General features: G+C 52.9%; 1 protein-coding gene across 2 annotated transcripts; it reads right to left on the reverse strand.

Annotated features, from left to right (window-relative positions):
- Positions 1 to 334: 334 nt before the first annotated feature.
- Positions 335 to 37,681, reverse strand: AJAP1 (adherens junctions associated protein 1). 2 transcript variants are annotated; one of them, XM_088066681.1, is made up of 6 exons: positions 37,586 to 37,681; positions 21,112 to 21,788; positions 13,850 to 13,937; positions 10,823 to 11,065; positions 9,521 to 9,651; positions 335 to 4,977 (listed from the first exon to the last, which is right to left on the reverse strand). In XM_088066681.1, exons 1-5 carry the CDS (start codon positions 37,612 to 37,614, stop codon positions 9,579 to 9,581), a joined length of 1,110 nt encoding a protein of 369 aa, XP_087922807.1. In that variant the 5' UTR covers positions 37,615 to 37,681; the 3' UTR covers positions 335 to 4,977; positions 9,521 to 9,578. The 2 variants fall into 2 exon arrangements, with proteins under 2 accessions (XP_087922807.1, XP_014112668.2); XM_014257193.2 differs by lacking the exon at positions 37,586 to 37,681 and adding an exon at positions 22,070 to 22,163.
- Between the last annotated feature and the right edge of the window lie 33,080 nt (positions 37,682 to 70,761).

Consider the following 70,761-nt stretch of genomic DNA (forward strand, 5'->3'; position numbering starts at 1 on the left):
AGCTGTCCCAAGGCACACGGGGTCCTCTCAAAGTCCTGGGGGACACTGGGTGAGCCTGGGGACCTGGCACCCTCCTGCCTGTGCCACAGGGCGTGGAGGTGCTGCTGCTGTGGCGGGGACTCCAAGGGGATGCACAAGACCCTCTTCCCAGGACAAAGGCAGAGCTATTTCCCTGCTGCTCTCCTGAGGTGTGCACAGCTGGGAACAGGGGGATTTCTCCAGGGAAGCTCTGGACCTCTTTGCTGAGACATGGATCCTCTGGACACCAAACCAACGCTGTCGCCTCCCCAGGGACCGTGGCCGCGCGCGGAGGAACCCAGGCACCACCGGCTGCGCGGTTCTCATATCAGTTTTAATAGCAACATCAGAGTACTAAATATACAGAGGGCAAGGGGACAGGGTGGCATTTACAGTGCTTCCAAATACACGGCTTCCACGGACAGAGACAAATTAAAAACCGCTCGGGAAGAAAAGGTCCTTTTGGCACTGCCCCAGCTCGCGCTGTGGGCAGGTGGGGCAGCCACAATGCCAAAAGGCGACAGCGCTTCCACCGGATGCCTCCTGGTGCAGGATTTTCCCAGGAAAAGAAAGAAGTACTCAGTGATGTAAAACCGGTTACAAAGTAAAACTGTCTCATGTTAGAAAACGGGTTTTGGCAAAATAAAAATAAAGTGTAAACTTCACTGTACATGTCCTATCAAACAAAAAAATAAACCCCTTGGAACCTAAAATAGAAGAATCTGGGTCAGAAATCTGTGCCCTTAGTGTATATTTTTGTGCAACATATACTTTTTTCAAAGTAAATATCATCTCCACTTGTGACACTATTAAAAATGTACCTACAAATGTTGAGAGTAATTCTTAAAAATGTGTGAGAAGCGTTAGATGAGCTCGGGAGACCAAACCCACAGACTTGGAAATGGCAAGGGATTTCTTGCTGGTTTTGAAAAAATTGCGTACAGATTTAATATCTGGTTGAATGAAAATTCCAACCACATTCATCCTGAAATGGGCGGGCTGAGATAGGATAGATATATTTTTGTTCTATTTTATTTTTTAATTTTTTTTTTTTACAAAATATATATTATGTGTAGAATATCTACTATTTAACTACCGTTTCAGCTGAACTACCTTCCTTCGCAACAAGCTGCCAGTGGAGAAGAGGTAACCTGAAATCTGTCCCCGCGCTGGCTCTGCCATCGCTACGGTGACCTCCTGGCAGGCTCGGTGCCCTTGACCCCACGGAACTCTGGAGCCCCATGGAGCACTGGTGTTCTCTGGAGCACAGCTCCTGCCACCACCACCGGCCGCCCTTTCTCCAGCTGGGAAGACAGAGTGAAGGTAAACTATCGGATCTGGAGAGACGGGCGGCTGCCCAGGACCGGCTCTGCCCGGGGTGCTGTGGGGTGAAGCCACCCTCGGGGGACCCCGGCTTCCAAAGGTCAGGGGATTGAGGACCAAACCCTGCCTGCCCTACCTGTTGGTGCCATGACATGAGAGCTCGGACCTGGAGCCCCAAACCAGCTCAGTTTGGGGCAGGATAGAGCACACTGGTGCTTTGACTCCCTGGCCCGGTGGGAGCGGCACATCCTGTGGCTCCTGCTCAGGGTTTGCAAGGAATGTGGAGGGAAGAGAATCCCAGACAGCCCTGGGAAGCCTGGGCTTGCTGCAGGGCCCAAGGAGAGACAACCTCTCCTTGCCATGGGTGGCTTGCCCTACACCACTTTCTCTAAGACAGAGCCACAAGTGACACACAGACACTCCATGACATGTCTGGGGAATGTGGCAGCCTCTTGGCTGCCATGGTGTGTTTCTCAGGGACTGTTCAGGGGCTAAGGAATCTGGAAAATGAACTGAAAGGAAACAAGCAGCAGTGGGCTGAGGGCTTACAGCAAAACAAGGAACAAAACTTTTCTTTTTTCAAGCTTCCAGGACCTCAGGGTGAGATGATGTGCCCAAAACATGACAAAGCTCCCACAGGAGCGTGTCTGAGAACGCCATGCTTCCCTGCTTTTCCACGGTGGGAAGATCTACTCAATAGACTATGCCATGGAAATGTGACTTTCTATTTTCATTTCTTTCTTGTTTTTTGGCTTTCATCAATAGGAGGGAATGAAATCACCACAGCTCATTTCTCTTCACTGTGCAAGACCTTGGCATGCCTGGATCCTGCCTTGTACATCACTGCATCAGTGGCTCCATCCCAGCCCTTCCTCCTCCTCCTCTCCCTCCACCACAGTGGCCCAGCATGGATGGGAGGAGGTTTCCTCTGATAAAGTGCAAGTGCTGTTGGTCCTTATAAATAAGGGAAGATTGTGCATCTACTTTTGTTCCCTGGTTCACCGCTCAGCTCTGGGGAGACCAGGACATGTCCTGCTGCAGACTGGGGGGGAAGCTCATGCAAGTCCTGCCCTCTGGAACCTGTGCCCATCCTTGGGGTCACAGTGATTCACCTTCCTTCTCTCTCTCTCTCTCTCTCTCTCTCTCTCTCTCACACACACACACACACACACACACTCACATGCTTTCCCCTCCTCTTCCCCAGCTCCACAGGGAATTTCCTGCGAGCCAGGTGCCTCTCCATCACCACAGCCATCATCACCACAGCTTGCACCAGTGCTGCCTCTGCTGCCCTGGCATCTCCCAGCTCTGCCTGACAACTTCTCTGTGGGCAGCAGGTTCCATCCATGCAGAAACACAGAAAGCTGATTCAGATGCCCTGCAATGAGGGAGCTGAGATATATTTCTTGTCATACTGATACCATGATTACACTGGAATACCTGTGGGAATTAAATAAATAGGAAGATTAAGGGGAGAAGCACAAGGAACATGGCTCAAAGCTGGCACAGATGGATTCCCATGAAGTCACAAAGGGAGGAGAGCCTGTGGGCAGGGGCTGACACCAGTGTCACAGGAAAGCCCCAGGACACTGACTGAGATGACCCTGGAGCAGTTGCTCAGACTTCATGCTTCCCAAGGACAGACACTCCCCATGTTTCCCAGGGACAGCTAAAGCTTTGGGGGCCACTGCTCTAGCAGGACACTGTCCCCTCTCCTCCCTGGAGGCATCCAATGCTCTGGAGAGCCAGACATGAGCCACCCAGGAGATGCTGCTCTGCCCAGGGGATGGTTGGCTCAAGTCCGCAGGTAATTGTCAGGGCTGGCAAGGAAGACTTCTGTCTGAGGCAGCGTCCAAAAATTCAGGACAAATAATCCAGACTGTGCAATTCCATGGGAAAAGGACAGAAAAGGACATGGGAACAAGAGACCACACGCGTGGCTATGCGTAACACCACAGGGTTCTACTTTTTTTTTTTTTTTTTAAACTGCACGTTCATTATCATAAAGAAAAGGAGCTGAGTAATCAGTGGGGGAGTAGAAACGTGGATCTGGACAATTCTAAAAAACCACTAGTATTTACCAAGGGCAGTTTACAAAAAGAACTGGAGGACTTTGGTCTGATCTCTGCTGTCGTTTCCACCCATTTAACATTGAAGGGACCCGAGCAAGACACATCCCAGTGTCTGATGTGCAGCACAGCATGGCAGCACCCGACTCCATGGAAAGACTTGGACAGAGGGTACCCACAAACACCACCCACCCCAGCAGGAGCTGGACGGGCATGGACGTGTTTCTAGAGCAACACACCAAACTGGAGCCTGCAGAATCGTGCTTCCCTGGCAAAAATTCCCTTTAAACACTCTGAAGAGATCTCCAGGATTGTGGACAGCTGGCTGTGTCTTCTCCTGCTGCAGCAGAGCCAGCCAAGACAAGAACAAAGGAAGAGGCTCTCTCAATCCCACAGCCCCAGGCTAGGGCAGGGGGCAACCAGCTCCTTCCTCTTGTATCTCTCACAGGGCTGAGTAAGCTTTGGTGCTGTGGCCGATTTAGAAGCCATTTTCCAAAAGCCTTCCCATACCCCACTCCTAAAATTTTTCTTCTGTGCCAAGAGAGGCCCATCTTTTGGAAGTCCACCCCTAAAATCTGCCCCGTCCAGCCCCGAGGTATCATGCCTAGCAAGGTGGAGATCACAGCTCTGTGGACATGGGGCAGGCCCAGGCTTTACAGCTTCTTCCCATCGACCTTGATGGTGTATTGGGATACAGAAGCCTGAAAATACCTCCAGCACTGCCTTGAGCTGTGCTCTGGATGGTTTTGGGAAGCTTTTTCTCTGCTTCCCACTGGCAGCACAGCCCCAGCTGTCTCCCACCACGGTCACGTCGCGACGCTGGAGAAGCATTTCCAAAAAGAACCAAAATTATATATATATATGTATACATACATATATATGTTTATACATACACACACACACGTATATATATGTATATATGTCTACCTATATATACACATATAGGTTGACAGGCAAGCTGCCAAAGTAGAAAACATCAGATCACCCAGTTTGCATGATGCGTGTTAAAGAAATGAGACTTTTAGCCCATGACATCTTCTTTAAAAATGAGTATTTAAGATCTTCAAAAATTGCTACAGTACAAAAAGTGTTTGTGTGTGTATATATATATATATTTTCTCTCTACATATACCACATGTACGCGTATGGACCGGAATGGATGACCCCACCAGAAGAGATGCCCCACTTGTCCTCCACAACATTTCCAGGAGTTATTGACTCGGCTCTTTGCGAAGTCTTTGCATCGGTTCATGGCACATAATGGTATTATTGGCACAGGTTCAGAGTCACCGTCCATGGCCGGGCTCCAGGCGCTCATCCTTCCCCTTTCCATCCCTTGCTGGTTCCTCCTCCTCCTCCACGGGATTCTTTGCTTGCGCACTTTCCTTTCTCTCCTCCCAAAAACGTGTTCCTTGACAACGCAGTTACCTATAGGCGTGTTCATTTTTATAAAAATATATTTGGCCCATAGAACGCTGCTCTTTGAGTCTCCTACTGGTAAACAGAAATGGTAGGTACAGGTAACCCATTATTTTTTTATATTTTTTACAGGTTCACCAATGGAATCCTGTTGAGGATGAGAAGAAAAAGAAAGATTAAGTCATGACAGGGAATTTGCACTGCATCACTGCTTGGATGATCCCCTACAGCCTGGAGGTTTCCTCCTCCTTCCCCTTGGCTGTGGAGCTGTGGGATTCCTGGGGGAACAGAGCATGGAGGGAGCAGGGTATCAATGACCTCTTCCTCCTCCGCAGCTGCTGGTCTGTGCTGGGGATTGGGATCACTACTTCCCTCTCCTTGGGGCCTTTTCCAGAGTGGGATCATCCCTGCGTTCTGCAGCTTCTCACACTCGGGCCTCAAGCAGCGAGTGCTCTGGCAGACAAGCAGATGATGACAAGCACTAACAAGATTTTTTAAAGTTAAATCTAAAGAATCAATAGGGAATTGGTTAAGCACCAAACCAGAGATCCCATCAAAGTCCTTAAGCTATTTATTTACCATCTACTGGAAAATGTCTCCCTATGCAATCTTGGACTCTCAATGTGAAGACAATCACTCCCCATCATTGGTGTGTGGCCACTTGCTCTACATGTCCGTGAGCTGTAGCACAGCTGGGTGTGCCAAAGACAGCTGCCAGCAGGTACCTACACCCTATACAGCAGTGCTCAGGATACACATTCCTAATCCACACATCCCTAATCTGTACCCTCTGCCTGGCTGGGATCAACATCCAGAACATGGTGTGCTTTTTGTCCCACGGTTCTTTCTCTAAAAACCCGCTATTTTTAAGCAAGATGCCCAATACACTATCTCCAAGAACAACCCTGATGTCTTAATTAGCGAGACAGATTTTCCAGAGTCCTTAATCTCCTGTGCTGGGGCTGTGCTGGGACTGCTGCTACTCCTCCGAAGACAAGGCGGGATCTTTTATGATGACTCATTATCTGTTAATGTTAACACAAACCATTTGCTGTTGTTAGGCAGAACGCGGCCAGCACAGCAGCTGCTGCCGTGTTTGAGCGCGGCATCACCGCACAACGCCGTCAGCTCTCACCGCCCTGTGCCAGGGTAGGGTCAGGCTGGTGCCACCGAGCCAGGCACAGCTGCTGGGCCCCAAACTGTCCCCTCCCTGCCAGCGGTGCTGAGCGTCCCGTGGCTCTGGGTGAGCGCTGGTTAACGCACCGTGGCAGGATGTACAATTGGTATTGTATCCCAAATAGCCTCTTTGTGCAAAGTAGGTCAGCGCTTGATCAACCTTACAGATTTTTGTATAATCTCATTCCATGGGGTTTTTCAGTGAAAGAGAGTGGGATTAAGGACAAGAATAATGCAGAATCTCGAACTTTTTCAGAAAGCCCCAAAGCCAGGATGAAATCAAGCCAAACCAGCCACCCTGTGCTGTGGTGCCACTCAAGTCTTTGGCACACGTCCTGTGCTGGTCTGCAGAGCGGCAGTGCTCCTGCCTCTGTCTGAGTGCTCCTCTGGCACTACTGGCATCAGGCAAGAGAAGTTTTACTTTTCATCCCTCACTTCAGGTAACTCCTGAGAGCTTCCACTGACTGTTCCACTCCTCACCTACCCAGCCCAGGGCCACACTGAGGCTGCACTGCTACACCGGGCTGCTGCAGACAGACAGACTTCTCTGCCTGCAGGAGAGCTGCCAGCAGCTGCTGCTGAGGTGTGACATCCACCGAGGTGTGACATCTACCAAGGAGCTGATGCTCCAGTGGGGCCCAGCACCGGCACAGGCAATCTGCTGGAAAGCTCCACCAGCTGCTTGCCATGGGCAGCATCACCTGCTGTGGGGAGGGACAGTGTCCTGGTGGGGACCACACCTGCAGCACAGGAACCCTCCCCATGGCCCCTGCTAGCACAGGAGGAATCTGACCCCAGGAAATAGCTTCAACATCTGGTCCCCGTATATCTAGATGAGTTTCACCAGGTTTCCTGACACAACTGCGGTGCTGCCTGCAGCTCTCTGGGCTGGAGATGCTCTGCGGTGCTGTCCTTTATATCTGCTGCCTCAACTGCTCAGCCCAGCCTGATGAGGCTGTTGGCACCACCCAAGGCCTGGGTGCCAGCTGGGCAACACTATGGTCAGTCTTCACACCAGGCTGATGGACTGTCAAGTTCATATTAAATTCCACCTTGGTTTTCTGTGGTCATCTCAACAAAACACCTGCAGCACCTCTGTCGTGCCATTCCTGTCCTGGGACATGCCACCTGCCTCGTGCCCCCAGCTCTGGCCCCACACCATCAAGAGCACTAGTGTGCCAACGAGACAGCTCAGAGCTGTGAAGTACTGTCAATTAAAATTTGTAAAACACTAGGAGAAAGGGGCTGTGAGGAGAAAGCTGCATGTAGCCCCTCCAGCCAAAAAGCTGCACATGCTCCAGAGCATCCCTCTCCTCTGCTGTAGTGCAGTGGGTCAACAGCAACTGTCTCCTTCAGGTGACCTTGCTGTGGCTGTGGATGCCAGCCAGGAAACACTCATTCCCCCGGAAGCGGTGCAGCCCTAGCAGCTGCATCTCCTTTTCCACCAGCCTCTCCCCTAGAAACAAGAGCTGGAGAGGCATCCTCCATGCCTCCACTCCTCTGCTTCCCTCCATCCCACTGCTCCTCTGGCACTTGGCATCTGGTGACAGCACAAGGCAACCATGGTGGCAGGGACAGCCTAGCAGGGAGCTCATCTCAATGCCATCTGCACCTTCCACAGTGACACATGAAACTTGGAATGCTCATTTCACCTGAGGGATTTCCCGTCGGCACCTGGTTTCCACTGGGACACCACCACTTATGCAAGTGTGTCCCAGAAACACCCTGGTGCAAACACACCTATGCAGAGTGAACATGCAGAGAACAGGTAGAACAGGTTTGGGATCAATCTCATTTTGTTATCGTTAATGAAACCAAACAGCAGCTTCCAGAATTGCATCTGTAATTGAAGTGCCATTACAGAGCTAATGCTCCAGGTACGAGCTGGATAGATTTTTCCAGAGCGCATCAATGTGCATTTTATGGATTCCATGAAAACGGGTCAATGAGAATTTCAAGGATTTAATAAGGCATAATGGAATGGCTTCAGGCTATTTAAAGAAATCTATGGAGGTGACCAGGGCACAGTCTTTTGCCCAGGGTTTCACAGGACCTGGGGCAGGAACAGTGGGATCCACACAGGATTCCTACAATGCTTCAAGCTGCTCCTTCCTTCCCCCTTTCTGAGGCATGGAGAGCTGTAGATGGCATTGAATGTAGCTGGCTTGCTTTATGTGTTATTTCTTTTTTATTCACTTTAAGCCAATGGAAAGACATCCCAAACTACAAAACTGAGGGTGGAAAAGGCTCCGTGGGCTATTGCTGAGGCTAGTGTTCCCTGCAAATCCTCCATGATCATTCTCCTGCCTGTGTTCCTTTGCCCTCTGTCTCCTGAAACAGTGGCCACAACAACAGAGTGAGAGAAAAAACATGAGGCTATCAGTGGATGGGGAGTGAGAGCCTTTCACCTTCACCAGTGAAGCTGCTGCAGCCAGAAGAGGCTCTGGGGGGGCAGTGGGGACATGCCAGATGAGTCCTTGCTCTCTTCCCCACTGCGCTGGCACACACCTCACCTGCCCTGTCTAGACACCGCCAGCCCCAGCACGGCCGAGACCATTAACTTTTTATTCCCTTCCATTCTAATCTAATTATATTTCTGTGTTCAATAGCTGTGCATAATGTTAAACAGGCTATTCCAAGTGAGCTGCAGCCAGGGAAGGCTGGAAATTTCATTTACACTGAATATATGATTCATTACAGCAGGGACTTGGGACAGAGCAATTAATTCACCTGAGCACGTGCCTCGAGCGGGCACCGCTGCCCAGGATGAGCTGGCATACACAGACTTTTCCTGCCACTGCTATCAGCTGTACCACCTTCAAAAGCAACAAAAGTAGGTGGAAATGGCTCAGGCCATCTCAACAAAAGAGAAGAAAATCCCCAGATTGTACTCTTGCAACCAGACCATCACTGCACTCCTTCAGTCACAGCAACAACCCAGGTGTGACTGGCTGCTGGGGACTGTGCTCGAAGGGTTGGCTTTGCAGAGCAGCAGCAGGAGAAGGAGGGGAGGTGGGGGAGGAGGAGGAGGAGGACCCCAGCGCCCTTGCAGTGAGCATGGAAGTATTCATGACAGCAAACATCACCAAATGAGCTTTCAGATACTGGTGGAGCGTGCATGCTGGACGGGTGGCGCTCTGATGAGGCGGGCTGTCCATCATGCCACCAGAGGTTAATTACAGATCAGGACGTTTCCCAGCACAGAAATTACTGTGGCTTGTTGAGGTTTTAGAGGTGGGCTGGAACCATGGGATCAGGCTGAAGTTCAAGGCTGCCCCAGGGACCCTTTGCTTTTGAGTCCTTGTCCATCCCAGTCCCTGCCTGTTCGTGTGGGCCTGTCTGCAATTAACCTCCCTGGAAAAGCCATTTGGCTCCCAATGCCCCATCCACGGCATGAAATATGTCCAGTCACACTGAAGGAAGTGCAGACGGGAGGATGGCACCAGGCAGGGTAAGATGGGAACAGTGGGAGCACAGGATGGATGCGGGATGGACGCAGGGAGCGCGGTACGTACCAGGAAACAGCCCGCTGGCGTCTGCCCTGCCCCCAGAAGTCAAACAGGCTTCGGCCAGTCAGCAGGAGATTTCAAACCATTTCTCAGACACAAAGGCCACGGGAATAAGATGCCGGTCAGAAGAAGAGGGTCTGCGGTGAGCAGAAAGAGGGGCTTGTACACGCTGGTACGTAACACACAGTGCAAGCCGGGGTGGCCTGCTGCACAATCAGCTTCTTGTATCTCTCTAGAGTGATGCTTTGAGTGGGCCTGGGTTCACCAGGCTGCCTGGAAGTGCTCTGAGATAGAGGGTCCCAAAAAGCATCCCTGGACGGTGGAAAAGCCGTGTTCTCTGCCAGCCAGAACACAGGCACACCCTATCACTTGGCTGGAGTTCATATCAAACCAAGGCTTGTGGACACCCAAAAAAATGGTGTGACAATCCCTGCCAGTTCTTCACCTTCTGAGATGTGAAGAAACCCTGGAAAATGCAGACGAGCAGAACCCTGCACACGCACAAGAGATGCTGACTGAACAGGCATCAATGAAGCTTTTGGCTCCAGGCCTGTCCTTGGGGCAGGCAGACATGGGCTGCGGCTGCCACACATGTTGTGATTCCTTGAGGCTGCCTGAAGCATCAGCTGCTCATTTTTTCCATCAAAACTCTCTGCCTGGCTTCCCCTCTACCTTTGGTGGGGGCACACATTTACCATATGGTGAAACCACACCAGCACCAAGTGAAAGCGCTCTGGAGACAGCCTGTGGTGTGGGAAACATCGGTCCCAGCCCCATCGCTCCTGATCCCCTCCCTCTGGGCAGCCAAGGGGCTGGCAGAGCACGGCCATATCCCTTGGCTGCCAATGATGATCCTTGTTAACGCTCTGCCGTTATTTCACAGCAGCCAAATGGTTCATTTGGCTCTTGCTGCCTGCTCCTCCATTAATCACCCGCTTGTTTGCAGCCCGGCAGCTTTGCCGATGCCACTGAGGAGACAGCACAGGCGCTGGAAAAATGGATCCAGTGGCATTTTATGTGCTGGCAGCAGCAGCAGCAGCAGCAGCAGCAGCTGGGAACTGAACACTGTGTGGTGCTGAGCTCACCCAGCCCTGCAGGGCCAGGGGCTGCTGAGGCACCCACCCAGCCTCCCAACCAGGACTGGTGGCCCAGGGGGCCAGTCCCACACCGAAATATGAGTGGGTGAGCACCCAAGAGGAAGGCAGCTCTGCCAAATGCTCCCACAACATCACCCCTGAGCACCAGAGACCCATCACCACAGCGGGATGGTGCTCCCCACCCACGGGGAAACCACGGTGCCCACCTCACCTGTTTCCATTGAAGGTCGTTTTATAATCCCCGGGCGAGTGCAACGTGTCCTCTGCATAGACGGGCACGGGGGTCCGGACGCACTCGTGGGAGCACTGCAGCGTCTCATTGTAGGCGGTGAAGATGTCGAGGGCGCTGGGCACGCGGGCGGGGGCGAAGTCAGTCAGGTTCTGGCAGCTCTCCTCCTGCTGGTCCAGCTTGCGTTGGTGGCTGTTGCGCCGCGGGCGTCCACTCTGTGCGCAGCTGGGAGAGGGGGAGAGAGAAACAGACAATCATGGGATGGTCTGGGTTGGAAGGGACCTTAAAAACCCTACAGTTCCATCCCCCTACCATGGGCAGAGACACCTTCCACTAGATCAGGTTATTCCAAGCCCTGTCCAACTTGGCCATGGACACTTCCAGGGACGGGGCAGCCACAGCTTTTATGGGCAGCCTGTGCCAGGGCCTCAACACCCTCACAGGGAAGAAATTTCCCCTAAGATCTAATCTAAGTCTTCCCTTTAGTTGAAAGCCATTCAACTAAATTCATTCAGACCCATGTCCCATCCCACTGTCAGTCTGTGTAAAAAGTTGCCCACCATGATTTTTATAAGTCTGTTACGGCCTGAAAGGCCAAAGCAGAAAGGATGGGAGGCACAGTGTATCCCTGAAACTTGGCAAGGGAACTCACCTGACAGACCAGTCATTACAGAGTGCTCAATACTAGATTAGAATTCGAAAATTCCAATTCCAATTCAGAATTGGAAAGATCAACCACAAGCAGCCATTTGTCTCAGTGCTTTTTTTTAAGAATCAAATTTACATTTTAGACACAAGCTTTTTCCCATCAGAGGAATGACTTAATGAGTCACACATTTGTACCTGCAGGAAGCGAAAGCCTTTTCTTAAGTGAAAATATGTAGGTGAGAACAATGAAGTGAAACCCTTTCCATTTGGGAGACACCAACAGGTTGGAACTTCTCAGGATAAATGAGCTCAGGACCTGGTGTGACACAGCAGAGGGATGGCTGGCAGGGCAGCCCTGCTCTCCGGGGGCTCCTCCAGCTCCGGAGGCTTCATCAGGATCTCGCGGCTGCACAACACTTCTGGCTCAGTACGTCAGAGACCAGGAGAACCCCAGCTCACAGGAGCCGCCCTCAATCAGCCTGGTCCTATTTCAGGGTCTAGACACTGATTTAATTAAGATGCCTCTTTTTCCAGATGGGATTGACAGCACCTTGCAGAATGCCGGAGTTTTGGGAGGTGGCAGCTCCGAGGGCGGTGGGAGCTGGGGATGCTGGCGCTGTCTGTGCAGGGGCACCCCTGGGGACAGGAGCGTGGGGCTCTCCAGGAGTGGCGCTGGCTGGGCTGGCAGCATCTGCCAGCTGCAGGGCACTGCCAGCTCCGCTGGGTTGATGCAACTGAAAGAGACAGCCCTAAACCAACTGCTGTCTCCCCACGGCACGTGTGCAGGAGGAGCAGTGACAAGAAGGACGCTGGCTTGGCACGCAGCCATCGCTCACCCGTCCTGCTCGAGGGGGACAAATGCCAGCCAAAGGACAGGGACGGTGACTGTGTCCCTGCTGGGGATGGGGCCAGAGCCTGTGATGTGGGTCAGCCCTGCCACGGAGCACCCGCACATGGCCCGGGGTCACCCAATGAACCGAGGCAGTTTGGTTAGAGTTGAGCAAACTCCCAGGTACTGTTTCTTCACCTGGGACACACCTGGGTGCTGCCCACATTCCCCTGCCAAGGATTTTCTCTGGTGATTTCTCAATTTCACTTACTGTAAAGCATTTCTATTCTACACCGATCACTGGATTTATTTTTTCCCCTTTTTGGCTTCAGCAGCAGTTACTGAGCTGTTCTGCCAAGCTGTGGTCAGCCGGATCAATGACTCGTACCGCTCACTGCTGCGACTGGAAACAAATCCCACAAGTGTTTTATAAACTATTTTCCCTGCTCTTTCACTGAAACAGCGTGGCAACCAGGGAAGTTTAGTGAATTAAATCCCACTTGAGCTACAGGAGGGAGTGTCACTGGCTGCTCCCCAAAGCAAGTTCAGCTGCGGGGCCAGAACCTCAGCACTTTTGGTCGGCTCCTATGCCACATAATGGCTTTGCCAAGATGAGGATGCCTCCATAGCCCTGCAAAGGGCTTCTCCTCTCATCCCAGTTAGCCAGCAGGCTCCTCATCAACCCGGTGTTGTAACTGCCTCCTGGCTGCAGGAATCAATTTGCTCGCAGAGCTCGGCCAGGCCAGAGGGAAGAGCCACCGGCAGAGCTGCACGGCCGCTCTCCCCCGGCCCCGTGCTGCAGCCGTGTCGCTATGCCAGCAACGCTGACCTCAAAGTAGGCCAGTTTCCCTGGGAAAATAGGTAAAGTGAGGAGCGCCCGGAGCGAAAGCTAACCTATTTTGCCATACGCCCAGCCATGCTGAGAGAATAAACGGGAGCAAATGAAGCTGGAGGAGCACAGCAGTGCTCTGGGGGTTGGGGCACACTTCACATGATGCCTGAGGGGCTTCGAAGGTGCCCTTCTGTCCCTGGGGTCCCAGGGAAGGGCAGGAGATGCAGCTGCTTCTTGCCAAGCCAGGCTGGGTGTTTAGGAGCAGGATCAAAGCTCCTGAGGGAAGGCGGTGGAGGAGCTGCTGCCATCACCATGCAGATCCTGGGAACACCCGCTGTGGCCCAACACACGGCTCTGACCTCTCCAGGTGGCACCGTGCTGAGGCACTCAGCCCCCGAGTGGCAATGTGCACGTGTCCCATGAGACTTGTCCACCCAATCCCAACCATGTGCTGGTCCCCAAAGCCACCAGTCAGGGGGTATGAGGTGGGGAAACTGTGGGGTCACAGTTGAACCCTGGTGCACCAACCTCCTTTGGAGGTTTTGGTGTAAGTCCCCCATTTCCTCCTGCAATGCCTTTCCCAAACTATCCTGGCAGGTGCCACGGGCTTTGGCAGCTGCAACAGGATGGGCACCTCTGTCCCCACCCTGTCCCCATCCCACACCACCCCCCAAGCCAAGCAGAGCAGGAGGGACCTTACCAATTTTTTAAGACAAGAGTTGTTATCAGCGCAGCTATGACCATGATGAGGGACACGGTAATAGTGATTATCTGATGAACTGCCAGACCTGCAGACAGAAGAAAAGAGACAGTGGGGATGGGAACTGAGGGGACCCCAGCAGAGCCCCCCTCCCCACACAGCCCCCCAACACCCACTCCCAGCCCTCCCCAGCGCAGGGCCACACACAGCCCCCGGCAGTGGTGCCGCAATCCTCTCTCCTGCCTTACACAAAATAATCTGTAAGCCAGGCTCCTCATTTCCTATCCTCTCAAGTATGTTCCTTGTCAGCCCGAATTAGGCACGAAGAACGGAAGAGAAGTGAAGACGTCTCCCCTCTGGGACAGAAAGGGAGACGAGCGCAGCCTTGCACCGGGTGTGGGATTCACCAGGGATAATAATTACGGCACTGACGGCTGCTCGCTTTGCAGGTCGGGTGGGCTCATTTCCCCCTCTTCACCTTCCACGGGGTATCATTTTGGCTCGTGGATCATTCCTAATGAGCAGTTTGGAAACAAAAGCAGCTCGCTGTACACTATGTTTGTGATTTTGTGCTGCCTTACAGTTGCAATTTCATAATGAAATGATTTTTCCTGGCTGCAGCCCAAGGATGTGCTATTTTTCACAAACAGATGTTGCAGCTCCTGATGGATGGTAGTTTTAATAAATAAATAAGTCTAAGAATGACAGGAAAATAAGCAGTTTTATATATATATCTGTATGTGTCTGTGGCAAGGACGGCGTCAGTGCCAGGGCCACGGCTCAGCTGGAGCTGGGGGTGCCTAGGGGCCACTGGGCAGCACTGGGGCAGCCACTGCTCGTGGGGAAGGATTCACTTGTGGCCCCCGTGCTGGCAGGGTGGACAGCAGCCAATTCCAGCCAGAGCCAGAGCTCACTCCTCGGCTGCTCCACCTCTGGGTTTCATCTCCCAGGGGAATTCACAGGGAAAATGCCACATGGGAGGCTCCCCACCTCCCACTAGCACCCCAGCTCCTGAAGGTGAGGCCTGGAGAAAGACTTCTGGCCCCATTCTATGAGCTCCCAGAGGGTGTGACGATGGGAGCATGTCCCGATGGGTGCGAGGAGCGCGGTGGCAGCTCGCGCCCACGCGTGCCAGGTCAGGAGTGACGCCCACCCTGGCAGCAGCCAGCCCGGCCGCATCCTGCACGGCAGTCTTGGAGCAGCTCCCAGTGGGACGCTGCTGAAAAAGATAAAAGGAAAGACTCTAAAAATAAAATCAAACCAGCCCAGTGCCCGACTCCTTTGAAAACAGAAGTGGAGTCGGGGACGAGACCTTCATCAACACTGGGAGCTGAGGCAGTGGCGGCAGGGCCGCGGGAGAACCTAATGATGCAATTAATCCTTGCATTTACGTAATGGGAAAGGCACAGGCAGAACAGATTGCAGGTGGCTGAGCACTGGGAAGGATGGCAGCTCCTCAGAGCAGGACACATGGATTTTAAGAAAGGCTGGATAATTTTAGACTCCATCACACACATAAGTTGCCATATGTACCGGCACAGCAAAGTTCCTTTGCATCATGTATTAATTCTGCACCAGAAGCCAGGGGGATTTCAAGAGGACAGGAGATCTTTGTTTCAATGGTGGTGATGAACACAGGGGAGGGACCCGACAGGTGTCCCGTGATGGTTCCCTGGGAAGCCCTATAGCAATACCTGCTGCAATAAACACTACCAGGTCTTTATTCCTGATTTACAAGTATAGCAAATGTTTTCCTCTAGGACTTCAAAGAATGTAGGGCCATTAGGAGCAAGATCAAGCAAATATCCAATCTGTGAGGGATGAGGTTAATGGGTGGGGCACCCCTTCAGAGGGGAATGCCCTGTAAGGGACATAAAGCATCCTGGGGAGTGAGTGGAGATGGAGAGAGATGATGCCAAGGGCAAAGCAGTATTTTAGACACAGTCCTTGAAGCCCAATTGGATGGAGGAAGGGGATTTGGAAGATAAAACCAATAGCTCATAGAGCAAAATCCTCCTCCTCCAGTGTAGGAAGCTGCCTGGCACAGGCATAACTCCCCCTGAGAGCCTGTGCCCCCAGAGAGAGACCGTGGGAGCAGGGATTGCAGCGCCTGGGTTTTGTTTGCTCATCTGCACGGCAAAAGCTCCGATCCCAGTGGGTCACAAGAACCCGGCAGCCACGTAATCACACGTTATTAACCATGGAAACAGGGAGCTGGAGGGAGGGCAGAGCAGGGAGGGACACCCGGCACCGGCCCCCGCACCTGCGAACGCCTCAGCCCTGCGAGGGCCCGGCGAGGGCTCCCCCTGCCAAGGCTTTTACCAGGCAATTTGACGCAGTGACCATTTAACTGGAGGGTAATTACAGGAGAAGTATTTAATGGAGCCGAAAGTGTGTCCAAGCCTCTGTGCTTCTGCTAGTGCAGCAGAATTCCACGTTGCTGCCTGCCAGGAGGGAAAGCTCTTCAAAGGCGCTCTCTGAACCCTCGGAAATGCTGAAATATCTCTGGGTTTTTCCACTCTCGTGCCATCCGTCTCTGCTCTCACTGGGGCCTCTAATCCCCCCGGTGGGGGGAGAGGGGCCACAGAATCCCAGCAGGCAGCACAACCCAGCTCCCGATTCCCCACATCCCAGGCAAAACCCCAATCTTCCCAGAGCAAGCCAATGCCCGGGCTTTTTTTTTTAATCTGTTATTTTAAAGACCATATATTTGCTGCTGAGATGAAAGTGCTGAGGTTTGGCCTTTCTAGCCACCTTTTGAAACGGCTCCCGGACAGCTCTGCATCAATGGAATTAATTCCATGAGAAAATCCATTTGAGACTAATGTCTTGCTACTGCAGGAGCGTGCAATGGCAGAGAACAGGAGATATAAGCTCTTAATTAAAAACAAAGAGAACCTCTATCCCCCAAGGCCTTTATTTCAACAGCTCTGGTTAGGGAGCCTGTATTTTTCATTTTCCCAATAAAAACAGCTACGAGCTGCAACTCTTTGAAGACCCTCGTCAAGGCCTTGAAGCTGCATAAAATTAGAAAAAGGAGAAAACCACTCTATTTCATTTGAAAGGGAGAAAACTGGAGTTACTCTTATGGGCCAGATATGGCTACCCCCAGCCTCTTCCCACACAAATGCTGTGTGGATCTCCCTCTCCTCAGCATTCCATCCTCATCCCTGCCACGTTGTCCCTTCCTCTGTTCTCATGTGCCCCGAGCACCAGGATGTCAGTGCCTCCTCCTGAGCATTGTGGAGAAGCTGGGGCAAAGCGGCTGGACTCAAGAGGCTTTACGACTTTCCCAGCCATCAGAAATCACATCTGAGCCCCAAAAGCCTCATCCCCTGATAAAGCTGCTTGCGGACAGAACAATTCAATCAGGAGCGTGGTGTGGCCTCCCTGCTGCCACCGCTGGCCTTTCCCAGGGGGGATCAGCCAGATTTGGCCGTAACATGAACCTACTGCTGGTTAATAGCTTGTAAGGAAAATAATTTACAGAAGCCACAAGGGGCTGATACAGGGGAGGAGACATAGCAGAAGCCTTGTTGAAAAGCCTTGTTACAGTACACAGCCAGTTCCTGTGCTGCCCAATCCACCTCACCACAAACCACCTCAGGTCTGCTCTTCTCAACACCTTCTTGCTGGCAAAGTTGGGGTCAGCAAAGCTGCTTGGTTTTCCATCTGGTAAATCAGTGATGTCTCTGAAACCCAGCCCAGGGAGTGTTAGTCATCCTGAGGTGAAAAGGTAGCTTTTCAGCAAAAACCCATCAAGGTTGCTGGTAACTTCCTGATATTTTGAGCTGGACTGATGGAAGAAGGAAAACATCCTCCCTCTGCTGCTGCTGCTGCAAAATGCTTTTGCAAGAAGGAAGATCCTGGAGGCTTATGCTAAAGACACTGGGACTTATCTTCTCAGGTGTTACAGCAAGTATCACTGAGCAATAAATACTTGGAGAGCAGCAGAGGAGAGTTTCTGGCTCACTGAGACACACGTGGGAGGACGTGCACAGGCACGTTCGCCATCCATGCATCCCGGGAGTGTCCCGTCTCCCTCGCAGGGAGAGCTCAGCTGATGGCAATGCTCCTTCCTTGCTTCTATCGTCATCCTCCACGCCCCAGGAGAACTGCAGCTGATGCACGGCCCTACAAGGGATCCTTTGGGCAGCTCCCAGGAAGGGTAACTGGTGGTGCCAGCCCAGGAGACACCAACCAGCTCCTTCACCTCCTCTCCGTCCCCCAGCTGCAGCACCTCCCCTCGCCTCAGCACGGCGGATCAAAGAGGCAGCTCCATCCTCACTGCCCAGGGTTTTCTTTTAAACACATTTTATCTTTAATTAATTCCTTTGAAGCCTTTTGCATCCACTATCTCCTTGCCTCCAGCACCCCCCTACTGCACCCTCTTTCTGGAGGCAGGGTCATCATCAGGGGGAAGCAACGCCTCTGTTATTATTTATTCCCAACACGCTGGCTGGCGGTGGGGAGAGAGCAGTGAGTGGCTTGGGGCCACCACCAGCTCAGATCCAGCTGCCAACACCCACGTGGCCCCCACCTTCCCTCCAGGAGAACCCCAGCCCTGGTGAAGGGGTGTCCCTGAGCATCAGCTCTGCCACAAGCTCACAGAGTGCAGTGCCAAATGCGCCGTGACCGGCCATCAAATACCACTAAGAGCAGCAGACAGCACATGGAGTTTTCTGCCTTATAAAGCCCTTAAAGGTTTAATTAAAGACGGCTTTATCCTAAAGCTCTTGAAAGGAGCCTCGGACAAACCAGCAAGTGCAATTCCTGCCTTGCTCTGACAGCTCTGATTCATTCCACTCTTCTCTGCTTTGGCTGAGGCAGCGGGACCCAGGGATGTTGTGCCTTGGTGGAGGAGCCCAGCCCACGTGGAGAGTGCCCGGTGAAAGCTCCTCACAGCCCTCCCCACTTACAGCATGCTGGAATTTTAATTATTCCTCCTTCCCCTGCTCCAGAGCAAAATGATTATGACAGCCCTGAAGAAGGAAGCACATTTTTGAAAAGCACAAGCATAAACTACGCCTGGGTGAACATCTTGCATGCCCAGCTGATGCCAGCAGCGCTGTGCTGTGCAGCAGGGGTGGCACCAGGACAGGAACACCTGAGCCGCAGGTCACCTGAACCCCTGCGGCAGCACCCACCAGGCCAGGGCACGCGCCATCCTCTGGTCTCATCCCAAGCATTACCCTGCCATCACTCCTCTGCTGCCTCTCCTACCTGTGAGCCAAGTAATTCCTATTCCAGAGGAATTTTTTTAAGCTTGTTTTTGCTGTCAGCGACTCACAGAGGCATTGTTTCTGGCTTTTTTCTCTCACTTCTCAGCGAGGAGGAAGGGGGGCGAGAGGAACATCTGACAGAGCAGAGCTGCTCCCATTGCTCATCTCAGTAAGCACTGCTGCCTCTGCTGAAGTGGTTCTTTTCACCACCCCACGTGCACCCCAAGGACCCCATGGTCCCAGAGAATCACCAGGGAGCCAGAGGCAAAGCACGGAGGGGTACAAGGACACAGCACAGGAGGGACATGGGGGCAGCAGGACAACAGCAGCCACCTGCTCCGACGGAATTGAGCACAGGGGACTCTGCGTGGCACCAGGAGCCCTGGGACAGCTCTGCCAGCTCCCAGAGTGATCCCAGCTCCAGTGGGTGCCACACACAGGTGGTTCCATCCTGACCCTCCAGACATGTGCCAGGGACAGCCGAGGGATCACAGGCAGCAAGAGCAGCATTGTGCCCGCCGCGGGCTCCCGTCAAGGCACCTCACCAGAAATGGACTGGCAATGCTTGCTGAGGCAAATAAACCGTACAGGCAAGTTACCTCATCCTCATTTGTAGCCATATGTTTTTCCCAGCAGAGAACAAACACTTCCAGCCGCTACAGCTTATATAACAGAGTGGAGCAGGGTTGGGAAGCTGCACGGATTCGCACAGGCGCCACACCAGCAAAACTGGCACGGGCACAGACCCTGCTTTGAGAGTGTCGGCTGCTCGCTCCCAAAATGCTGTCCCGAGGCACAGCAGGGGCATGGAGCTCCCACTGGGAGCATACTGAGAGCTCTCTTGGGTGTTCTTCTTCCCCAGCACTGGAAGGAAAAGAGGATCTGGAGCTCAGGAGCTTTTCAACTGAGGGTGGATGAGGTGGGATCAAACAGGGCCTTTAGACCCGGGAAGGAGTTTATCACATTCACTGCTTGAAGAGAAGTTAATTAGCAAAAACTCCGATCCTGGAGAAAGCCCCTAATGAGAGCTAAAGCCTGCAGATTAAAGCAGTTGGCCCCCTGGGAGCTGCTGGGGCTGCAGCTCCCGTTGTTCCATGGCCATGCAGGACCGCAGTGGTGGCACCGGCGGGTGGGTGGCATCACTGTCAACTCAACTTCGCCTAATCAAGGCAGCCCACACCAGTAAGTCCCAGAGCCCCAACACATGCCAGGAGCCATCCTCCCACAGCTGGTGCAGGCAGAGGGGCTCCTGCAGCTGGCTGATGGCAACAAGTCCACTGGACCTCACCTGCCTGGACTGGATGATGTTACTCAGGCCAGAGGCACTGACCATGGCAGGCCTGGGGAGACCAGGCTGATGCTCTCATTGTGCAGAGAGCAGCAAAAGCCTCAGCCCTTATCGATACTCCTTCACTGATCTATCCAGCCAATTCCAGCATTTTGTAAAAGGTGTGTAGGCTGGGAGTCATTTTTCAGCTATAAATAACTCCTGTAAGTCAGGAACAACATCCTGGTTGCATCGCCTCTTTCTGCCAAGAAAGGCAGGCTGGATAAATTAATTGGGATTAAGATTAGGCCATAAAATTCCTTTTCATTTCGACTAGAAAATCGCAGTGGGCTCAAAGCAGTCGATGCACAGTGAGTAAATTCTGTAAACTATCCACCGGTATCCCACGGTTTAATATCAGCAATAACAAATATAATTTGCAATAAATGGGAAGCAGCTTTCCCATCCATGTCCACGCAGCAGCCGGCACTGGGGGAAGGCATCGCTGCGCCGAGCGTGGAGCTCAGCGCGATTACGGGAGATGGGCTGTGGATAGAGGCTGTAATGGGAAAACACAGCAAGTGGCTGGAAAACGCCTCGGATAAAAGCGATAATCAGCACAACGTTCTCCTCCGAGCGCTTTAATGTCACACTAACTCCTGTCCCAGGCAGCGCTGCCATCCGGACATTCGTGGCGCATTGAACTCTCTGTTCCAGGACCGGCCAGCCCTCCCGATGTCCCCGCCGCCTCCCTGGCCCCCGGCACACCGTACCTGTGCTGTCCCCCAGCCCACGGGGCGGGCGAGCGTCCTTGCCTCCGCTGCTGTGGCCGGCGGCCGGCTCGGCGGTGCTGGTGCGGCCGGGGCTGCTGCGGGGCACGTCCCCGGCGGGTGCGGGAGCCGCGGTGCTGGGAGGCAGGCGGGGCGGCGTGGCAGCCGTGACAGAAGTGGCAGCGGCGGCGGTGGTGGCGGCGGTGGTGGCGGCGGCGGCGGCGGTGGTGGTGGTGGTGGCGAAGGCGCTGGGCAGCGTGCTGCTCTCCAGGGAGTCCTCCTCGCCCGTGGGGCCCCAGACGATGACCTCGGGCAGCGCCGTGGGCCGCCCGTCCCGTGGGGCGAAGCCGCGGCCGCGCAGGTGCCGGCGGCCCCGGCGGGAGCGCGGCCGGCGCAGCGGGCGGCCCGCGGGCAGGGGGGCGGCGGGGGGCGGCCGGCGGGAGCGGGGTCTCTGCAGTGGGGGAGCGGGGGCGCAGGTCCAGGGGGGGCCGGGGCGTTGCAGCTCCTCCCCGCTCCCCGTGCCCCACAGCGAGCCACGGGACAGTCTGTGCCGGAGCGCCGGCCGTGGCGAGAGCCTCCCCGCAGCGCCGGTGGCTGGGGGCTGGCAGCTGGCAAGGTCCATGGCTAGGTGGAACATGGCTATTAAAATCCAAGCATGGCTTCCGAGCGGGCAACCTGACCTGTGGACAGACGGGGACCGTGTTAAGAAGGGCAATGAGGCAACCCCGCTCTCCCTCTCAGTATGGCACACCCTAGGTCTCCCAGCCCAGCCACCCAAAACATCCCCCAGCTCCACGGAGACCATTGTCCTCCCTGGTTCTCCAGCCAGAGTGCCCCAAAACGGCATCGTAGGGCACCCTACACCCCCTCCCCCTGAAAACTACCACCACCAACATGGCAGGCTGAGGATTTCCATTCACAACTGTGACTTTTCAGTTGGTCTGGGAATGATGGGAATCACCTGAGAATGGGTTTTACCCTGGAGGAGCAGCCAGTGCCTGCTTTGCCCAAACTCGGCCCTTCTGGATGAATTATCCAAAGCAGACCGCCCATTGGAGCTCCAGCAGCACAAGCTTTCACTCCAGGGATGCTGAGATGCAAGGGTATCAGAGAGCCCATCCCTGGATTCCCAAGCCCACAGGCAGCATGATGAACCCCTCCAAGGACTGGAGCAGACGAGTCGCATGTGTAGCCCATCTCCCACTATGGCAGTCGCCCACGCCGCAGCAGGAACATCCTCCCACAGAGCACGGCACATCCCCTCCCACGGCATGGGGCACCCAAGCTGAACATGACCCTGCAGCACAGTAAGGGCAGAAGGAGCAGTCCCTTCTGCTGCCCTTTCTGACACACAGCAGCTGGAACACCCCTGAGCTGCTGGCAGCTTCAGCAGTAACAATTTTGCTTTCATGTCACCATCACGTCACACCACGTTACAGCCCTCTCTCTTCCCCAGTGGCACCACACCGAGTCTCTGCTCCCCTTATGTCTCCTCTATGATGCTGCCCCATGTAAAGTTGGCAAGAAAATCTCTGTTAGGCAATTTTTTGTTGCCTTTCTTTCCTCACCATGGGAAAAAAAAAAAATCCTTAGGCCAAAGCCCAAAAATCTTTACTCCATTTTACTTAGCTTTTACACGAGAAAGACTTTTGTCGAACTCAGCAGGAGTTAATGAGAGCTTTACATGGCTAAACGGGCTAATCCTCTGCAGCGGCGCTGCACAGTCCTTGGGAGCACGACAGAATGTGCATCTGGTTGACAGAAGCATTTGTACACTCCCTCTGTGCGTGAGCAAGCGAAGCTAAAGGAGCTGACCTGGATACTCCCAGGCACAGGCTTTTTCTGCTCAGAGGATCTCTGCTTTTTTTCCTAATTGGGTATTTTTTCAAAGCGTAACAACATTTATTTTGGGGAGGGAGAAGGCAATGCAAGGAAAGAGCGCAGAAGGAGAAAGGGAAGAGCCAGAAACAGACAACAGAAACCAAAATAGTTCAGGCTGGGGGAGGAAGGATTTCAAGGCTTCAGAAAACCACAAACCACCCAAATTGTCGTGGTGGTGGTGGGTTTTTTAAGAGGCCGACAGAGTGGTGGCAGCACGAAGAGTGTCCCCCACGTGCTGTAGGCAATGCCGTGCTTCCAGTGGTGAGGAGCCACAAGCTCATGCTCCAGCCGGATCATTAATCACTTTGCAATGCTCAGGATCACTCCCGTAGCATGTCAGGCTTGATTTCACCCTCTGCCCAACTCTCCAACATCACCTGAAACATCTCCTTGCAAGGAAGGAAAGGTGCTGGGCACCTCCTGACATGGCACTCACTCCAGGTGCCACCTCTCACACCATCTGTGCCACCCGCAGACCTCGTCCCCTTCCCAGCTCTGTGTTGCTCACACTCAGAACTTTTATGAACAGCTGCTGAACAGAGCAAGGGAAGATGTGCCCAGCCCAAACTTGGTGCTCGCTGCTTCCCAGCCACTGCCTGGAAACTTCTGAAAGACAAAATGCCTGTCCTTGGTGCTTGGGATTGGCAGCCCACAGGAAAAACAGATATTTCCCCTGCTTCCATCTCCTCCTGTCTCCTTGTGGCACTTCAGGCTGCAGCGATGGCAGCATGAACTTGCAGGGGCTTGCTCCTGCAGAACCTGCCTGGCATGGCTGCATCATTCATAGCAGCATCAGGAGTATGTGTGGGCAGAGGCAACATCCAGCCCTTGTCTTCCTCTGGGTCATGCTGGAAACTTGTGTCCCAGCATGGCCAGACAGCACCAGTGACACCCAGCACCAGAGCGTCCCTCACTCCTGCCACTGCTCCCCTGGCCAGGGGCTCTGGGATGGGGATGGGACACAGTAAGGGACACCCAGATGGGGCAGATCCCACTCTGCCCTCAGGACAGCTTGGGGCACCCTCCCACCAACGTCCCGTCAAGCGATGCCACCCAAGGGGCTGTCACCCCAGGAGTGTCCTCCTGGCCACCACGCTAGCTGGCATGTCCCCAGGAGATGGCTTCAGGGACAGAAGCAGCGAGTGCGGTTACCTCGGAGGAATTTTGCGTGGCATGCGATCTTCTGAGGGCTTTGCAACAACAGATAAGAGCAAGTGTCCTTCAGAATAAATAGCAGCGTGTAGGAGTTGCCGTTGTCCTGGCAACGCAGCGTGATGTGCCTGGCGCGGCGGCGGGGATGGATGCGGCAGCGTGTGGTGCGGCCAGAGGCAGGACCACCCGGCCCTCCCCTGCCACCCCCACCCGCACCCCACACCAGCACCTTGCCAAGGCTGCCAGCGCCAGCGACACGTCCCGAAGGACACCCAGGGAACGGGGATACATCCCGCCCGCATCTCCTGTCACCTCGTCCTTGCCCCAGAAAACCTGGGCTGTCCCAGGAGAGCCCGCCGCAGCTGTCACAGCACGGCCCGGCCTGGCACAGCGCCCCGGGAGTCCCTGTGCCTCACAGGCAGGACAGCACCGCGCCTCCCCGGAGCACAAAGTCACCGCTGCTCGGAGGCCGGGAGGATGCTCCTGCTTTGCCGAGACGTCAAACAGCTCAAACACCTCTCCAACGGCACGAGCTGCTCCTCAGGGACAGCAGGGCGAGGTGGAGGGCTCTGGCATAGGGGAAGGAACACATCATCCAGACCCACACATTGCATCCATGTGCCTCAGTTTGGGAGCACGGAGCCAGCCCTGGCTGGAGGTACACGTCGGCCAGAGGGATGCATCAGGCAGAGCTGTGGTTACGCTCCTCACTTGAGAATCAGGGCTTTGGTTCTCCCTCACCCCCCTACAAGCACACACAACCTATTTTGCAAGGAAATTTGAGGAGCGTGGGCAATTTTCACATTACTTCTTTTCCCATCTTGGAGGTGAATGGGAATGTTATCCCAAAATACTGTTCAAACTCCAGGAAAAACTCAATAAAACTCCGAAAGTGGGTTAGATAAAGAAATGTGGAGTGGATGTATTTGAGAAAATGAAATCCTGTCCTTGATCTCCTCATCCGATGCCTTGGCTCCCACCAGCCACAAATCCGCTCCCTCGGCTGCATGGATGGTGAGGCGGCCGCGCTCGCACACAGGAAATGGAACTCCTACAAATATTTACCTGAAAGAAACATGAGAGCAGATTTCAAGGAAACTGCTGGGCTAATGCCATGGATCAGGCACTCCAGAACTATTTCCTGAGCCCATCCAAGCCCATCCTGGTTCCAAAGGTGATGGAACAGTGGGTGCTGCACTGGAGCCACCACAGCCTCGCTGCCCAACACACCTTTCAGAGTCCTCCCCTGTATGAAACCCCTTCCTGAATTTTTCCAGGTGCCGCCCTGTGCTTTGAAGAGGAGGACAGTTGGCACTTGAGGGAGAGATTAATTTCAAGGATGCTGAAGGACAAGAGCTCACCATGGTCCTCGGCAGTGGGGAAACTTGGCTGCTCCCACCAAACTCCACGTGCAGGGAGGGAAAGCAGGAGCGTCCAGCATGGAGTGGGACAGAACAACGCCTGCCCCAGTCCCGGGAACCCTCAGGGGTGGCAACACCTCAGGCAACCCTGACACTGCCGACAGGACATGGATTATTCCAGTGCACCTGCTGTGCTCCCAGAACCAACCCCCCCCACCCCGGCTCTGGTAATGTGTCTGAAAATTAACTGGGATCACGGCTCTGACAAACATCAAAACACCACCCGTCAGCACTAACCCACTTCCCCAAAGCCTCAAAGGCTCACTCAAGTGCAGTCCCTTTCATAAGGTCCTTTTTCGCTCTCCAGCATCAGCCCCTTTCTCCTGTGCCTGTGGAGACACTTCACAGGAGCATTAACTGTAGAATAGGCTGATTTTTAATGCAGAATTATACAAATGGAGCCATTCTTCCATTCTGTGCCCCCTGTTAGGTAATCTATTGGTATTGCACAGGGAATCAAGGTTATGTCCTTGTTGGGGTAATTTATGAACCCTGAGCATTCCATATCTCCGAACACCAAGTGAAGCAGGGACAGAAGTATTCCTGTGAATGCCTGGAGCAGGAGTCGTGGTCAGAGAGTTGGGGTGATGTTTCCTTGACCCAGGCAAGACAAAGCAGGAAAGCAGGCACCATGCTCTAGGAAAAGCATCCTTGGCAGCAGGTCTGTGTGTCCTACAAAGGCATTCAGAGCGGGGCAGGTTATGAGAGTACGTGCAGGAACTCACTGGCTCCATACGGAATAGAACGAGGCCGCTGCATCCCAGCGGGTGACTTTCACACTGGAGCAGGGAGAAGAGGGGAAAACTTCACTGGCAGATACTTGGCCTGGGATTGTGTGTCCTCGCTGAGGTGGGGACTGCAGCCGCCGCCACAGCCGCTCTCCTTTCCATCCCGCTGTCCTGTGTGATGATCCCTGCAGTGCAGCGACTGTCCTTTGTTGTCACACTACCAACCATCACCATGGAAATGGAGCATTGCCGTTCTGCACTCTGGGCTGGACCAGGACTCTCCCCAGGGCTGGGCTGGGAGGAGATGCACCATCCCATGTGAGGGCAGCATGGATGAGTGCCAAAAGGCACGTGGCGAGTTTTGACACAGGATCAGCAGGTGACCTTGGGGACCACTCCCACATGGTGTCCACTATGGCCTACCCCACACCCCAGGCATCAGCACACCATGGAGACCTCTCTCCTGAGCCATGTTCTGCCACAGGATGAGTTTTTCTGATCCCAGACACAATGGGAATTGGAAACATACAACCCGCTGCTCCATCTGTAGCCCCAGCTTTTCCCCAGATAATTATAAATTTGTGAAAATATGGCTGCCAAGCTCTTTAAAGCCAGGACTGGGACTGAAGGCACAAAGGCTGACACACAGTAGCACCTAAGTAAATTAAATGTGCCACATCACTACCTATCTATATTACAGTCCTGAGCTTCAGGATTACCTGCTAATAAAAGTGATATTTAAAACAAGTCCTAAGTTCCTCCGCTGCCCCCTTCTCCCCACAAGTAATTAAACTGATGCCGCTTCCCGCAGCGGAGGGGATGGGATTTATCATGGAGGGAAATCAGCAGAGGGTGAAATAGGTTGAATCCTCCCCGCCATGCTGCTGCGGCCAGGCAGACAGCAAACATCCACTTCCCTGGGAAAATGGGGCAGAAAGGGGTTGGGTGGGGCTGGGAAGCCACGGATCCCCCCAGGATGGAAATGCCAAGATGGAGGCAGCTGGATCCATCCCTGGCTGTGCTTGGGGAGTCGTGAGAGGGGGGGCAGGAGGGTGGCCATGGCAGGGGGGAGCCACTCACTCTTCTGCCTCTGCCTTGAGCTCACCCAGCTGCAAATAAACAATTTTACCATTTGAATAGCCGCGAGTGCGGAAGGCATAATTAATACCCAGCGGTACCATCAGCCAATGTGCTGATGCGGGAGGTGCAGCCCCTGCCAACGCCATCAGCGCACAGCTTTGGCTCCGCAGCATGCAGCCCCGGCTGCTCTCGCCTCCAGGCCCGTCCTTCGCCAGAGGCAGAGGAAGGGCAAAGCCCCAGTGCAGGCACCTGGAGCCCACCAGCTCAGGACCTCTCTGATGTACCCCGCACCCACACCACAGAAAGAGTCAGGATCTGGCAGAGCAGTGTGGGGAACAGTAGAAAGGAGCGGGCAGAGAGCAGGCACATGTGGCATCGCTGTGGAGGCAAGAGCTGTGCCTAGTTGCTTCCAAAGTTGAGCCAACCTTTAACTCTGAGTTTCAAGTTTGGTTATCTCAAATATTTTAAAAGACACTGACAGGACAAAAGGCCCAGTGCCTCCAGACAGCCTGAGGATGAGTGTGAGAGCTAACACAGTGAGCTGGCCAACACTGTCCATTATGGTCAGCCCGGCTTAGCTTGCTCTAGAGAGAGCAAGGACATCTGCTTGAGAGAGTTCTTCCTGGTGTTCAGGGATTATTTCAAACGAGATTTGAAAATCCTGAAGGGTGGGAAGCCCAAAAGTTTGCATGCATCTTCAGACAAAAACACATCTCTTGCAAATTTCTGTGCAATACCAGTGCTTGGTAGTTTACCTGCCACCACTTGGGCAGCAGGAGTTCTGAGCCCAGTCTGGCTCCCCTGGGAAGACTCAGAGTGCTGCAGGTTCATCTGCATGGCGTGGCGTGACAGGTCCCAGCCAAGCCAGGGGATGAACTGCCTTGAGTGCTCCCCAAGGGGGTCAACACAGAGCATCCCTCCCAGCAAACACAGTGTGGGTACCACTGGAGCATCCCTCCCAGCAAACACAGTGTGGGTACCACTGGAGCATCCCTCCCAGCAAACACAGTGTGGGTACCACTGGAGCATCCCTCCCAGCAAACACAGTGTGGGTACCACTGGAGCATCCCTCCCAGCAAACAGTGTGGGTACCACTGGAGCATCCCCCTCAGTGGGCACAGCATGGCTGTCGCTTCCCCCACCGCCGCCCGGCCGCCCCAGCCAGCAAACACTGCGTGCATTTAGTGTGGCAGGGCTGGACAGTGGGGTGTTTCATCAACCCAGCAGCGATAACACTCGGCTTTTGTCCCTCCCGGATAAAGGAGGTTTGTGAGCACTGGCTTTCCAGCCCAAACTGGCACCTGTCGCCAACTTACCCCACTCGTCCCCCCCTTGAGTTCCGCACCAGCGCTGGGACCAGGCAGCAGCAAGAGCTCCAGCTCAGACACAACTTGCTGAGAAGTTTCAGATTTCCAGATGCACCAAAATCTTGTAGAAGAGCCACAGTCTCAAGCTCTGCTCTTGCTGATATTAAAAACAATCCATAAACCTGAGGAAATCAAGGCTTTCCCTCCTTATTTTAGCTTCTACCTAAACCTCCTCATGTATTCCATCTCCTCATGCACACCACAGAATTGCTGCCCAGGCTTTATATCCTGACAGTGACCAAAGAGGTCCTGGCACACAAGACGGTGCTGCCTTCCCCATCCCCATCACAGCAGTGAAAAACACTCTCCCATGTACCAAATCAGTCTGCTGAGGGAACAGGACTGTGACATGTGTTAAAACCAGAGCTCAGAGATCATCCCTGATGTTAATGCTGCCCACAATAAATAAGGCCACCGGCTGAGCTGAGTGGCTCCCTGCTGTGGACACAGGCACAGGCAGGACAGTGCACTTCCCCACAGCCACCATCCGAGGAATTCCTGCTTTCCCTGCTTTGCTCACGAGTTTTCTTCCATTGCCACACATCTGCCCCCTGTACAACCAACTGCAGGATGATCAGGTCTCCCCCTTGGATAAAAGGTCTGCAGTGGCATGTCCAAGCAGGATGCAATGCCCAGCACTGTTGGATGGGATGGGATGGAAGAGGATGGCATGGCAGAAGCGAGGCTCTCCCCAGGGGGATGGCAATAGTCCTGCCAGATCCCAGACCAGAGCCGGAGCCTCATGAAGGGTTTCATTCCTCTGAATGCATATCCACAAAGCAATTCTAAGTGATTGCAACTTAGTCAACTCAGCCCTGGGCACTGAAGGACCTACAGAGAGAACTGTGGCACAAAGCTACAGCTTATGCTGCCCTTTAACCCCACTGCTTTCCAGATAAATAACCCAGCACTGATCGTATTTTCTAAATTAATGTGCTCAAGGGTGTCATTACAATGCATGCAGGAAATGCTTTGATCTAAAAAAATAAGTTGGCTCAGTACATCTAAAGTAGCAGCTTAACAAGCTTTAAAACAAAACAATTAAAAGAGGTCTGTGGTGTCTTTGTAACACAATGTGTATTCGCGGGAGCTGCGCATCAGAGCCCACTGTGGTATCCACATCAACAGGAAACACCTCCAACCATGGAACACACCCAGGGAGAAAATACCTCACAATGGGATTTTAAATTATGACCTCCCAAAGTGCTCCGCTTTCCCAGGAGCAAAGACAAGCATTGGATGCATGTGGATGACCAGCACAGGGCCCAGCCAACCCGTCCCCTTGGCAAAGGCTGGATGTCCACACAGGGAAGTCCAACTAACTCAGGTCTTCACTCCAGCACCACGGTCTCCGGATGGAGATGCTCTCAATTCAGCCTGCAGTGACAGATCCAAATGTGTCTCACTCCTGGGAAGTCCCCAGCAGCCCAGAGATGCACAGCCTGCCCAGAAACCTCGGCAGCCATCCTCAGGAATGAACAGAGGGAACACGTCAATAATTTCAAAAGCTCTATAAACTCTAACAGAAATGGAGAAGATGAGAGGCATGAAGACTCTGAAAGCAGAAAGAGGAACAGATGGCTTTTATGGAGCAAGAAATACAATAGGAAAAAATGGAGCACCAGAGCTCTCTTTGAAGGTGTGAAACGTCAGTAGGGAAGCCTGGAGAAAGCCAAGGCGCAGGAGTTGGGAGCTCAGTGCAGGGCACTGCATTGCCCAGCCGAGGCTCTGGCTGGTGGTCCTGGGGAGCCCCCAGCCCCCCTGCCTCCTGAGACAGCACCAGCTCTGCCCAGCCCCACCACAGGGACATCCTGCTGCCAGACAAGGGTCAGCGTGACACTCAGCATGGAGAAAGAACAGCCCAAAAAGATGATGAAAAAGCCAAGCTAAAATAGAAAGCAAAGGCAGCGGGAATGAACTCTGGGGCAAAGACTCTTGATCCTGTCACAGAGAGTTTTAAATCCCTTTTAGCACCAAGCAATTTCTTTGCCATGGAGAAGAGCCTTTCTCCCTGGCATGGTCATCTCTGTGCATACAGCAACCAGGCAGCTCACAGGCTCTCCCATTACAGCCATGGCAAAATCCTTGTGGATCGAAGTGATGGTGAGGATTTGCTTCCAGGACCTCAAAAACACTGTGCCATTGGGGGCACAGCATCCCCTCACAGCCCAACAGCCAGTGTGTCAGGGATCACTGTGCTCTGCATCCCATTTGAAAAAAAAACAGTAATCCCCTTTTCAGGAGAGATTAAACTTTTGCAGCATTATCTCCAGTGGGTTTGCAGCAGGGGTTGACCTGCATCCCTCAGTATCTCAACTTCCTTCAAAGGCACCTGTGCCAGCAGCCTTACTTCCATCCTCGTCAAATCAAAATTAGCAAAATTGATTTTGCCAGAGGATATGTCACTTTGACAGGAACCCAGAGAATGTCATGTCAGATGATGAAAGTAGGGCTTCTTACAAAGACAAAAAACAAGAAGATGAATAACTCATCCTTATCCTTTCCATGAAAAACTTTATAAGAAAACCCATGAATGACAGATACTTGTAGAAAAAAGCTTGATTCATTTTGGAAGTTCTTCCTAAAATAACACTTGCAGGCATCCGGAGTGGTCACACTTTCCCTACATAAACACCCCACTGCTGAGGACTCAGCCAAGCTTTGGCTCTGGCCGGGAAGAGGCAGAGCCAGCCACGCTCCCGGTGGGATGTGCAGCTTCATCTCCTGGCATTCATCACCCACGTTCCGGTGGGTCCTTAAGTGGATGGCCTCGTCCATGTCAATTAACTGATGCTTCATTACTCGAGTCCTGCAAAGAGAGCAGAGATGCTATCGCAGGCAACGGGGCAGGGCTGGGGTCACACACGGGACTCGGGCAATTACGGAACACGTCCCTGAGGAAGCTGTGTGTGCTTGTGCTTGCTAGGCAGGCAATTCCCAGGGGGGACAACCTGGGCTGCCCCCGACCTTGTCACATCTTCAACCTGAATGGCGTGCAGTCAAGTGGCAACATCAATTAGCGGCGTTTGCTCTTACCGGCACCTTGAACGCTGCTGCTGAGCAGTGAGTCCCCAGCCTTCCCACGCTGAGCACAGCAGCTCTACACAGCTCCTCAGCTGGCATCATGCAGCCACATTCCCCATCTATAGGGCTATAAAACATAGCTGGAATTTCTCCTGACCGTCCCAGGATGCTGCAGATGAGGCATGGCCAATACCCTCGTGGACAGGAGCCATCAATTCTCACTGAGCTGTAGCTGAAAGCCACAAATCCGCTCTCCTGTGTGGTGTGGCATAGTGCGGTTCCTCACACGGCGTGTGCTGTGCTGCCGGTGTCCTGCAGCACACGGTCACCCCTGCACCAGCACATCCCCATCTCCATGCTTCTCTTGTGCTAGGGCACGTGCCCTCTGGTGAGCTCCAGTTTTTCCACCTCAAGCATCCAGACTTGCCTCCTGAAGGAAGTGCCTTGCCGCTCCCAGGCTACGTGTTGTTTTTGAAGCAGCTTCTGCTCAGCCTTTATTTGGAAGTCAGTGGAGCTGGCAGCGCTGGCATCGCAGCCAGGCCAGCAAAGCTTCACCGCTCCCGCCTCGCCACAGCTAAGCCTCATCCTGTGGATGCTTCAGTCAGGGTCTGGAGCAGCTCTGCAGCCAAGGCGCTGCTTCTCCTCCCTGCCAGCTTCTGCAGCAGGAGCTGAAGAGTCCTTTCCATACCCACAGAGGTGCTGTGCCAGGGAACAGCTTCTGCTCCCAATGGCTCTGGCTTGTGGGGACACAGCAGCCATTGGCAGCGGGGACACAGTGCCCCTGGGATGCTCCAGCACTGCCAGGAAAGTGGAGCTGCCGAGAAAGACCTTCAGAGCAAACTTCAACAAAAATCATCGCATGTCAAAGCGCATCTCCTGCCTACGCATCATTTCCAAGTCACAAGGAGACATTTTGCAGATCGGAGTTGGAAATGAGCACTTTGTGAATGACTGGCTTTATTTATTTTTATAAGTCCTCAGGCGAGTCCAATTGGGTGCTCTGGCCTCCTGCCCCAGGCACCCAGGCCTGCTGACCCCACCCCTGCTCATCTCCATGGAGCTGCTCATCCACCTCCAGCCAAGCTGGGCTGTTCGTCCTTTTCTCAGTGTTGCTTGGGTCTATAAATGCCAAATCTCTCAGCACTGATGGGAGGACACTCCCGCACAGCTGCACTTGGGGCAGGTCTCCACCCTGCTCCCAGAGCATCACACCCAGCATCCCTGGCCCCACATGAGCACTGCACTACACAACACTCAGCCCTGCCACCACACCACAGGCAATGTGGGTGCCTTGCCTCCAGCTTGGGCAGAGTTTAAGGAGCACTGGGGGGTGATGGAGCCAAAATGCCCATGGGTCCACACCATGTCCCCAGTGAAGAAGCTCAGCACTTCACTGAACGGAGGCTTTAGTGCAGCTTCGCCTTGCAGAGCTGCTGAGGCCAGAGAAAGCAACTGATAAACCCAGAAAGCAGAAGAGATTCAGCTGAAGACAAAACCTCATTTCACAAGGAATCCTCATAAAACCAAATTAATGTTGAAGGATGAAGGCAGGTAAACCTCCCACGGTTAAGTTCAGGCCACTGAGACTCAGTTTAAATCTCTCAGCAGTTCTGATTTAATCAATGCATTTCCAAGTGAAATTAGATGAAGTACATCTCCATCACAGGAAATTATATAAGCTATCAAAGTCTGTAGGTGCAAGTCCCAGTAAGAAGAGCCACAGGAAATATTCATATCAACTCAAATTCCATTTTTAAGGAGTCACTTCAGGTCCAAAGTTTAATGTTCTTTTTAGTGAAAAAAAAAATCACTCTGATGAAAACAGTGAGCCAAGGCAAGGAGGGGCCAAGCAAGCAGGTTTGGAACAGTCGTGCATAACCCATAGTGACTGCTGGGATGCTGGCCTTGGCCAGGAACCCCCTCCCAGCAGCACCACCCAACGTGGGAGGGAAGGAAGATGGAAGGGAGGAAGGATGGAAGGAAGAACAGAAGTAAACCCCCTTTGTTTTAAAGGAGACGGTGAAAGCACTGACAATGTCACACCATCCAGTGACCTCACCCAACACACTCAGCCTCCAGGAGTCATCCTGCTAGAAGAGTGCTGCTGTCAAACCCAAACTCGGTTGGGCTTCTGTTGCCCACTTGGTCACCACCAGCCCTCAAGGAGAGCAACAGGCACCACAGCCCAGAGCAGAGGAGCTCCTGCTCCTCCTGCTCAGCACAATGGGGTTCCTGTAATCTCGGTAATCTTTCCTCCCAGTCCTTCTCCCATTTGCTATATTTAAAGGCTTAGGCATACATACACTTTCAAAGCAAACCTCAGATCTGCTGGAAGTCCCGTGGCTTATTCACACCCTATGGAGCTGTCCTTGGGAGCTGCCTGCAGCACTCACCACTGTCCTGTGTCCATACATACCTACAGACACTGAGGTAAACAAGGCATACTGGGAGAGCCTGAGATCAGATTGGGTGAGGGAAGTGGGAACAAGGTTGGAGAGCTGTTCTCTTCCTGGCTGCCCCTCCCTGTTACAGGCTGAACTCTGAAGGAACATTAGCAACTCCTTCTTTCCAGCAGATGACCATTACATATGGCAGAGACAAGCTGTGGTGCTCTGGCCCCAGGGGCAGCTGGGCTGGCAGCTCGCCTGTCCCGTGTCCCGTCTCTGGAGGGCTGGCACAGAGCTGCCACACAGGGCAGCCACCAAGCATCCTGGCCAAGTGGCAGCACCACAACAACTCCCACTTACCACCCCTCTGGAGACACCGCAATGACAAGGTGGTGGCTCTGGTGTTATTACAACAGTTATTCATGCTCTGGGATGCGGCTGCCGAAGCCCTGCGCCGCTCCCCTTGCCTCATCTGGGAAATTGCTGCCAGCATGGAGGTACGAACCGCTGCATAAAAGTGGGGTTTATTCAAGCATTATTGTGGCTGTTAAGTATCAAAGCCAGTGACACCAGATGAATTTCTGTGGCAATCAATCCACCCGGGAGCAGCCAGCTCAGCCCCTGTGTGGATGCAGGATGAGTAAGGACTCCTCAGTGGAGGCCATTAACTCCCACTGCTTACTGCTCTCATTACTTCCCAGACTGCAAGGCTTGCATCTTTGACGAGCGGCTGAATCTACATTTGACAGTGTGAACCTGACGAGTGAAATTCATGGAAAATGTTTGCTTTGGCAGTAACTACAAGGCCCATAAAGTTTCCACGGAGCCAATGTGCAGGGATGTATGCTTTTAATGAGTTGTTTTATACAATCGCCGAGAAATTGCAAACGGTGGTTTTACTCCTACTGCAAATCACTCCGGAGCTCAATGCTGTAAAAACTGTGGCATATTGTTTAAAACATTATATTCATAGCTATGGAGGGGAAGTCCTCGGCAGCGCTGGAAGCCTGGCACGCTGCAGAAAGCTGCCGTGCCCTCGCAGGCGGGCGCAGGCACTGACGCAGGCATGTGCACGCACACGTATGTCTGTGCACACTCAGGGAGTGACAGAGCCACTGCCACCTCCCCGAAGAACAGATTTTGCCCCGCAGCACCCACACCTGCCAAGAGCAGAGCGAGGCTGGAGCATCCCTGGGACTTCACAGGGGCTTTCAGGGCAGCGCTGCTTGCTCAGCCCCGCTCCGAACCGGAGCGGCAGCTCCCCTTCTCAGGAAGCGAATAATTCCGAGCAGTGCATTGCACGGGTCCTGCCCTCTCCGGCAGAGGAGCGCAGCTCACTGCGAGGTCAGGCACTGCCACCGCCCCGGGCAAAAGGGATCCGACTTGAAAGGAGCAGCACGGCAGCATCTCCCCGCCGCAGGCAGCCGCTCCAGGGAGAGGCTGCGCGGGGTGAAACGGGCGCTGCAAAGCTCCAGTGCTTCTCCTGGAGCTATTTTTCTAGTAGTCTTCGAGAAAATGAGGAGAAATGACATGGGAAATGTCAGAAATAAAGCCAGAAGCAATTAGAGTAAGAGAGAAGGGAGAGCAGCAGGCAAGGTTAGCAGTAAAGTTATCTCTTATTAAAAATAAAACACGGAGGGACTGGCAGCTGACGAGGTGGCAGAAAGGACAGACTGGTGCTGGGGATCCAGGATGCACAGCACAGAAATTCGCAAGGCGAATGAATCGAGGAGGGAAGCAAGCAGAGGGCTCCTGTTTCCATTGCTAAACTCTCCTCAAAAATAACAAAGCAGAGGGCGTCCTCTGTTCCCAGGATTACAGCCTTCTGCCGCGCCAGCCTTGGGAAACGGCCCTCCAGTTCCACTGGGCTTTTCACCTGACACGAAATAAATCCAAACGCGTGGCACCCTGAGAAAACCCTCAGGTGCTTTCGCCGGAATTCCTAAGGTCACTACATCACCACAGACTCTGTCCTTCCCACACGCAGCAGCGCATCCTCGGCTGAAGGATGGACAGACATCTCCGGCGGCAGAGTGAAGGTGCTCGTGTGCCCGGGCTGTCGGGGTGCAGCACTCAGAGGCACGGGACAAGGACGGGGGGCATTGGAAGCCGGCTCGCCACGTGCCTCTGGAATATGCGGCGCGGCACGGGAGTGTAACAGAGAGGCCAAGGGCCTCCCCCAGCTGCTCAGCACAGACAAAACCTCAGTTCAGGTTTCACCCTCCAGGACTCCATCCACAGCCCGGGCAGAGGGACAAAGACTGCAGCGATTCCCACGGGGGGCGGACAAAGGCTCCTCGCACCACCACTCGCTGTCCGTGGTTTCGGGGGGCCCTGCCCGCCTCCCTCCGTGCCCCCAAGCTGCAGCCATGTTCTGCCAGAGCGCAGGGGCGCGGGGGGCGGCGCGGGCTGATGGGCTCCCCGAGGTGCTGCGTGGGGTAGGGTTGGCGGTGGGGGCTGCACCCACCCATCCGCTCACCCCGCAGCTCCCCTGCCCACCCAGTCCTGCTCCCCGGGGAGCAGCCACAGGGCCCGCTGCGAGCTGCGGGAGTGGGGTGGCAGCTCGGGACTCCTCGCCTTGGGACCCCTCTCCCCAGCAGCAGGTGATGTGCCGGAACCACCGTCCCGCTCGGTTAGAGGGACGTTTGGGGTCTGACCCCTGCCCAACACAACCGCTCAAACCCAGGACTTTCCAAATACAAAACCGGGTCGGGGAGAACGAAACAGATCGCGGATTTCACTCCTCCTTAGGGTCTCACTTGTTTAACCCACTGCTGCTTTCACTCGATTCCACCGAGATGGGCTCAAACCACTAAAACCCAGGTAACACTGTGCTCCGGGGCCGCACACAGGCAGGGGCCGGGGCCAGGGCTCTCCAGCCACAGCACCATGGAAATAACAAGATTTCGGCTCAGATGACTTCGCAGCGGTAATGAAAATGTGTTACGTAACACTTTGCCTCCGTCTCCTCTGCTTTGCAATTCTCGATTAATCTCCCAAACACATCCATCCATCTATCCGTCCATCCATTCATCCATCCGTCTATCCATCCATCTGCCCGCGTCCCGGACGCCCCCCCAGCCCCTTCCCCCGAGCGGCCCCCGCCGGGGCGTCCAGGGGGGAGCGAGCAGCCGGCGAGGGGACGCTGACCGCGGATCCATCTCCTGGGCAGGGCGGGCGAGCGGGGCGGAGGGAATCGGGTGGGGGGAGCCCGGCACCGCGCGGAGCGCGGACCGGCCGCCTCCCCGGGCGCCGGCAGCTGCCGGCTGCACCGCGCGCTCCCCGCTCCGCTCCCCATCCCGCAGCCCGCTCCGCTCCCCAGCCCTCTCCCCACTCCCCACTCCAAGTTCATGGTTTAACTCCGCCGGTCGCCGAGCGCGCCCGGCGGCGGGATGCCCCAAGCGCTGCCCCGCGGGGCCATCGCTCCCCGGTCCTACCTGCTTCCCGGGAGCCGTCGCATCCACATCGTCACGTCTCGGCCCGGCCCGGCCCGGCGGGGCTCAGCGCCTCAGCGCTCCATCCGGGCGCGCCGCCCCGCGCCCGCGGCGGCGCTCAGCGGCGGGGCAGGCGGCGGCCGGCGGGGCGGGCATGCCCGGCGGCGGCGGCGAGGACGGGGCTCTGTGCTCCGGTGCTCCGGCCCCTCAGCGCCGGCGGGGCAGCTGCGCTCCCGCGGAGGCTGCGCGCCCCATGCGCGGCTCGGTGCGGCTCGGCGCGGTTCACCGGGGCTCGGCTCCGCGCGGTTCACCGGGGCACGGCTCGGTCCGGCCCGGCGCGGCGGGAAGTGGTGCGAGCGAGTTCGCGCGGAACCGCGAGGCGGGGGCCGGGGGCCGCAGCGCGGCGGAGTAGCACGGGGCGGAGGCGGGGGCGGAGCGCGGCCCCTCCGCGCCGCGGCCGAGCGGGGGTGGACCCGGCTCGGCACCCGGCCCCGGTTCCCACGCCGTCTCCGTGGGGATCGCCGGGCAGTGCCGGGACCCCGGCGGAGAACGGCCCGTCCGTCCCCGGGACGCCGACTCCGGCAGCCGTTTTCCCCGCTGGAGGGCTTCTTTCCCCGGACCCCGCGAGCAGCCGCTCGCCAGCGGCCCCGGGGATCGAAGCCCCCGCTCCGCCGGTGGGCATTGGCCCAGCAGCTCCGCGGTATCGCCGCGCGGAGCCCCGGTGTCCCGTACGGCCCGTCCCTGCCCAGCGGGCAGCAGGGGAGTGCGGGTTCAATCCGTGCTTTGCGGGCGGGGCGGGGGGTACCCCGCAGTTCTGCAGCCCCGGGGAGCCCCGGCCCACTGCCCGGTGGAGCGGGCCCGGCTGCTTCTGCAGCGGGCTCCACCAGCCGGCCGAGCGGGCATCCTGCTCCCGGAGCGGGCATCCTGCTCCCGAGCCAACCCTGGGAGAGTTTCCATCCCGATCTGCACAGCTGGCCCGCAGGTACAATGTCGGGCCGGCGGGAGCGCGGATCCGCCACCGCCGCCTCGGGCCCCCGCACCGAGAGATACGCAGCCACCACCGAATTCCCTTCGGCTGGAAGTGCCTTTCGTGCTCCGTGCTCGCCCAAAGACAGCCGAGCACAAAGGGGAGCGTGCGGGGAGAGGCGCTGGTTATTTTGGGAGGTGTTTCATCAGAGCCTGATGCGTTTTCTCTCTTTCCGGGGGTGCTGCCAGTAAGGAGCGACATTATTCCTGGTGTACTGTAAGAAAAGTGTGTCTCTCAAAAGCCGAGCTGCCTTTCTGTTCAGTTGCTGCAATAAAATAAGTTTTTGTGTGCATTTGGGGATAGATTCTTCAAAGCTGCTCCTGCCTACAAGTGAGGAGCAGAACAGCTGTGCACAGAGCCAGCACTGCCGGGTGTCCCTTCACAGGGACAAACCACCTGCAAGGAAGGGGCACGTCAGTGACCACGGCTTGCTCGGCTCTGAAGAGTCACAGCAGAAAGCAAGGCTTGTGTAGAGATGAGTCTCTCTGCTACCTTTCTGACGCACTGGGTTTCTTTTCTGCCTCCAGAGAAACTTACTCCTCAGAGGCAAGAAGCCTCCTGTGAGCAGGGCAGTTGGATGGGAGGTCAGCGCTGTCCCTTGGACACTGTGCCAGCCCCTGCTCCTCCTGTGTGCCCCCACTGGATCGGCTCCAGCTGCTGCTAGAAGTGCTGTAGTTCAGCATCCAAATCCCCACGTTCCTCAGAGCTGGATTCCTGGTCAGAACGAACCTCGTGTGGGAAGGATGAAATGCTGGGGGCTGAACCGTGGACCAGCTTGTCCTGGGAGGTGGCAGCTGCCTGGGGAACAGATGTCTCCCACCCCAGCCCAGGCAGAACCAATCCTACAAAAGTACCTAAATAATGGCCAGGCAGTGTTTGGTTTTCACTAAGCACAATCCTCACCTGTCAGAGTGGTTAGGGCTTGGTTTCCTCACAGCCACGGGTGAATGCCACCTTTGGTGGTGCCTCAAATCCGACCGTCCCCTCCTCACCTCCTGAGCAAGGCCAGTTACAGACTGGCTGTAACTCTGTCAAGTCTGCCTCTGGAGGGAAAGGAGCCTCGAGCCCCAGGGTGTTCATTACAAAAAATCCCATGATTACAATGCTCACAGCTGCTGATTAAGGCAGCTTCGGCACAGAGAGGTAACAAAACTCAGGGTTCACCTGGGCACACCTTTCTGGGGGCTGTATGTGCAGGGACTTGAAAGAGAAAGCTCAGCTTTACAGCAAACCCATGGACTTTATCAGCCATTAAACCCTGCTCACTAACATGAAAGATCTTGAGCGAGAAGAAGGGAAGAGCATGTGATTGTCTCTTAAGAGGCTGAGAGAGATATTGGAACGCAGTTAAGTAAAAGACAATCAATTAAGGCTTAAATAAACCCAAACGAGCAAACGTTAATGAGAGCTATCTTGTATCTCAAACAAATCCTCTTAACTCAGCCCCACTTAAAAAAATATTATTTCCCCATTTGTGCCAAACGCGTGGAGCTGGCAGGCGATTGCAGGGAGGACCGTGCTGGGGATCTGGGGCCTGGCAGTGCGGGATGAGCTTCTGAATTTCTTGCTATAAATATCTGTTATAGTCTATACACCTTGGTCAGGCAAGTGACTGCAAGCATGGAAAGGCCCCGTGCCCTCATCATCAGCCTTCCTCTGGCCCTGAGCCTCTTCTCAAGCTTCTGGCTTCAATTCCACATTGCATCATCACCGGCCAGAAGCTTCCAGAAACAAGAGATCAAAGGAGAGCTGAGGTTTTCGACAGTATCAAAGCAGGTGTGCAGATAAAGCTTTAAATGCAGGCAATTATTTGGGTTCAGGGCTAGTTTGTGAGGTTTGGAGCAGAAAGCTCACAGGGAAGGAGATACCTGGCCGGAGTGTGTGCATCCTTGCTGCCCTCCGGAGAGCCCTGCCTGTCCCCGGCCCAGCGACACGTGCAGCATTCACTGTGCCTCCCGAAAGCAGCCAGCACAGCTTTTTTCGTGGTGTTTGAAAAGGCGGGCGGTGCCACTCGGCAATCTTGGCCCCCTTTGTCTCGCTCCTCTCCTCAGCAGCGCTGCCGGGGCCGCCTGCCACGGGCAGGCGATGGAGCAGCCCGCTGCGGGAACCATGAATTATCCCCCCATTTAAGTAGGAGGGAAGGAAGTCATTAGCGAATTCATTTGTCTAACTTGTTCTTCTCAGTCATCGCTCAGATAAAGTTCCTGATGCTGGTGCAAAGCTGCAGGCGCTGACTGGGGCTGGCTGCTGTGCTGTGGGGCACAGATGCTCACACAGACCTGTGTTTGGGGAGAAAAGAGGGTTTTTCCCTGCAATCGGGTCTGCACTTCCCAGGTTGTCCCTAAGAGCCCCTCTGTGTTCACCCACCCACCTGAGCTGGGCCAGGTGTGGGCACCCCAAGGGTGCTGTGAACCACAGCAGGGGAGCGTTGCCAGCTGTGCTGCACTTCCCCACCGTGTTGTGTGCAAAATCTGTTAATTTGCCTCTGAGTGGAGAGAAAGACACTGCCCCAGCTACACTTGCCAAGGAGGAGTGAAAATTGTCTCTTCAGTAGAAGTAGGTTGTCATTACCCATTTTCCTTTCATACGGGAGAAGCAGAAGTGTTACTTGGAGCTTGTGAAGCACAGAGGAGTATAATGCAATTTCTGCCTCCTTGTAGCATCGTCCTTTCGTTTTTCAGACCAGTGCTGACAGGGAATAGGTCACCCCAGGGATTTTATACACTGAGCAGCTCTCTTGAGACTTGTATTCCCTTCAGAAAGCGTCCCCCACAGCCCCAAACTCCTCTAATGGGCTAAGATCGACTAGCAAGGCACAGGTCCCACCTGGCATGCTGGACCCCCTGAAAGAGAATCAAAGGACCCCTGGAAAGAGGCACGAGAGTGGGAGGGGAGGGCTGAGATGGGGAAAAGCTGGATGGGATTCCATCCTGCAAGCCCAGAAGAGTCATCCAAACCCCCAGAGCCTCCCAGCTGTGGGGACTGCCTGCCTGGAGGTGTCAGCCAGCTCTGCAGCCACAGCTCACTTTTCCAGGGAGGTGTGCTGCCTCTGTCCCCAGAGTCCTTCCCCCAAGGAGGGGAGGCAGAGCCCACCTCACACCCCCAGCTCCAGGAGCCCAGAGGTCTCAGGCTGGGGCCCAGTGAGGGAGGGAGGGAGTTGAAAATGGGGTAATTGAGGTTCTTGTTAATAGGCCCCTTGGGGCAAATCAGAGTGAAATAACACTGAATGACCAGAGTTTTTATATGTATATATGTATGAGAGGTTTATTTTAAAACACTTGGTTGCAATGGAAAGGGGATATGAACCTGTTTTGGTTATCATTAATAAAAAGATAGCAATATGAAAGCATAAAGATACACTTAAGAAAATATATAAGGAAAAAGAGAGAAAGAAGGGATAAGAGTAGATAGTGGAAAGATTCAGCACCTGGGGATCCAGCGACAAGACTTGATTGTTGCTGTTTAGATGTCTGTTGTTCGAAGGGGTGGTCTCAGTCTTGATCTGCTGGGGGTGGGGAAAGCCCACAAATGCCAGAGTTCAATGCGTTAATATAGGCTCGGGTTCAGGTGGGAATGCCCAGGTACCTCCCCTGATGGAAGTTTTACGCTGAGTGTTGCAACACTGTGGGTCTTGCACAGTCCTCTGGTGGAAGGCCCCAGGAATGAGTCTGTGAGGGACTTTGGAATGAGGACTTTGGGGGTCTTTGATGATTTATTTCTCTTTTTAAGACACAACAGCTGCTTCTCATGCACCTGTAGCTAAGCCCCCAGAGCAGGAATGAAGACCCTCAGGCCTATGTGTGGATATCCTGATACCTTCCCCTGGGGAGGCAGAATTCTATACCTGAGCCTCATGCAAGGGAGGACATTACCCTGATTAAAAAAAACATTATCACACCTCGTAGGATCTGCTTCTTACCAGCCTTTTCCTTTTTCTGGCTCCAAACCCAGCTTGTTGCCAAACAAAGACTGGTTTGGTGTGGTCACCATCCTGTGGTGACCCCCTCTGAACCTGGGCTGCTCTTATACAAATCAGAAGTTTAGCTACCACACTCCCAAAACCTTCCCTTCTTCCCTTTCGGCTGTGGGCTGCAAACCTGGCACCTGATGCTTTGAAAACGGTGCATTGTTCAAGTCAATAACCTTCAACATTTCAGTCTCTCACAGAGCTGCTCCCCAAAAGTCACATCTTGTGTAGTAATTGTCTGGCCAGGCTGCTCTCATGCAGTTTCTTCCCTTTTCAAGCTAAACATCGCTAATCAGCTTCTTCAAGCTCCGACATATGTCCTATAAATATCCCTTGTGGAAGCAAAATCTGTCTCGTGTGTGTATGCAAGACAAAAGAAAAAATTAGAAAGCGTGAAGCCCTGACTTAGCAGCCCGGCAGCAGAACTGCGCTAAAGCCTCGGGACCTAATGACAGCAGGGAACATGCCTGCCCCTGCATCCCCCTCCTCCAGCCCCAGAGTGAGCCAAAGCCCCAAAAGCTCCGGCTCTGACAGTCCCAGAGCTTGCCCAGGTTCTGGTCCTCACCCTTAACTGCCTGCAGGTCCCTTAGGAGCCAGCCACAGGCTGCTGGGTGGGGATGGAGCTGGGGAATGCTTTGTCCTTGGAGCTGAGCAGGTAGCTCAGTGCTTCCTCTTCTTGGTATTCAGGAGCAGCCCTGAAGTTCTCCTACACTCTTATTTCCAGCTCTGGCTTAAGAAATTTATGAGCCCCTGGTTGAGCTGAGGGCAGTGTGGGATGCCAACAATCCTCAGCGTGCCTGTGTGTGGGGTGGGGACACACTCCTCCTGTGAGATATCTCCAGGTACAAGAATCCTGAAGGCAGGTCCAGGACTGTGTCGATGGAACTGTTCAGGCTCTGCCACTCTTCCAGCATTGTGATGGGAGCTGATAGGAGTGAGGGCTGATAGGAATGAGCTCAAATCAGTCATCTGTCACTCACTGGCTTTCTTGGGCAGGCTGCAAAGCCTTGGCTAAATCAGGACCCCGAGGACAGATGAGTGAGCATCTTAATTGCCTTCAGCACAGGCAGCAGGAATCCAGCTGCCCACCCTGCACGCTGTCCTCGGGTACCTTTTGTTTTGATGGAGACACAGGCAGTGCTCGGCTGGATTCATCTCTGGCACGTGAGCTGCAGAGCCAGGGTTGTCAGGCAAGGAATTGAGAGCCCAGGGGGGCCAAGCACAGTCTGGAGAGCCCAGGAGGATGAGAGAGGGGATGGAGAGACCGGGAGCACTGTATAGGGTCAAAACCAGGTGCCTAAGAAATAGCACTTGCAGGAACCTGGGAGCGGTGCTTTCACCAGCAGGAGAGGTGCCTGCCTTTGTTGCCTCTGCTGAGAAATCCTTGGCGTCATTAGAAGGGTGACACTGGCCTCAGCATTGCCATGGTTTCCCCAGGTTTTCCATTGACCTGCTGCAAGTTGAAGTGAGGCACCTCTCCTTCACAGTGGCTGCCAGCTGGGAGATGTTAACAACCTGGAGAAGTGAAGCTGCAGCAAAGGTCTCCTTTGCCCTGTGAAGGAGAGGAGCTATCACAGGGAAAGGAAAACTAATCCCATCCTGGTGTGCTACACAGGCTGAAGTAAAGAAACCTATCCTGCTTCCTAGGACCCTTATCTGTGCTGAATTTTGGGGTTTCACCTCGATGGGATGCACAGGACCCACAGGTTGAGCCCTGCAGTTCCCATGCAAAGAGGTTTTTGTAAGAGCAGAGGTCTGACACTGAGCTCAGTTTATCTCCAACTCCAGCACCAGTGTCCTCATCCTGCCCTCCTGGCTGATGAACTTTCCCAGCTCCCCATTGCTGGGAGGTGGCTTGGAGGGGGATGAAATTATAGCACTGGGTTTCATGAACAGTGTGTGGCTCTTAAACCCTGCAAGCATCTCTAGCAGGGCTGTTATAGATTCCCTTTGCTTTGGCTGTATTTGTCTCATCAATCTCAGTGATGCTGACAATTGGGCACGGTTTAATTCTGCAAATCTGAGGAATGATCAGGCCAATTTAGTTCACATTTAAAGCATTTGTGTTCACATGCTGGAAAGCCTTTTTTCTTCCTTGCTCCTTGCCCAAGGCCCTTATTATCTGCTGGTGCTATTTATCAATGCACAGCAGGTATATTACAAGAAGGTCTCTTTTGTAAAGCGATACAAAATAATCATTCCTGTTCCTCGTCTGCTCAGCAAGAAAAGTGAGCCTGGCTCTCCCGCCTGTCAGCATTCCCGAGTTGCAGCATTTTTATATTACTGCAGGAGAAGTGATTTAACTCAATAAGCTTCCCTCATAAATAGCAATAGTCTGATAAAATAAAAGGAGCGTGTCAGTGAACACGGTGTTCCCCTTCAGCTGAGTGGCTTTGTGTCCTGCCCTGTGTGTGGGACACTGCAGGACACCTCAGCAGCCGCAGAACTCAGCCCTTCTCCAGCTCTGATCTTGCAGTGGGATGCACCTGGGACTGGGAAACCTTCTAACAAGCAGGAGATGTCTTACTGGGGCAGAAAACTTCCATTTTTGCTCCTGAAGTGAATGAGATAGAGGATCAGTCTTTAATAATGGCTCATGCTTCTGAAAAACTCCCTCCTCCTCCCCCTGCCCCACCATGTAGTGTGTCTCCTCACCCCCTCCCCAGTACCGATTTGTCTGGGTTTAGCCGGTTTTATCCCATTTCACTGACACAATTGCACGGATTTGCACTGGATGCTGATGCTTCACAGCAGCGACTGGAGCTGTCTGAGCCGGGTGCCTCTTCCTCTGGCATGTAATTAAATCCCTGCTGAAGTGGCTGGGGATGCCTGCACACCTGGAAAGCGCTATGGAAAGCACAGTTAGGAAGGAAGATCAGGTGGTCCTAGGAGCTGGAGAGAAGCAAATTATGTGGAGAGCAGAGAATACAAACCTGTGCACCCTGGAACCAGGCTGAATCCTCAGGATGGGGTCTGTGGGAACCCTGGAGGAGCCAGAGCCAAGCTCTGCCCTTGGAACGACGGCCTCTGCAGAGCAAAGGGGTGATTTAACATGCTGCCATTCCTTGAACGCTGGGACTGTGTGTTTGTTTGGCTTTCTCCTCCCCCAGGGACTCAGGTGTAATATCACCTTCCCATTAATTTATATGAGAACATTTCCAAATAGTAAACTGCCAATAAATTAGTAATGCTGATCTATAAAAGGGAAAAAATGGCCTGTTGTGAGTTTATAGCCGTGTGGAAAAGACATTAAACAGAGGCTTCCTAAGCATGAGCACTGGGAGGAGCTGGGGGGGAGAGCTCTGGGCTGAGACTTGCCTGCACGTGTTTTGTCTGGCTGCTTTTTAAACCTGCTCCCCGCAGCATCCCTTTGCGAGACCCAGGCAGGGAAAAAAGCACTAAAAGATTCCCAATGACCAATCCTAAGGTGATGAAAAATGAATGAGAGGATGATGCAGCCTGGAGAGAACAAACAAACTACCTGGAGCAAATAGTTTATTTTAAGATGCTAACAAATTTGCTCCAGAGGCCTGTGGAAAAAAGTCTGGTACCACACAGCCAACCTTTCCCTTATTTATAGAATAATTGTGATGATTGATTAGCTGGGATCAGAACTATATTTACGGCATGGAAGTTTTCAGCAATATTTCAAGTAATTTACCTCCTCACACAACTCCCTGGCGCTGTCATCCCAGCTTCACTTTTTCTCCCTGTGAAGCCTGCTTGCACCAGGATTTATGGCTTTGTTTGTGGGAAGAGAAGGTGTCTTGCTCCAGAGAACAACAGCAAAACAAGAGCTCAAGGGTAAAACCCTGGCACTGCAGCCCCCCAGTAGCTCCCTGTGCCAGCGAGGGTGGCCCTGCCTGGCTCCCAGGGTGGGCAATGTCCCCTGGCACGTCACTGCTTGTGCTGGCACTGTCCTCTGGCAGAAGGACACGGCTTCTCCTCAGTCCCCCACTGCTCTCCCCAGAGCACTCCCAGACACCGGCTGTTCCAGCAGCATCCTGACCATCCCACGAGGCTCCCGGGCTCCTTTGCCCCTGCACCCACCGGGTAGGGTGGATGGAGAGGTGACAGCCAACATCCCACCCTCTGCAGGGCTCTGGGGAGCCAGAACAGCCAGGGAAAACCTCTGTATGTCCTCCTGTTCCTCATCCACCCTGCTCCTGCTGCTGGATACACTTACTGATTTCAAGGCAGAGAGGAAACACTCCCAGGAGAATAAAAAATGAAATGAGTTTAGGAGAAAAGCCTAAATATTAGGGCTATTCCACAAACAAAGCACTTAACACTTTTTTTTTTTACTTTTTTTTTTAGATTTTTTTTTCTTCTTTCCCCCAGGTGAACAGCAACGAGGGAAGGAAAGCAGTGGGGAGGACAGGGCAGGGCAGAGGGCTCAGGCTCCCCATGTTTTCCTCCAAAGGATGCCCACTTGCTCCTGGAGTCAGTGCCAGAGGCTTTGAGGTGCTGGCAGCATGGGCTAAGTCTGCAGACAGACAGACAGACAGATGGGTAGGATCTGTTCACCAGCCTGAAGATGCCCATGGCATCTCCTGCCTCTTCCCTGCTGCTTTCCACTGCCTCCAGCCTGAGATGCACAGTTTTATTTAAGCCCTTCTCCACTCCTGCCTTGTCTCCATTTCTTTATCTCACAATAAAAGTAAGCTGTTATTTCCCTTGTGTTCCAACTGCCCTCATTCATCCCCCGGTACCCGCAGGGCCAGCAGCCAGAGACTGTGCCAGCACTTGAATACTGAGGGGAAAAAAGACATCCTACAGGCTGGAGGCCCTCAGAAGTGAGGGAAGCTCGATGCTGCTGGAAATAGAATCTGCTGCAGCCAAGGTCCTGCTGCAAACCAACTGATCCCCATTAGGTCATGTTTGCTTCCCTGCACGGCCTCAGGACTGCCTCATGGCACAAACATCCCCTCCTGCTGCCTGGCTTCTCTGGGCTTTTCTCCCGGCCAGGACCTGCCATGACCTGTCTAGGGAGGTTTAACGCTGCTTTTAAAAGGCAGTGGCATTTCACCTCCTGAAACACTGGATTTACTACAAAGCTGGGATCTCAAACTTCATAAAAGGGGATTAACCCACCCCCCCAGCAGCTCAGCCACCACCGGGCAGTGTCAGCTCCCTCCTCCTGAGGGCATGGACCTGGGCAAGGAGGCAAGAGGCAATTAGCCATCATTAATTGGTCCCTGAGCCCCTCTTCTGCCCCTTTAAAAACCTGCTGTGGGAAATGGCTTCTGAGGGGTTTTACTTTGCACTTTGTCAGAAGAACATGAATTTCATGTGCCCAGGGCCAGACACAGAGGCTGACACTATCAGCATTAGTGACCCAGGACCAGGAACAGCTCCATTATGGTTTGGGAATTAGATGTACCTGGGAGCAGCCAGAATAACACTTGGCTCATTTGTTAACACAACCTCTATAAACAGAAGCCTCAAGCAAGCCCATTCTCAAAGCCCCAGAAGACAGAAAGAAGGATGGCCCTTGTCCCAGCAGCATTTGTTTTCATTAAGTGGGTGGAAGGGCCCTGATGGAGCCAGGGAGCCTGATTGTCAGGTGACCTTGCTGACTCTGGAAAAGTCGGAAGCTTTCAAACTGGAATTAGCAAACCATCTTGATTAAAAAGAAATAAAACCCGACCTAAGTCTACGCTTCCATATGCCTCAGCATCTGTCCAAACTCTGGCTTTCCCCCAAAGCCCACCCACAGAAGAAGTATTGGTGTGGTGTGAAAAAGGCCTTGCCAAGCCAGGGAACTTTTGGAAGTCCTTGCACAGCTGGAGACCTGGACACTGGAATTTTCTTCATTAGGGGCAGCCATGGAGAGAAATGTTTAATTCCTTAGGCTTCTTTGTTTTGTGTTTGGTCCCAAGGCACCAAAACTAAAGGAATTTGCTCACTAAAATGATTTAGAAATTTATGACTTTTTATATGATGCTTTCTCACAGCATTTCCTTGACACCCACTTTCCATCTACTTTTCCCAGAAGCAGAACCTTCCGGTCTCTTTTTGGAATGACACGTCTTTCCTCAGCCCTAAACCACCCAGAAATGTTTGCTGCACAGACTCCAGCCCTGCAAAGGGAGCTGTTGGATGCTCCTGCTCCTTGGCAGGCTGATGGGGACATCTCAGGAGCTGTTTGGGATCTGAGTGTCCATCCCTGGCTGGTGGCAGGAGCAGCCTGAGGAGGGCTGGGGGTGGGCGCAGCAGAGAGTGGCCTTGCTGCCAGCCCACTGTGCTCCTCACTCACTCATCTCTGCTAGAGTTTGTCAGCACATCCTCCAAAACTTCTTGGCAATGAAGCTGTTCAAGGCAGTTTAAACCACTTTTCAGAACAGGTAAAGCTGCCCCCAGCCCTTTTGCCTCCTTGTTATCAGTCCTCTTCCCTGATACGTTCAAGGTCGTGGCTCCTGTCCCCCTGTCCCCGTTAGACCTGTCTAATTATGACTCCCAGCTTATGTGCTCTTTGACTAGTCTGGCTTATCCACCCATGCTTGCTGTGCTGTGGCTCCTAATCGTTACCTCAAGTGACTGCTGCAGGAGCCTGGAATGCCCTGCTGTGGTTGCAGGCAGGATCCTCATCCAGGCAGGAGACAGGGAGAAGCTTTTCTTAGAACCAGAGAAACATTTAAGTTGGAAAAGACCTCTTAGGATCATTGAATCCATCCGGTTTTGCTCAGGCTGAGAGGATGTGCACAGTGCAGAGGGATCAGTGACCTCCAAAGATCTACATGCAGGGCATGGGGTGATGGGGACATGGGGTGATGGGAGCACAGAGCCTGCTGCTTGTCCTCTTCCTGTATCTCTGGGACACTTCCCTCCTTCTCTGAGAAACATTCCCTTTTCCCCATTTCTGTGGGTCCAGGCTGCAGCACTGGCCCTGAGCATCCTCTCAGAGTGGCTGCTCCTCCTGCTCTGGCTCCTGCGGGATCCATCCCCTTTGTCACAGGCAGCAGCCATCCATGAAAGTGGCCCTGAGCTGCTCAGAGCCCTGTCCTTCCTCGCAGCAGGGCTGTTCACAGTGAGAGAAAAGGTGCCTCACTGGAGGCTCTGCCATCTCGTCCCTCTGATGCTGGAGATTGTTTTGATAAGCTCCTTGTTTCCCAGGTACAGAGCACAAAACTGTTTTTCTTGCACTGAGCAGACAAGATGTTGAAATGTTTTTTCCTGTGATAACTGAAAGTGGAAGGAATCCTGCCTGCGATTCTTGTCAAGTCGAGGAATCTCTTTGTAGTTCAGTGAATCATTTCATCCCCAATGTTAATTTAAAAGCAAACAAACAGAGCTGAATGCATTTGATAGTAGAATTATTTCCAGTACATTTCAGGTTTTGTTGCTGTGTGTTGTAAAACACCACGGCACGAGCACTGCATGGTGGAACCAGGGGACTGGAGGCTTGGCTGTGCCCCACTGAGCCCCACTGCCCCCCACTGAGCCCCACTGCACCCCACTGTGCCCCACTGCACCCCACTGTGCCCCACTGAACCCCACTGCACCCACATCACGCCCGTGCTGGGAGAGCAGAGCACCCACTGCTCCCCAGGAACATCCCAGGTGCATCCTCTGGGAAAGGCTCTCATCCCTGGCACAGCCACAACAGCAAACCAGGAGTTAAAAACTCCCCTTGAAAACAGGAGCTGCAAAACATCAGCCTCGTTCCACCTCAAAAGAGCAAGAATGAATTGGAAAAGGGCAAAGTGCGTGAAAGGCTGAATTGTAATAAAAACGGTGTTTAAATGTGCCACCGAGAATTAATCGCTCCTTTCTTTGGAGCGTCCCCTTTGAGGGCTATTCCTAGGAATTTGTGGGAGGAAGCAGGAACAAGGAATCAGTTTTATTTTGCATGTAGGCTATATCAGGTGGGGAACTGCCCTGGTTTTAGAGGCACATGATTACGGAGGGGCAGCCGGGGTGCTCAGCCCTGCACCGCCAGCTTGGGGGCTCTCAGAGAGGACAGGTAGTCCTGGAGGGCAATTTTGGCTCTCCTGGGGGCTGGTGGCCTCAGTGACTCCCTGGCAGTGATGGAGGCTTTCCCACCTGTTTCCACGGTGGCACTGGGAGAGCAGGAGGTGGCTGCAGTGCCAGCCCAGCTCCGTGGGGGCCCGGCTGCCCTCCAGGCTCAGTAACTGGGAATGCTTATCCCTGTTGAGTCAAAGACCGGCAGTAACACTTCCCAGCGAGAGGCAAAGTGCTCCATCTGCTCCACTCATCCCGAAGGAGTCACTGGTGACTTTTTGGCTGCCTGGAGGAGCAGCGGGCACAGAGAGGCTCACGGTGCCACGCTGGGTCCCAGCCAACCCCTGGCAGAGCTGCAGGGTGGGCAGTGAGGTGAGCAACAGCAGAGAGCCCAGGGACCTGGTGCTTTTCTTCCTCCCCATCACTTCACCTCCCCTTCCCACTCTGTTCCCTGAGTTTTCCACAGTGCCCACTGGCCACTAGCTCTGTGTGGCAGCGGCACACACGGGATCAGTGGGAGGATCAGCACCAGCAGATCTTTGTCACCAAACCCCGCTCCCTGCAAGCCCAGGGAGCGTCACCTTTTCAGACACACAAAATCAATGCTGTCCTACATCCCAAAACCTTTCAACATCAGACAGGCAATTTGTCTTTGCTGATGGTGGTTGAGCATTGAAAGGAGCCTGGCCAGATTAAATAAACCAGCAATAGCAATTTGAGGTCATTTTCATCATATTAATGGGTTTCCTGCGTATGGTAAAAAGGGAGTCAAGGAGATGGCCTTACATCAGCTCCACAATGGCATTGCTCTTCTGCTGAGAAGCTGGTTTTGGTGATCACTGCAACAGACTGGGAGTGATGGGAGAAGAATCGGTGATGGGTCTGGGCACACCCAGCATCACTGGGTCCTGCCAGGGATGGCACAGCTGGGTGGGGACGTGATGTGGCCTCTTTGGGCTGTTCCTCTCCTCAGCCAAGGAGCCAATGGGAGGAGAAGCATTTGACACTTGGCTTTTTTTTTCCGTTTTAATCAAGAAGTAAACAGAGTCAGACCTTTACGAGTCTGTTTGAGTGTTACAGTGCCAAGACGCAGCTTAGTATTTTCTAGAGGTTTGGGTAAAGAGCTCTGTGATTATGCACACAGCACACCTCCCTCCTCCTCCTCTGAACCGGGAGGGAAAGGTGGGGAGGAGCTGAAAGTCTGAGTGTTCCTTAGAAACAGAAAGGAAATTCAAGATAACATGAAAAACATCATTTGACATATCTGAAAGCCTTTTGTAAGCACTTTCCAGGAATATTTTACGGCCTCAGCTTCATTAGTAGCAATACCTGCAGGAAGGCACCTCTCAGCGTGAGCGCTCAGTGTTCAGTGCTTGCAAATGTTGTATTACAGATTCAGCTGTAAAACACACAACGTGCGCTGTGAGATAACTCCCATCAAGAGTGGGAAGAGCTGCGTGTGGCTTGTGGGATTCCCCAGCTTCACCAGGCTGAGAAACCCCTCAAAACTCCCTGCCAAGGGCAGCCTCAGAACTGGGTTTGTTTGCAGAAGGGATGTTGGTGTAGCTCTGCAGAGTGGCATTTGCACGGCGCAAAAGGCAGCTCACGGGTTCTGGGGGAGGAAGAGGTGCTCTCCTATGTGTCACCAACCCTGTGCATGCAGTATGGTTCACAATTTCCTGCAGAAATTTGGGAATAACTGTGGCTCCATCTGATAACATCACTGGCTTCTCACCAGTGACTCATGAAGACCAAGAGAAACAGAAGTCACCAAATATGCGACTGCTTGCAGGGGTTGAATTGAAGCCATGTACCAGCAGAGGCTGCCTGGGGCTGTGTGGCATGACAATGGGAGGCTGATGCCCAGTGGGGATCTGGGTCCCAGCCCTTCCCCAGCTCCCTGGGCAATTTGTCCTCAAGGTTTCCCTGCTTCAGCACATTGCTGAGAGAGACAGTGACAGATACAGGAGAAGAGCTCCACATAACCTCGATTACCCAAGGATAATGAGGCCCAGTGCACCCACATGCTATCAGTAATATTTGTATCTATTCAGCTTTTTCAGCGCTAAAGATAACCATTTATATCCATTAAAAGCAGACAACTGGATGGCAAGCGGAGCTCGGCTCTGGCTGCCTCCTGATGGGCAGCATCTATCACACCCTGTGTCCTCAGAGATCTCCACAGCTCCCGGTGCCGCTGGGCCCTGCTGATGTCACGACACCCTGGAGAGCTGCTGTGACATCACGGCTTTGAGGCCATCCCACTGCCCGTTTGTGAGCGTCCCCGTCCTGCCCAGCTCGCGCCCTGTGTGGTGCCCAGCGGAGTCATCACTGTCCCACCCGGCTGTGATTGCCACACTAAATTCCCTTCATCCCTCAGAAGACAATGCCAGGATGATCACTGCCCAATGCTGTCCCCACAGTGGCCATCACTTCTGTGTCATCTCCTCCCAAGTGCTCTCACTGTGCAGTCACAGCCAGATCCGTGGCTCTCACTGGGCCGTGTCCCCATGGATGCTGTGTGGTGCTGGTCCTGCTTAGCACTTTTCCAGCTCCTTCCTGTGGTGGTATTCTGACATGGAAGCAGGCAATCCTTTCCTTTGCCTTCACAGTTTCTAACCCAGCACTATAACCCTTGATATGCTACTTTTAATTAGAGGGGAAACATCATTAAGTCAGGTAATCTTCCCAACAAACTCCTGTTTGATGGCTGTATCTCACTGAATTGGGTGAGATGGTTTGTAGTCAGACCCCTCCAACACCTGTGCAGAGTGAAATACAGAAAAAAATACTGGATTTCCTCCCATATTCATTTAACTGGAAGAAGAAGTAACATTTTTTTTAGCCTATGAAAATAGAAAATTACATGTATTTCTGCTAATTCCTTTTGTTAATTGAAGATGGTGTAAGAAATAATAAACAGAACTCAAACAATGCAGAATGCTCCAGTTTCCTCAACAAATAGAGAACCTGGTGATGAAAACAGACCATGAAATCACCAGCCTAGGTACATGCTATCACTTTTGTTTTTTTCCTGGAGGTCACATAATGTTTGATCAGCCCTTGTGGGCTGTCCTTCGGATGCGATACACAGCCTCCCTCAGGTAAATATTTGGCCAGTGGATGGGGTTATCTTCCTCTTTGCAAGTCTCTTATCTGTCCCGGTGCAGCCCGAGCCGCTGGCTCCCGCATCCCACCCCGATTGCTATTCCACCGGCAGCGGAAACGCTGGCAGCGGCGGAGCTGGGGGATGGCAATAACAGCCATACGCCTGAAAGTGATATTGCTTTCCTCACGGAGAAGGTAATTGCTTCAGCAGAAGAAATTAAGCATCATAATGAAACGACCATAAAAAGAGGCCCCTCGCTCACTCCCCGGATCACAAACACCGCAGATGTTGCACCCAGCCCAGCTGGGCACGAGCGGCAGCGACTCTGCCAACACCATTGTGGCTCCAGGGCACCCGTGGAGGGTTCGGATGGAACCACGCCATAAACTTGCCTCTTTCTGCCTTCACTTGCTTCTCAGCTTTCTCCTAATTCCCAGTGTCTTGGCTGCCTTTTTCTTGGCTTTGTTTCCATGCTTTGAAAACGAGTGAGGGCCTCAGCAGCCCTGTGTGTGGCTTTAAAGCCTGGGCTGAATCTCCCAAGCCTGGGAAGGGAGGAGACATCCTTTTCCAGAAAAGCCACACATTGACAGATCACTTTATTGAAATGGGCAAAAGCACAAAAGAGGTATGAAGGCTGTTTTATCAGCTGGAGCCTTGCAGCAGTCCGAACTGGGACAGGGCTGGCTGTGGCTTCCTCTTTTCCCCTTTCTCTCCAAGGTGCACAAAATTCTGCCCAAAGTGTCCTCCTATTCTTTCCAGCCTGCATTTTCTTCCTCAACCTGTCATTCCTGCTGGGATGTTGCTATAACCATCGCCAGTGCATCAGCCCCCACCTCACCAGCTCTGAGGAAATGAGTTTTGTTCACTCCAGAGGTGCCTTCGAGGAAGGGCCAGCAGCCCCTTACTGCTGGGAATCCACTCCAGCATCACCTCGCCCATTCATCATTTCCTTGGACATTACAAGAGAATCTGTTCACTTAAAACAGGATTATTTCTGGGTGGCAAACTGCAAAGTTAATTTGGCTCTAATCCCTTTAAACAGAACCAGTAATTGGAGTGATAATGACTCTCCTGGAGGGCTCTCCTTACCAGGGCACGGGAAGGTCTGTGGGCAGATGAGCCTGACCTCCTGCCTGGCACAGCAGGGACAGCACGGGCATGGCACTGGTGAGGGCATCAGGATGAGCAATTCTCCTTCACAAGGGGCCACAACGCTGGGGCAGGACCCCCACTCACCCCCAGAGCAGCAGGACCCTCCTGCCTGCCCCGTGTCCCTCACTGCCTGCTTCCAGAGAAAGAGCCTGAGAATAAACAGCTTTAATCATACAATCCCCACTTCCTATTACTAATAATATTATCATAATGATATTAAGCCAGTTAATTCTTTCTCTCAATTTATTTGCTTTTGTTTTTGTACTCCCATGTTGTAATTTTCAATTTAATTAGTTTCAGTGTTTCTGAGGGCAATAGGTCTTGGTTTATCTTTGCAGCTAATAGTCCTAATTGTTTACCCTTTCTTTGGCAATATCTCATTAACTTTATGGGCCATCATTTCCATGGCACCTCCAGAATTAATTCCCTCACTCTTTGAACCATCTTCCTAAAATCTTCACGGCTTTTTGCTTCCCTAATCCTGCCTGACCTTGCCCATCCTTGCTGGCTGCTCTTGTGGCTCAGCACTGCTGAGTCCCACCAAGCCCCAGGGCAGCAGATGGAGGATGGACCTCCCCTCTTTACAGGGAAACCTCTGGCTCTTACTCTGTCCTTGGGCAGAGCCCTGCATCTGCCACCTGGTCACTGTGGTCAACTCTCCTCTCTTTGTGTCCTCCCACAAGGGCTTCTGCTCCTCTAGACTAGTTTTGGTCATTGTTTCTATCTTTAGGTCTGGCGTCACTTACCCTGCTGAGGAGGGGTCTGGATATTCCCCTAAGCTTCAGTGACTGCAAAATTTCATCCTTCTCTCAAGCAAAGGAAAAGCTGCTGGGAAATCAAGGCATTCCATCACTCTGAGGCAGCTGATGAGGTGCAGGTTCGTTAGCCCTGCACTGGCCCCTCGAGAAAGCTTGATGTTGGGATTTGGGAGAGGTGGCCATGCTGTTGGGCACCCCTTGCTCTGGGCAGAGCTCACAGACAGCTTCCCTGCCCCAGCTCCTGCCTTCAGACCCCATTAATCACACTCCTAATGACTTTGTGTTCACAGATGAGATGTTTTTGGCCGAAGAGGCAAACTGCAGATGATATCTCCCATTGATTGTTCCACCTCGTTTGAATGATGTGTACCAGGAAATGAGTCTGAATTTTCAGCTCAAATCATGTTTGGAGGGTGGGCTTGGAACCTGGAGGGGCCCATTTGGCTGTAGTGATTGCAATGCCATGGGAACACTCCCCGTTCCACAGTCAGCTTCACCCTCGGGTCTGGTCTCACCGGTGTCAGAGGGTGGCACACCCTGAGCCTCCTGGCTGCCCACCCGGCTGGAGGGGCAGAGCAGCACAGGCTTTCCTGGCTGTGGGAGAATGCCAGGAATCTCTCTGGGTTGCAGCTGCCTGCTCAGCACCAGAACATGATTTCCCATTAAGCAGACAGGGAGGGATCTGCTGGTGGCCGCTGCGAGGGCACCTGAATTATTGATTGGAACACAGCTCCAGCCGAGGCACTGAAGGCAGCGAGAGCAGCTCCTTCTCAGCAAACCTCACCCAGCTTGTGGCAAATCCACTGACCAAGCCCCCCAGGTGCTGCCTGCACAGCCCAGGCTTCACGGGGAGACTTCATGGAGGGCAAAGGCCATGGCAGGGAAAAGACAGCTGGAAATGTCCCCGATGGTCACAGGCATTTGGATAAATGGCTCTGAGGAGCAGCTGAGGGAAGGAGGGCATTCCTAAAGCTCCTCAGTCTGCTACAAGAGGATTTTGCTGGGGCTGAGGCTGGCACTGGCGTGCAAAGTGCACGGGGGCGAACAAACACACGTTCGTGCAACATATGGACAGACACACACAAAGTACAAACCAGCCATATGGGCACACACTGCTGCCAAATTCACTCCATGCTTTCCTTTGGTTATTTTTGATCTTCCATGGGCTGCTCCAAAAGTGCTGGGTCTCCATCCTGCAGATCCCAGGCCCAGCACTAACTCCCACCTCGCTTGTTCTAGGCCAATCTGAGCATTTTCTGGATGCTTCCATTCCTTAAATTTCGTTGTGTTTGCCTGCCAGCTTGCACAGGGTTTCAAAAAAGGTTTCTCTAGGGTTGGTGGGTGGGCAGGCAGATCTGATCCAAACTGGGAGAGGTGGCAGTGCCGGGGAGGAGTATGGAGAATGAGCCAGATGTGTCAGCAGAGGATTCTGGAAGGGAGCCCATGGCAAGTGGCAGCATTTCTCTAACCCCATATTGACTTTGGCATCCAGAATCAATTTTCTTTATTAGCTGATGAATCTCCTCAAAAGACTTTCTGTACTGAATCTAGATAAATTATTTAACCAGTAAATACTTTCTGCTCTAGCGCTGCTCCAGCACTGGGATTTCATGGAGAAGAGTAGCAGAGAGGGGTGAAGGGCCAAGGTCGCTGCCAGCAGAACAGCAGAGCAGGAATGGGTTTGCTAATAAGTGACCAGCTGAGAGGAACTGTAAAACAAGCCATTAATAAGAAGCAGGTTTTTGACAAAATGCTGGGATTAGCAGTGAATACAAGGAGCAAGTCATGGGAGACTGTAGCCTTAATTATTCATGCAAGCAAATTGCTGCGGATGGAGGGAGAGCACAGTGCTGATGTGGGCAGGAGCAGGCAGCGGACGTGAGGCGGGTTGTCACCTGCTCTGGATGAGCTGCAACCATAGGAAGAGATGCTCCAGCCTCCACAGGGATACAGGGATGGGCAATGCCCATGTGGTATCAGGGGTGCTGCATGTGGGAGGACGAGCTCCATGGATTTTGGGACCTTGACTGCCCACTCGAGCATTGTGGTTGCAGCACTGTGAGCACCTGGATAACCACCTGGAGAGCAGTGGTGAGGGCTGGCACGGGAAGGGTGCTCCACCCCGCTGCCCTGCCTTCCCCAAGGCCTGCTGTGAGTATCTCATTTGCTGTGTAAAATCAGGCTTCACGCACTTGTCAGGGCCAGGCAGCTTCAAGGCCAACACTAACTGATGAGCCACAGAGCAAGAAATAATTCTGCCTCCAAGAATAATGCTGGCTCACGAGGTCAGAGTATTCCAACATATTTATAGCCAGTAAAGAAAACGATTGTGTTAAACGGCAGCTGAAGTACACGGAGACCCAGCCAGAGCTGCTGTCTGTGGCCATTCGTTATCCTACTGGGAGCACAACCATGCAGCTCCCTCGCATCCCGAGGACTTCACAGCAATCCCTCTGGGCAGCCACTTTGGGGATCAAAAGGTGGATGTGTATTTCCTGCAGGATGAAAGGAGGCTGCACCTCCCAGGCTGCCCTGGGGCTTGTGGGGATTGGCAGGTGTGGGGCAGTGGTGGTGCTGAGCAGAGGAGTAGGGGGGCCCTGCAGGTGTGCAACTCTTCTGTGTACATCCCCCCATTTTCCATCACCACTGTGTTTATACACAGCGCCCAGGACAGGCAGAGGGACTCAGAGTTCCTCACTGCCTGTCTCCTTATGGAAACCACACCGAGATGAGTTCGACCTGGTTCCAATAATCAGCTATAAATAGCAAGCTCAATTAAGCCAACCAAACAAAGGCAATGATGGATACCTGATGGGGAGCCCCTGGGGGACGGGGGGCAGGGAGCCTAGGCTTTGCTTGTGCAAACACCATGTTTTTATGTAAAGCTACCAGCAGTGGGTTAGGCACAAGACACCAACCACACACACATAAAGCAAACTGCAAAACATCCATCCCAATGGGGCTAAAGTGGTGCAATGCCTGGCCCTGAGCATCACCCACTGGGTCACAGCCCAAGTCCAGCTCCTCTTCAAAGCCCCTCTCTCACCACTGGCAGTGGCTGCTGTCCCAGCCTGTGGATCACTTGGGATCAGAGCTTTGCTGTCTGCATAAGCAGCCTGGCAGCCCAGCTAAGGAGCACACAGGTACCAGTTCTTTGGCTCTGGTCTGCAGGGAGCAGAGGTGCAGTGGTGAGTGGCTGCAGAGATGGGTGCTTGGCTGGGTCTCTCTCATCCCACCAGCACGCCCTGGCCACTCTTTAGGGAGCTCATCAGTGTTCCCATTTTCCCCACAGCAGCCAGAGTTTGGAAGCACCAGGAACTGAGCAGATAAATTTGAAGTACACACAACTCACAGTGTGTACATCAACCCCAATTTATTCAGAATGAGCAGCTCAGACACGCTTGTAGCAGCTTCGAGAGCATGTTTATCAGCCAGGCTACTTGGGAGATCATTGCCATTGATTGCCATGTCATTGTCACTCCTGGGGCACAACGGGAGGCCAGGGGAGTGAGACGACATTGTTGGCAGGAACCAGCGAGGTGGGGAGCTGAGGTTTCCTAGAAGGGCACGTGTGCTCAGTCAGGCACAGCTGTGATGCTCCTTGGTGCTCTGAGCTGCCTCATAGGGAGTGGAGACCCCAAAAAATTCTGAGCTCTGGAGACACAGAAATGACAGCATGCCTGGCCAAAAGCATTTGTTTTCTATTTCTATTTGTGTATGGATTGCTGTAGTGCCACCTGTGAGGACAACACAGGGGGGTTTAATAAGGAGAGAAGAAAATCCCACCTGATGGCAGCAGAAACAAAAAACGCTCTGCAGAAAGGAGTCAGACAAAGGTGAGCTGAGGACTGGAAAAATCTCTCCCCGAAGGGAATTAAAGAGCTCAGTCTGTTGAGCTTATTAGAAAGAGCACGAGCGAGAATTTGCCCCCTGGCATGGAAGTTACAGCCCTGCAGAGCTGCCAGGGACAGGGGAGCATGAAAAAACCCAAAGGATGGGACTCCCCAATTCAAAAGCGAGGCCTTTTCTTCCAGTAGCACCAATGGGCTGTTACTGATGCTGAGAGGAGTGACGGGCAGTGCCAGCCCGAGGAGGACTCTTTCAGCTCTCCTGACAGCGGAGCTGGGAGGGAGGGCTCGGCCAGGAAGCAGGGAAGGCACTGGTCAGAACAAGAGGCTGTGGGTGCTGCTTATAGGCAGAAAGGATCAGCCACAGAGCCCTTTAATCTTTACTCAGACTCCTCATTCCTAATCCTGACCTTCTGGGTACAGCTGTGGATCGGCAGACCTCCAAGGATTGGATCACGCAGGTCACTCTTGCTGTCCCCTTTTTGGGAGACCAGCAGGTTGAAGCCAGTGCTCAGCTGTCCAAAAATCAGGCTCTAAATAACCTGGCAGGCAGGGACATGGTGGGGCAGGGTGGGATTGTGGCCAGGGCAGCCTGACAGCAATTCCTCACTGGTGGAGCAGCAGGAGAGACTCCTGGGAAATGAACGGAGATGCAATTCCTCTTGGTGAAACTCGCACCAGAATGACTCGGTTTGTAGTCACCATGGGCTCTGGCTTGTTTGCCTGTTTGCTCTCTGCTCATCGCATTTCCAGCTGCTCTTGTGTGTATTTGCACTTCGCAGGCTTTAATTGGGATGGCTGAGCAAAGCCCGTCCGCAGCCGGCAATGCTGCGGTGATAAGTAACAGGAGGCACAAATTAGAACAAATAAATCTGAATCCAATTCAATTCCTTGTGCAATCAGGAAGATCAACACGTCAAATTGTGGGCACTATAAATTAAAAGCCGCCAAGGAGACAGTGGAAGGCGCTGCCTGGCTGCTGTGGCTGGCGTTCAAAAGGCTTTTCTTCCTCGCAGAGTGAGTGAGAGCCTGTGAGATGAACAGCGGGATCTTCCCTCCACCACCAGGAAGGCGTTTCACCACCAGAAAATTTCTTTCAGCAGATATGAAAAGCCTCTGCTGCGGGTCACAGCGAAGGTGGGTTTGTGCTGCTGAGGGAGGCCCAGGGTGGGCCGTGTGGGGTGAGTGTGGCACTGGTCTCCTTCCTGCATCATCACTAGCTGGTTTTAGTCCATTCTCCTGCAATAAACAGGTGTGCACAGGTCAGCTCTGCAGTGCAGCTCCAGAGGTTGTTTTTTCCCCGAGCATCGCATCCCAGGGCCTCCTGCACAGAGAAGAGCGGATGAGGGGGGGATCTCACCCCTGATTCAGAAGTTAAGGCTTTTCTGGTTGATTAGTGCACTTCAAAGGGTGAAAATGTTCCAAAATACTGTGAAAAAATTCAAATCAGTGTATTGCAAAGGACACACAGGCAGATAAACACCCAGGAGGCTCGCAGGCGTGCTTGGTGCTGCAGCATTTTTCATGTCCCTTTGGCTGTTACCTGGCTCTGTTTGATCCATGAAACTGTCTCTGCCGCAGGGCCCAAAACACGTGGCACATGGGGAGGAGGGGTAGAACACACCTGGAGCATAAGCAGAGCTGTCATCTGCTGAGAGCTGTGCCCACCTTCAAGCTATGAGCACTTCCCTGGTCGTTGCTTCCATGCCCGCCATGTGCCGTTGGCTTTTTCACCTCACAGCTGCCATCTGAGTTTTACTGGATTCTTGTGTTTAAAATTACAAGCAGGTCCTTGGAATTGGCATTGGCTGTTTTAAAGATGTGCTGCATCTTCGTGTGTCACGCCAGCACGAGCCAAGCACATTAGAAGCTGCTGGATAATAGGCAATTACTGCTCTTAAACAGACGAGGCATTCACGAGTGGAATGGGCTGCATCTTAAATCATCCATAAATCCTCTAATAGTGCTTCTATTAATACCTGGTTTCTGGCACATTCCTAATGATTTCATTCCTTATCAAAGCACTGCTTTTCCTTGGCTTCTGGGGAGAGGAGGTGAAGGCAGGAGCCAGTGTGGAGCTCCATGAGGGAAGCCCAGGCAGCCCAGGCTGGCGTTGGCTGCATCATCACAGGCAATGGCACAGCTGTGCCACACTGGGGGGATGCCCCCAGACCAGGGGGCTGCAGGAGTGGGCAGGCAGGGTGAGGGAAGCTCTGCCTCCACCCCACGGGCATCATCCTCCTTCCACAGCATTGCTGGGGTCACAAGGCTTTCTGATGTAGGGCACCTCGGCTCTGGCTTCCCCATGGTGCCACTGCACAGGCAGCACCTTTGGGATGGGGATGAGGCTTTAGAGCCAACACAATCTCCCTGGTGTTCTGGCTGGTGTCAGAGGAGCCCAGAGGGCACCCTGAAGTTTGGATTCTCCGTGGACACAGCTGCACTCGGCGTGTGGGACTGGTTGTAAACAGCGCTCATCCTCCCTGCTGAACCATTACACACTCCAGAGGACGAGCGAGTACAATTCACGTCTCATTAAAGTTTTTTGAAATATTATCTTTTTCTTCTTCCCTGCGTTTTCCCCCTATTAAGCTGAAATTGTGCTTCCTTCGGAGAATACGAGTCATTTGTTACCATAACAACTCTTCATCCTGAGCGTGGCAACGCTCCCCTCCCTGAAAAACACATTGGCCCTGGTGCAGGCAGGACCCTGGTGTGGGCAGGACCCCCAGCACTGCTGCAGTTCCATGGTTGCCAGGCTTCCACATGGTCATTTATGACCTGGCTCTGAGTGTTGGAGGATTTGAGCTGCCCCTGGCATTGCTGGCACAGAGCCCCATGTGCAGCATGTCCTTGGCAGGAGCAGGTCAACATCTTCACCTGCCAGCCCTGCCCCATACACTCTGGTCCCACAGCATGAGACTCTTCATTTCTGGTGGTTCAAATTATTTTTTCCCTTGTCCCAAAAGCTGACCTGACCCCAAAGGAAAAGCATGGCTCTAAGAACCTTCTCCAGGTGCTGCCTTTTAGAAAGTCCCCATCCTGTTCCTGGATCTTTGCTGTGCCAGGGTATAACTCTGCCATGTTCATGTGAAAATTAAACATGAGAGATGAAGCCATTGAATTTGATTCACTTCCATACATCAAAATAGCCCCTGGAAGCTCAGTCCATGGAAAAAGTAAGATTTTTCAGAAATGAGAGTGGTGCACAGTGTTAATGCCCCACCTTTCTGAATCTTCCTGACACCATTCAGCTTTACTAGGTCCATAAAAGAAATTAAAATACAGTTAAAATGGATTTCTTAAATGGGCTTGTAAAAGCTTTTGATGGAAGAACCACTTTATACTTCTAACTTTTTTATGACATCTATTCCCACTTTTCCTTTCACTATGAACTTTTAATGACTTTGGATTTTTTTTACAAACCAACTCATTTGTAACTCCCTGCAGACACCTTTACACTGTGGTGTAAATCCTGTAGCAAAGCCAGATCTCAGAGACACAGAACAGATCCCTCAGGATCCTGTGCCAGGATGTCCAGGGACTGGCTCTTCAGGCTGCTCCTTCCAGGAGAGCTCGGGATCGACCACCAGACACCTTCAAAAGTGCTAAATGTTATTATTATGATATTACCAAATTACACTGTGTGTTTCTAAACTTATCCTGATGTCGATATGACAAGGGTGATGATGATGATGATGATGATGATGATGATGATGATGATGATGATGGTGGTGGGGATGTTGGCTGTTGCATCTCTCCAGCTGTGCCTGGGTAGAGCATCAAGGAGGTGATAGGTCCTCAGTGGTGCCCGGAGACAGGAAGGGTTCAGGGCTGTGGTGCCACCCATCATCTCTCCCATCCAGGCAGGAGACATAGTCCAGCTGCTCAGTGCCACAGTGCTGAAATAAAGATGATTAAGGAGATATTCCAGCCTCTTCTTTTCTCCCTCTCCTCAGTAAATGTCATGCTTCAGGGGAGTATAGCCAAGAAAAGTTCAAAGTAATAATATCAGAAATCTGCTTCTCTTTTCCTTTTGACATTTTATTGTGATATGAAATAGCAGGGGATAAAAGCTCTAATGGGGATATTTGGTTCTTTCTTTCGGAGAGCATTTGAAGCGCTGGCTGGTTATGACTCACATGGATTATGATATATGCAAATCTTTAAGGGCCTCATTCACAAAGCCGAGGCAACCACGCCGCTCTTCCAGGGGATTTACTCAATGGGAGATAAAGCCTGGGTGACTGATGCCCAGGGTCCCCACTCTTCACCAGGCCTCTTCCACACATCTCCAGCTCTTTGTCCCAGCTGGGAAGGCTGATCCTGAGGATGTTGGAGCTGTGACTGAGCTCATCAGCACAGCAGTGCCCATGGAGAGGATGGATGGCTCTGTGGGGAAAACCAGCCATCTCCCACCCTGCCTTCCATGGGAGAGGGCTGCACCCAGCACCCACTTTCTCCAATTAAGGCACAAGCTGTTTCTCCATGGACCGCTTTGATGATATTTCTGTGTCAGCTTTAAACCAGATATTTCACACTCATAAACACTGGCGAGTAACCAGGCTGTAAAATACAACTTTAATAATGTTAACTGAGAATGTGCAGGCAGTCTTGTTGATTGGTGTAGGGGAAACCGGGTTGATTTAAAAAATATAATAACCCCCTCGTTCCACATTGAATCCTCTCGTAATTAGAAGCTGTTATTGCTCTCCAACAAATAATCTTCCGAATGAAGTCCATTCCACAGAGAGTGATCAAAGGGTGATTTAATTAAATTTTCATGTTTAATTTTCCTTTTTCATTCCTGACTTTTTTTGTTTTATTCTCTTGCAACTGCTGTTGGATGAGGGAGAGGGGCAGGTGGGAGCATGGGAGTGGCTGGGTCCTGCCCTGCTCTGGATGGGGCATCCTCCCTCTGGGTGTGCCCAGGTGCTGACATCCAGTTGGGACCTCATGGTATGAACCACCAGAGTGCAGGTTTCCTCTTTGTGGTGTCTTGGTTTTAGTTATCTGGTCCACAGCCAGCTTAAATGTAATACTTAATTTAGAGCAATAACACTTAAATTATGAATTGTCTGCTGTAAGTATAAATTATACATTTTGGAGATGAATATTCAGGTCCTAATTCAAAGCAGCAGATGTGGCATGGAAATGTTTGCATGCAGAAACGATTCCAAGCCATGATTTGGTTTGATTTTCCCTGGGAATCCTTGGCAGATCCTCCCTGGCAGAACTGGGAGTCCATTTGGGGCCTCCAGGACTACCCCTCGTGACCCCAGGTTTGTTTGCTCTGTGCCTTTGGAGGGGGGGATTGGTTTGGGGGGCAGCACGGCCGGACACGGTGGGAGGTCGGTGGCTGTCCGTGCGTGGTGACGAACCAATGCCATCGGGGACATGACTGTCACGGGGCTGAACACGATCAGCACCAGGTAATGTAACACCTGAGCTGAACTTGGCCATGGACATCCGGGAGGGACCTTTGCCATCTCTGAAGGGGCCATTTCTGGGGAGAAGCTCAGCCGTGCGCCAGCGCTCCTCCCATCGGCGCGTTCCGTCTCCGGTTTGCGCTCACGAGGAAACAGGAGATTGCAGATTAAGGGAATACACACAGGCTCTTCTCTGGGATAAGACTCCTCCGACCCAGCCTGTGCTGCTGCTCTGGCTGAGCCAGAGCCTCCCTGCGCTGCTGCTGATGTTGCTAAAGAATTCATCAAAGTGACAAGGCTACAAAGGCCGCGCGTTACCGCTCCTCCGTTCCCTTGCCACTCACCGGAAAATAAGGCCCCTGCTGAGCTGCATATGATCCGTTTCAATTATTTTTTAATTTTCAACGTGTTAGTCAAACTCCAACACGCAGAGAAAAAGGAAAAATTCATGCAAAGTACCCTCGAAAACTCCTGTTCAGTAAAAAGCTCTTCTGCTATGAATACGCAATGGCTCCTGGAGCTACTGGTGAGTTAGTGTGCATTTACAGAAACTGCATTTACATACAAATATGATTTCAGCCAGCATTTGGAGGTGGAGAGGGATCTCCTTTCTTCCCCCAGCCATGGACTGATTCTGCTCTCACTGGTTTAGACGCTTGCATTAAGACATCTGCTGACACGCATCTGTTTCATAAGAGCATGGATAAGGAGCGTGCTTTGCAGCCTGCAGCGTTCCTCCCCCTTTTTTCTAATCATGCAAATAATCTTTCCTCAGGGACTAACTACTGCGTCCGTGGGCACCGGGATGTGGGTGGGAAGGAGCTGTGGGTGGGATGGGGAGGCAGGAGGAATGGAAACGTGCGTGGGATGGAGATGCAGGTGGGATGGGGATGCGGATGGGGATGTGGGATGGGGATACGGGCAGCAGCTGCTCCCAGGCCTCGAGGAACATCTGTGCCAGCCAGTTACGCAGAGCTGGACTGGTGCTGTGCAAACTTCAGGGGTTTGCATTCAGCTCTGGGGCTGGCAACAGCCTCGTTCTACTGGTGCCAGAGATGGGCAGGAGAGAGCGTGGCAGGTCCTCATCCCCAGGCTGAGCCCAGTGGTGGCTTTCTCCAGTGGTCCCACTGTCAATGCTCAGCTCCTGGAACACGGAGCAACGGAATCCCAGTCCAGCCTGACGTTTGCTCACAATGCTGGAGCTGCTCTGCCCGGCCCCTACATGGCCTCTGTGAGCCAGAGCACCCTCTGCTCTGCCTCCATCCCCAAATTTAGCAGACACTGAAGGGAGGTCCCAGCTTCCCAGCACATCTCCACAGTACACGGTTCTGAGCTACCTGTGGAACCATCCTGTGGCAGGGAGATTGCCCTTTCTCCACCACTCTGCACTGGGTTTTCCAGATCAGACTGTGTCAGTGTTAATGCCAGTGCCAGACTGACTCCCAGCCATGGCTCTGGGGCTTTGCCACATGCTGAAGGACACTGGGTGCTCTCCATGCTCATCTCACACCACACCCTGCCTGCTCCTTGTCCCTTTCCTGGTCAGTTCCCACCAACCACTCACAAGATACATTCCTGCCCTCATGCTCCCCATAGTCTCAGCTTCTACACAAATACTTTGCTGATAAATAAAGGAAAAACCTTTATTTTTAGCTTTGCTTTTTCACTGAAATACAGAGAATTCCCCTCAGACCTCTCAGTAATGAATAGCAGAGAAAGTTTCTCTCCAGTTCATTTGAATGATGCTCAACTGAGGGGGTGGAAAATTACTGAAAAACTTTAATAGTAAGTAAGAAAAAAATCTTAAATTCATCCTTTATGGCATTTTTAATCACATTGGGCATGATTCATTTCACATGCAAATCCAGCCCCGCGCTCTCTGTGCCGCTAAAGCATCTGACTTCAAAATATCGCAGCACAAAACCGCTTCAGCAGATTCAGATCTTCACCAAAAAGCAGCCGGAATTCTAATTTGACTTTGAAATTGGGGATTCCTTTTGCGAGGGGGAAATAGTGGGCGTATCAGACCCTGACATGGCACCTTTCCCTCTCCAGCAGTGGGTCAGGACAGCTCTCATCACTGCAGGGGTTTGTGTCCCCACTGTTGCAGCAGCAGCTCGCTCTGTCTGGGCTTCCCCAGGTGCCCTGCAGGTATCTTTCATCTCAACATTGGGCAATCCAGCAGCTGCCTCTCTCCGTTCACCTCTCAAGGATAAAGAAATAGGTCACCCTGGGACGGGTGGGAGCAGGGTTCTGTGTCGGGAATGGGCTCCCTGAGGCAGCGCTGGCACCATGCTCACTGCCTGTGCTGCCTCCCAGCCCTGCCTCATCCCAGGGCTGGATCTGCCCATCAGTCCATCCCCAGGTCCTGGGTGCAGGGGGAGGACTGCCTGCCTGGGCATGAAAGCCCAGAGCTCCACAAAGCTCTGCTGTGCTTCAGACTCCCCTCCCCTGGAAACACAGACCTTCCTTCCCTCACCGCTCATCACGTGCCAACACTGAAACTTTGGCCAAGAAGGGTTTTTATCAATTTCTTTTTCATTAAGAAAAATACCCACTCAAACTCTCTCAAGGCTGCTCTGATGGGGAAGCTGGGTGCAGCAGGGCTTTTATCAGCTCGTTTTTCTTCCTTAGATTTTAGTCCAACCTGATTGCTCTTTGCTCCTGCAATGCTCCTTCCTGTCTGTGGGATAAATAAGGCATGAAGCGTTTAATTGATCAATAGAGACATAATGAAGTGGCCACCATGCCCTGACAGAGGCTCGGTCAGAGGGGACCACGGGCTCTGCACAGTCCAGTGTCCGTGAGGGACACGGCTCCAGTGTCCACTGCAGCTGGAGGCTCATCAAACATTTAGTGAGGCACTCTCAAACAGAGTTAGCTGAGGTAGAAAAGGGAAATGGTGACCTGCATCTGAGCTGCCCCACAGCACTGATGTAAAAAAACCCAAATCCTTCAATTCCAGCAGCACCATGGCTGGAAGGATGAGGGGAAAAACAGCCCCTTGCTGTGAAAGGTGTGGATAAAGCCACTGACAGCTTTCTTCAGCTGAAGGGAGGTGGGGATGTTTCCAAGTGTCAGATTTTCTGTCTTACTTGTTCTCTTACTGCATTTCCCACCTCTTTCTTCTGGAAAAATACCATGAAAGGAAGAAGATTTGTTCAATGTTCAGATTTGCATTGAAACCCCAAGAAGAGGTGACAGGCCAGGCTGCACCCAGCTGGGAGCTCGTCTGAGGGTGAAGGTGTTTCTCTGTGTGAAGATGAAAATGGCATTTTTTACATCAGTTTTGGCTCTGATTTGGACACAGTTTCCCATAAGGAGATAAAATATTTAAAAACAAGTATATGAAAGAGAAAGTCAGCCTTTATTAAAATGACTTCATCATTTGAGACTGATGCTTTCAAGTACTCTTGTAATTCATCCTTATAGATATAAAATTATCATCTGAAGGAAGATTGTTAATAAAACTGACACTTCCCCATCAGTCAACTTAATTCACAATATCACATTTTCCAAATCCAATTATGCCTGTCTGATGACTGACGTTCGCTTCAGTGTTATTGTTCATGTGGAAAAGTGGATAGAGAAGTCACATGCAAGGAATCTGGGAAACGCTGGGACAGCTTTCTCTGGATAACTTCAACCACCCCAGTGTGAGCTCTCCAGGACCTGGCTCTGCCCAGCAGTGACAGATGAAGGTTCTGAGCAGCCAGCACGTGTTTCTCAAGCTTTTTTGACACTGGCTTGATAATTTTCCATGAGTGATCAAATACTTTACCCAAGCCACTGGTTTCCTACCAGCTTCTTGTGGTAATGGAATTTTTAATTTTTACATTTGGATCTAAAATGAGGAACTTACATTCCTATAAAGGACTTTTTGTTCAAACCAGAAGAGTTGGCAATCTCACAGAGTAACTCTGATCCTTCACTGGGGGACAGAAGGCACTTCTGTGAAATTGTTACTCCATCAACTCCGGGAGCACTGAGACACAGTGACCGACTGCATCCTGGGCATCGACCAAGAAAGGTCCAGTAGACACTGAAAAACAGGTTATAGATGTCTTCCAGGCCATGTTATGTGTGAAAAACTGCATTCTCTGCAGGGCTCTGTCTGACAGTTGTGTTCCTCAGTGGCATGGGATTCTGGGAAGGACCCTGCCAGCAGTCTGGGGAGCATGGGCTTCATTCCTGTGCAGCATCTGCTTCCCATATTCACTGCAGACTGGGGCAGCTCCACTGCCAGGTTCAGACCTCCAGGTTGCTCCCTCTTCATTCCCTCTCCCCATCAGTGGGAGCCCATCCATCCTGTCCTCCATGGGGACCCCAACACAAGCGCATCCCCTTGGGAAGAGCACGCTTGACTGAAGTCAGGCGGATGCAGCACCACAGAAGCGATCGCATGGCAACAATTGCCAGGGAGACCGAGCTCGGCTCTGCAGCTCCGTCAGCAACTGCACCGAGGCCAGGATGGTCCCAAATCTCCCCACTCTGTGAGCCCCAAATCTCCCTGCTCTCTGTGCTTTGTGCACCTTCCCCCTTGGTGCAAAACCCGCGAAAAACAAGATAACAGAGGAGCACCAGGCATCTGCAGAGTCCCAGGATTGGCAGGAAAGGTGTAACTCGCCTTTCCCTGCCCTTCAGCTCCGAGCATAAAGAATTCCAATTGTCACAGCTGGGTACCACCTGCCATGGGAGCAGGGAGTACATTTGGGGTCACAGCTGCTCAGCTTGGGTTTTTCTCTCAGTGTCAACCAAGAGTGATTGGAAAATGATGGGGAGCCTCATACACTGAGAGACTGCTTTTGGAACTGTCCTGGGGCTGTATTTTATCAGTCTCATCCCCCTCATGTGCTCACCCCACCTGCAGCATCCCAGCAGGCCTGGGGTGAGGGTGGCAGTAACTGTGCTGCTGGCACTGCTCAGGGACCCTGGGCAGCCACGGACACCACAGAGCCCCAGTCTGCCCTGAGCACCCAGCTGAGCTGTCTCTGGTTAAGACAGGGGATTAAACCCTAAATTCTTGCCTCAAGGACAGCATAAGAGAAAGCTGAATTCCCAGGAGTCATGGCTATGTCTGTCCTGTGCAGGAGAAACCAGGGATGGGCATTTCCTAACAGCAAACCCCATGGCCTTGCAGTAGGAGAACAAACGGGGCCTGGCACAGGACTCAATTTACTTGGAAAGGCTGTGGGGCCCAGAACACACAAAGCAGATGGATGGCTGGAAGAGCTGAGCTCGTTTGTCTTGCTGCCCTGCTAAAAATATCCATGTGTGCTTCTCTGGAGGGTGGAAGAGTTCCCTTCCTGCACAGTGGTTCTGAAATTAACCCCTTGCAGCTGGCTCTGGCCATTCATGGTTCTGTGGGCCCCTCCAGCTCGTGCTACCCACTTCCTGAAGGAAGCAGGGAAAGCTGGCGAAGCTGTGGTGTGCACCAGCTCCATACTTGGCATTCTGCAGTTGCCATGGAAACCAAAGATGCTGCTGACAGCACTGCCAGGGCTGGGGGTCAGAGTGGGACCTGTCCCAGAGGAGGTCTGTGATGGCCGGAGAGCACAGGGCTGCAGGAGGGACAGACAATCCTTGAGGCTGAGGGGAGCTGAAAGACCTTTCCTATGGGTGTTTTCAGGGCATGTGTAACTAGGACAAAAAAATCCTGGGGTGTTTCCCAGCCACTGGCTACCAGTGTACCCAGGGCTGAGAGCTCCCCTGAAGCCTGGCAAAGCAGCTTTGGGCACCCATTAAATATCATCTTCCCTGGGATTTCAACTGTCCTGTTCTGGAACCACATTATTCTCTTCTTTTTATCCCTCCTCAAGAAAATATCGGGATCAATGAATTTCAGCAGCACAGACACCGAGATCCCTTTCGTGCACTCAGCGACAAGCCTTGGGGACCACTTACTCAGATTATTGAAAGAACTT

This window comes from Pseudopodoces humilis, chromosome 24 (assembly GCF_049639895.1).
Source record: "Pseudopodoces humilis isolate 2021_Gansu_Grassland_sample_001 chromosome 24, ASM4963989v1, whole genome shotgun sequence".
Lineage (NCBI taxonomy): Eukaryota > Metazoa > Chordata > Aves > Passeriformes > Paridae > Pseudopodoces > Pseudopodoces humilis.

Bases quoted from the DNA above. Each gene is read 5' to 3' on its own strand.
- AJAP1 (XM_014257193.2), bottom strand. From the start codon at position 22,161: ATGGGCGGTCTGCTTTGGATAATTCATCCAGAAGGGCCGAGTTTGGGC. The intron at 11,066-13,849 runs GTAAGGTCCCTC...CCCCTCTCCCAG, and splicing joins ACTCTTGTCTTAAAAAATTG to CTGCGCACAGAGTGGACGCC. The intron at 9,652-10,822 runs GTGAGGTGGGCA...TGCTCACCGCAG, and splicing joins ACGACCTTCAATGGAAACAG to ACCCTCTTCTTCTGACCGGC.